Here is a 72,089-nt window from a genome sequence, read left to right on the forward strand (position 1 = left end):
GTAAAACCCTAGTTTGAAACCCTAAGCCTAATTTAAAACCCTAGTTTGAAACCCTAACCCTAATGTAAAACCCTAGTTTGAAACCCTAACCATATTGATAAACCCTATTTTGAAACCCTAACCCTAAATTGAAAACCTAGTTTGAAACCCTAACCCTAATGTAAAACCCTAGTTTGAAACCCTAACCCTAATGATAAACCCTAGTTTGAAACCCTAAACCTAAATTGAAAACCTAGTTTGAAACCCTAACCCTAATGTAAAACCCTAGTTTGAAACCCTAACCCTAATGTAAAACCCTAATTTGTAACCCTAACCCTAATGTAAAACCCTAGTTTGAAAGCGTAACCCTAATGTAAAACCCTAGTTTGAAGCATTAACCCTAATGTAAAACCCTAGATTGAAACCCTAACCTTAATGTTAAACCCTAGTTTGAAACCCTAATCCTAATGTAAAACCCTAGTTTGAAACCCTAACCATAATGATAAACCCTATTTTGAAACCCAAACCCTAAATTGAAAACCTAGTTTGAAACCCTAACCCTAATGTAAAACCCGAGTTTGAAACCCTAACCCTAATGATAAACCCTAGTTTGAAACCCTAAACCTAAATTGAAAACCTAGTTTGAAACCCTAACCCTAATGTAAAACCCTAGTTTGAAACCCTAACCTTAATGTAAAACCCTAGTTTGAAACCCCAAACCTAATTTAAAACCATAGTTTGAAACCCTAACCCTAATGTAAAACCCTACTTTGAAACCCGAACTCTAATGTAAAACCCTAGTGTGAAACCCTAACCCTAATTTTAAACCCCTGTTTTGAAACCCTAACCCTAATTTGAAACCCTAGTTTGTAACCCTAACCATAATGTAAAACCCTAGTTTGTAACCCTAACCATAATGTAAAACCCTAGTTTGAAACCCTAACCCTAATGTAAAAGCCGAGTTTGAAACCCTAACCCTAATTTGAAACCCTAACCCTAATTTAAAACCCTAGTTTGAAACCTTAACCCTAATATAAAACCCTTGTTTGAAACCCTAACCCTAATGTAAAACCCTAGTTTGAAACCCTAACCTTAATGTTAAACCCTAGTTTGAAACCCTAACCCTAATGTAAAACCCTAGTGTGAAACCCTAACCCTAATTTTAAACCCCTGTTTTGAAACCCTAACCCTAATGTAAAACCCTTGTTTGAAACCCTAACCCTAATGTAAAACCCTAGTTTGTAAACCTAATCCTAATGTAAAACCTCAAATTGAAACCCAAACCCTAATTTCAAACCCTAGTTTGAAACCCTAAACCTAATGTAAAACCCTAGTTTGAAACCCTAACCCTAATTTAAAACCCCTGTTTTGAAACCCTAACCCTAATGTAAAACCCTTGTTTGAAACCCTAACCCTAATTTGAAACCCTAGTTTGAAACCCTAACCCTAATATAAAACCCTATTTTGAAACCCTAACCCTAATTTGAAACACTAACCCTAATGTAAAACCCTTGTTTGAAACACTAACCCTAATGTAAACCCTAGTTTATAACCTTAACCCTAATGTAAAACTCTAGTTTGAAACCCTAACCCTAATGTTAAACCCGAGTTTGAAACCCTAACCCTAATGTAAAACCCCTGTTTTGAATCCCTAACCCTAATGTAAAACCCTTGTTTGAAACCCTTACCCTAATGTAAAACCCTATTTTGAAACCCTAGTTTGAAACCCTAACCCTAATATAAAACCCTAGTTTGAAACCCTAACCCTAATTTGAAAACCTAGTTTGAAACCTTAACCCTAATATAAAACCCTAGTTTGAAAGTCTAACCCTAATTTGAAACCCTAGTTTGAAACCCTAACCCTAATGTTAAACCCTAGTTTGAAACCCTAACCCTAATGTAAAACCCTAGTGTGAAACCCTAACCCTAATTTTAAACCCCTGTATTGAAACCCTAACCCTAATGTAAAACCCTTGTTTGAAACCCTAACCCTAATGTAAAACCCTAGTTTGAAAACCTAAGCCTAATTTGAAACCCTTGTTTGAAACCCTAACCCTAATGTAAAACCCTAGTTTGAAACCCTAACCCTAATTTGAAACCCTAGTTTGAAACCTTAACCCTAATATAAAACCCTAGTTTGAAACCCTAACCCTAATTTGAAACCCTAGTTTGAAACCCTAACCCTAATGTAAAACCCTAGTTTGGAACCCTAACCCTAAAGTTAAACCCTAGTTTGAAACCCTAACCCTAATGTAAAACCCTAGTGTGAAACCCTAATCTTAATGTTAAACCCTAGTTTGAAACCCTAACCCTAATGTAAAACCCTAGTGTGAAACCCTAACCCTAATTTTAAACCCCTGTTTTGAAACCCTAACCCTAATGTAAAACCATTGTTTGAAACCTTAACCCTAATGTAAAACCCTAGTTTGAAACACTAACCTTAATGTTAAACCCTAGTTTGAAACCCTAACCCTAATGTAAAACCCTAGTGTGAAACCCTAACCCTAATTTTAAACCCCTGTTTTGAAACCCTAACCCTAATGTAAAACCCTTGTTTGAAACCCTAACCCTAATGTAAAACCCTAGTTTGAAACCCTAAGCCTAATTTAAAACACTAGTTTGAAACCCTAACCGTAATGTAAAACCCTAGTTTGAAACCCTAACCATAATGACAAACCCTATTTTGAAACCCTAACCCTAAATTGAAAACCTAGTTTGAAACCCTAACCCTAATGTAAAACCCTAGTTTGAAACCCTAACCCTAATGATAAACCCTAGTTTGAAACCCTAAACCTAAATTGAAAACCTAGTTTGAAACCCTAACCCTAATGTAAAACCCTAGTTTGAAACCCTAACCCTAATGTAAAACCCTAATTTGTAACCCTAACCCTAATGTAAAACCCTAGTTTGAAACCCTAACCCTAATTTGAAACCCTAGTTTGAAACCTTAACCCTAATATAAAACCCTTGTTTGAAACCCTAACCCTAATGTAAAACCCTAGTTTGAAACCCTAAACTTAATGTTAAACCCTAGTGTGAAACCCTAACCCTAATTTTAAACCCCTGTTTTGAAACCCTAACCCTAATGTAAAACCCTTTTTTGAAACCCTAACCCTAATGTAAAACCCTAGTTTGAAACCCAAACCCTAATTTGAAACCCGAGTTTGAAACCCTAACCCTAATTTTAAACTCCTGTTTTGAATCCCTAACCCTAATGTAAAACCCTTGTTTGAAACCCTTACCCTAATGTAAAACCCTATTTTGAAACCCTTACCCTAATGTAAAACCCTATTTTGAAACCCTAGTTTGAAACCCTAACCCTAATATAAAACCCTAGTTTGAAACCCTAACCCTAATGTAAAACCCTAGTTTGAAGCAGTAACCCTAATGTAAAACCCCTGAGTTTGAAACTCTAACCCTAATTTGAAACCCTAGTTTGAAAGCGTAACCCTAATGTAAAACCCTAGTTTGAAAGCGTATACCTAATGTAAAACCCTAGTTTGAAGCATTAACCCTAATGTAAAACCCTAGTTTGAATCCCAAACCTTAATGTTAAACCCTAGTTTGAAACCCTAACCATAATGATAAACCCTATTTTGAAACCCTAACCCTAAATTGAAAACCTAGTTTGAAACCCTAACCCTAATGTAAAACCCGAGTTTGAAACCCTAACCCTAATGATAAACCCTAGTTTGAAACCCTAAACCTAAATTGAAAACCTAGTTTGAAACCCTAACCCTAATGTAAAACCCTAGCTTGAAACCCTAACCTTAATGTAAAACCCTAGTTTGAAACCCCAAACCTAATTTGAAACCATAGTTTGAAACCCTAACCCTAATGTAAAACCCTACTTTGAAACCCGAACTCTAATGTAAAACCCTAGTGTGAAACCCTAACCCTAATTTTAAACCCCTGTTTTGAAACCCTAACCCTAATTTGAAACCCTAGTTTGTAACCCTAACCATAATGTAAAACCCTAGTTTGTAACCCTAACCATAATGTAAAACCCTAGTTTGAAACCCTAACCCTAATGTAAAAGCCTAGTTTGAAACCCTAACCCTAATTTGAAACCCTAACCCTAATTTAAAACCCCTGTTTTGAAACCCTAACCCTAATGTAAAACCATTGTTTGAAACCCTAACCCTAATGTAAAACCCTAGTTTGAAACCCTAACCCTAATGTTAAACCGTAGTTTGAAACCATAACCCTAATGTAAAACCATAGTTTGAAGCACTAACCCTAATGTAAAACCCCTGAGTTTGAAACTCTAACCCTAATTTGAAACCCTAGTTTGAAAGCGTAACCCTAATGTAAAACCCTAGTTTGAAAGCGTAACCCTAATGTCAAACCCTAGTTTGAAGCATTAACCCTAATGTAAAACCCTAGTTTGAAACCCTAACCCTAACGTTAAACCCTACTTTGTAACCCTAACCCTAATGTAAAACCATAGTTTGAAACCCTTACCTTAATGTAAAACCCTAGTTTGAAACCCTAGTTTGAAACCCTAACCCTAATATAAAACCCTAGTTTGAAGCATTAACCCTAATGTAAAACCCTAGTTTGAAACCCTAACCCTAACGTTAAACCCGACTTTGTAACCCTAACCCTAATGTAAAACCATAGTTTGAAACCCTTACCTTAATGTAAAACCCTAGTTTGAAACCCTAACCCTAATGTAAAACCTTAGTTTGAAGCACTAACCCTAATGTCAAAGCCTAGTTTGAAACCCTAACCCTAATGTAAAACCCTAGTTTGAAACCCCAAACCTAATTTGAAACCGTAGTTTGAAACCCTAACCCTAATGTAAAACCCTAGTTTGTAAACCTAATCCTAATGTAAAACCTCAAATTGAAACCCAAACCCTAATTTGAAACCCTAGTTTGAAACCCTAAACCTAATGTAAAACCCTAGTTTGAAACCCTAACCCTAATTTAAAACCCCTGTTTTGAAACCCTAACCCTAATGTAAAACCCTTGTTTGAAACCCTAACCCTAATTTGAAACCCTAGTTTGAAACCCTAACCCTAATATAAAACCCTATTTTGAAACCCTAACCCTAATTTGAAACACTAACCCTAATGTAAAACCCTTGTTTGAAACACTAACCCTAATGTAAACCCTAGTTTATAACCTTAACCCTAATAAAAAACTCTAGTTTGAAACCTTAACCCTAATGTTAAACCCTAGTTTGAAACCCTAACCCTAATGTAAAACCCTAGTGTGAAACCCTAACCCTAATTTTAAACCCGTTTTGAAACACTAAACCTAATGTAAAACCCTTGTTTGAAACACTAACCCTAATGTAAAACCCTAGTTTGAAACCCTAAGCCTAATTTGAAACCCTAGTTTGAAACCCTAACCCTAATGTAAAACCCTAGTTTGAAACCCAAACCCTAATTTGAAACCCGAGTTTGAAACCCTAACCCTAATTTTAAACCCCTGTTTTGAATCCCTAACCCTAATGTAAAACCCTTGTTTGAAACCCTTACCCTAATGTAAAACCCTATTTTGAAACCCTAGTTTGAAACCCTAACCCTAATATAAAACCCTAGTTTGAAACCCTAACCCTAATTTGAAAACTTAGTTTGAAACCTTAACCATAATATAAAACCCTAGTTTGAAAGTCTAACCCTAATTTGAAACCCTAGTTTGAAACCCTAACCCTAATGTTAAACCCTAGTTTGAAACCCTAACCCTAATGTAAAACCCTAGTGTGAAACCCTAACCCTAATTTTAAACCCCTGTTTTGAAACCCTAACCCTAATGTAAAACCCTTGTTTGAAACCCTAACCCTAATGTAAAACCCTAGTTTGAAACCCTAAGCCTAATTTGAAACACTTGTTTGAAACCCTAACCCTAATGTAAAACCCTAGTTTGAAACCCTAACCCTAATTTGAAACCCTAGTTTGAAACCTTAACCCTAATATAAAACCCTAGTTTGAAACCCTAACCCTAATTTGAAACCCTAGTTTGAAACCCTAACCCTAATTTAAAACCCTAGTTTGGAACCCTAACCCTAAAGTTAAACCCTAGTTTGAAACCCTAACCCTAATGTAAAACCCTAGTGTGAATCCCTAACCTTAATGTTAAACCCTAGTTTGAAACCCTAACCCTAATGTAAAACCCTAGTGTGAAACCCTAACCCTAATTTTAAACCCCTGTTTTGAAACCCTAACCCTAATGTAAAACCCTTGTTTGAAACCTTAACCCTAATGTAAAACCCTAGTTTGAAACACTAACCTTAATGTTAAACCCTAGTTTGAAACCCTAACCCTAATGTAAAACCCTAGTGTGAAACCCTAACCCTAATTTTAAACCCCTGTTTTGAAACCTTAACCCTAATGTAAAACCCTTGTTTGAAACCCTAACCCTAATGTAAAACCCTAGTTTGAAACCCTAAGCCTAATTTAAAACCCTAGTTTGAAACCCTAACCCTAATGTAAAACCCTAGTTTGAAACCCTAACCATAATGATAAACCCTATTTTGAAACCCTAACCCTAAATTGAAAACCTAGTTTGAAACCCTAACCCTAATGATAAACCCTAGTTTGAAACCCTAAACCTAAATTGAAAACCTAGTTTGAAACCCTAACCCTAATGTAAAACCCTAGTTTGAAACCCTAACCTTAATGTTAAACCCTAGTTTGAAACCCTAACCCTAATGTAAAACCCTAGTGTGAAACCCTAACCCTAATTTGAAACCCTAGTTTGAAACCTTAACCCTAATATAAAACCCTTGTTTGAAACCCTAACCCTAATGTAAAACCCTAGTTTGAAACCCTAACCTTAATGTTAAACCCTAGTTTGAAACCCTAACCCTAATGTAAAACCCTAGTGTGAAACCCTAACCCTAATTTTAAACCCCTGTTTTGAAACCCTAACCCTAATGTAAAACCCTTTTTTGAAACCCTAACCCTAATGTAAAACCCTAGTTTGAAATCCTAAGCCTAATTTAAAACCCTAGTTTGAAACCCTAAGCCTAATGTAAAACCCTAGTTTGAAGCAGTAACCCTAATGTAAAACCCTAGTTTGAAGCAGTAACCCTAATGTAAAACCCCTGAGTTTGAAACTCTAACCCTAATTTGAAACCCTAGTTTGAAAGCGTAACCCTAATGTAAAACCCTAGTTTGAAAGCGTAACCCTAATGTAAAACCCTAGTTTGAAGCATTAACCCTAATGTAAAACCCTAGTTTGAAACCCTAACCTTAATGTTAAACCCTAGTTTGAAACCCTAATCCTAATGTAAAACCCTAGTTTGAAACCCTAACCATAATGATAAACCCTATTTTGAAACCCTAACCCTAAATTGAAAACCTAGTTTGAAACCCTAACCCTAATGTAAAACCCGAAGTTGAAACCCTAACCCTAATGATAAACCCTAGTTTGAAACCCTAAACCTAAATTGAAAACCTAGTTTGAAACCCTAACCCTAATGTAAAACCCTAATTTAAAACCCTAACCTTAATGTAAAACCCTAGTTTGAAACCCCAAACCTAATTTGAAACCATAGTTTGAAACCCTAACCCTAATGTAAAACCCTACTTTGAAACCCAAACTCTAATGTAAAACCGTAGTGTGAAACCCTAACCCTAATTTTAAACCCCTGTTTTGAAACCCTAACCCTAATTTGAAACCCTAGTTTGTAACCCTAACCATAATGTAAAACCCTAGTTTGTAACCCTAACCATAATGTAAAACCCTAGTTTGAAACCCTAACCCTAATGTAAAAGCCTAGTTTGAAACCCTAACCCTAATTTGAAACCCTAACCCTAATTTAAAACCCCTGTTTTGAAACCCTAACCCTAATGTAAAACCCTAGTGTGAAACCCTAACCCTAATTTTAAACCCCTGTTTTGAAACACTAACCCTAATGTAAAACCCTTTTTTGAAACCCTAACCCTAATGTAAAACCCTAGTTTGAAACCCTAACCCTAATGTAAAACCCTAGTTTGAAGCAGTAACCCTAATGTAAAACCCCTGAGTTTGAAACTCTAACCCTAATTTGAAACCCTAGTTTGAAAGCGTAACCCTAATGTAAAACCCTAGTTTGAAAGCGTAACCCTAATGTAAAACCCTAGTTTGAAGCATTAACCCTAATGTAAAACCCTAGATTGAAACCCTAACCTTAATGTTAAACCCTAGTTTGAAACCCTAATCCTAATGTAAAACCCTAGTTTGAAACCCTAACCATAATGATAAACCCTATTTTGAAACCCAAACCCTAAATTGAAAACCTAGTTTGAAACCCTAACCCTAATGTAAAACCCGAGTTTGAAACCCTAACCCTAATGATAAACCCTAGTTTGAAACCCTAAACCTAAATTCAAAACCTAGTTTGAAACCCTAACCCTAATGTAAAACCCTAGTTTGAAACCCTAACCTTAATGTAAAACCCTAGTTTGAAACCCCAAACCTAATTTGAAACCATAGTTTGAAACCCTAACCCTAATGTAAAACCCTACTTTGAAACCCGAACTCTAATGTAAAACCCTAGTGTGAAACCCTAACCCTAATTTTAAACCCCTGTTTTGAAACCCTAACCCTAATTTGAAACCCTAGTTTGTAACCCTAACCATAATGTAAAACCCTAGTTTGTAACCCTAACCATAATGTAAAACCCTAGTTTGAAACCCTAACCCTAATGTAAAAGCCGAGTTTGAAACACTAACCCTAATTTGAAACCCTAACCCTAATTTAAAATCCTAGTTTGAAACCTTAACCCTAATATAAAACCCTTGTTTGAAACCCTAACCCTAATGTAAAACCCTAGTTTGTAAACCTAATCCTAATGTAAAACCTCAAATTGAAACCCAAACCCTAATTTGAAACCCTAGTTTCAAACCCTAAACCTAATGTAAAACCCTAGTTTGAAACCCTAACCCTAATTTAAAACCCCTGTTTTGAAACCCTAACCCTAATGTAAAACCCTTCTTTGAATCCCTAACCCTAATGTAAAACCCTTGTTTGAAACACTAACCCTAATGTAAAACCCTAGTTTGAAACCCTAAGCCTAATTTGAAACCCTAGTTTGAAACCCTAACCCTAATGTAAAACCCTAGTTTGAAACCCAAACCCTAATTTGAAACCCGAGTTTGAAACCATAACCCTAATTTTAAACCCCTGTTTTGAATCCCTAACCCTAATGTAAAACCCTTGTTTGAAACCCTTACCCTAATGTAAAACCCTATTTTGAAACCCTAGTTTGAAACCCTAACCCTAATATAAAACCCTAGTTTGAAACCCTAACCATAATTTGAAAACCTTGTTTGAAACCTTAACCCTAATATAAAACCCTAGTTTGAAACCCTAACCCTAATGTAAAACCCTAGTTTGAAACCCTAAGCCTAATTTGAAACCCTTGTTTGAAACCCTAACCCTAATGTAAAACCCTAGTTTGAAACCCTAACCCTAATTTGAAACCCTAGTTTGAAACCTTAACCCTAATATAAAACCCTAGTTTGAAACCCAAACCCTAATTTGAAACCCTAGTTTGAAACCCTAACCCTAATGTAAAACCCTAGTTTGGAACCCTAACCCTAAAGTTAAACCCTAGTTTGAAACCCTAACCCTAATGTAAAACCCTAGTGTGAAACCCTAACCTTAATGTTAAACCCTAGTTTGAAACCCTAACCCTAATGTAAAACCCTAGTGTGAAACCTTAACCCTAATTTTAAACCCCTGTTTTGAAACCCTAACCCTAATGTAAAACCCTTGTTTGAAACCTTAACCCTAATGTAAAACCCTAGTTTGAAACACTAACCTTAATGTTAAACCCTAGTTTGAAACCCTAACCCTAATGTAAAACCCTAGTGTGAAACCCTAACCCTAATTTTAAACCCCTGTTTTGAAACCCTAACCCTAATGTAAAACCCTTGTTTGAAACCCTAACCCTAATGTAAAACCCTAGTTTGAAACCCTAAGCCTAATTTAAAACCCTAGTTTGAAACCCTAACCCTAATGTAAAACCCTAGTTTGAAACCCTAACCATAATGATAAACCCTATTTTGAAACCCTAACCCTAAATTGAAAACCTAGTTTGAAACCCTAACCCTAATGTAAAACCCTAGTTTGAAACCCTAACCCTAATGATAAACCCTAGTTTGAAACCCTAAACCTAAATTGAAAACCTAGTTTGAAACCCTAACCCTAATGTAAAACCCTAGTTTGAAACCCTAACCCTAATGTAAAACCCTAATTTGTAACCCTAACCCTAATGTAAAACCCTAGTTTGAAACCCTAACCCTAATTTGAAACCCTAGTTTGAAACCTTAACCCTAATATAAAACCCTTGTTTGAAACCCTAACCCTAATGTAAAACCCTAGTTTGAAACCCTAACCTAAATGTTAAACCCTAGTTTGAAACCCTAACCCTAATGTAAAACCCTAGTGTGAAACCCTAACCCTAATTTTAAACCCCTGTTTTGAAACACTAACCCTAATGTAAAACCCTTTTTTGAAACCCTAACCCTAATGTAAAACCCTAGTTTGAAACCCTAACCCTAATGTAAAACCCTAGTTTGAAGCAGTAACCCTAATGTAAAACCCCTGAGTTTGAAACTCTAACCCTAATTTAAAACCCTAGTTTTAAAACGTAACCCTAATGTAAAACCCTAGTTTGAAAGCGTAACCCTAATGTAAAACCCTAGTTTGAAGCATTAACCCTAATGTAAAACCCTAGATTGAAACCCTAACCTTAATGTTAAACCCTAGTTTGAAACCCTAATCCTAATGTAAAACCCTAGTTTGAAACCCTAACCATAATGATAAACCCTATTTTGAAACCCAAACCCTAAATTGAAAACCTAGTTTGAAACCCTAACCCTAATGTAAAACCCGAGTTTGAAACCCTAACCCTAATGATAAACCCTAGTTTGAAACCCTAAACCTAAATTGATAACCTAGTTTGAAACCCTAACCCTAATGTAAAACCCTAGTTTGAAACCCTAACCTTAATGTAAAACCCTAGTTTGAAACCCCAAACCTAATTTGAAACCATAGTTTGAAACCCTAACCCTAATGTAAAATCCTACTTTGAAACCCGAACTCTAATGTAAAACCCTAGTGTGAAACCCTAACCCTAATTTTAAACCCCTGTTTTGAAACCCTAACCCTAATTTGAAACCCTAGTTTGTAACCCTAACCATAATGTAAAACCCTAGTTTGTAACCCTAACCATAATGTAAAACCCTAGTTTGAAACCCTAACCCTAATGTAAAAGCCGAGTTTGAAACCCTAACCCTAATTTGAAACCCTAACCCTAATTTAAAACCCTAGTTTGAAACCTTAACCCTAATATAAAACCCTTGTTTGAAACCCTTACCCTAATGTAAAACCCTAGTTTGAAACCCTAACCTTAATGTTAAACCCTAGTTTGAAACCCTAACCCTAATGTAAAACCCTAGTGTGAAACCCTAACCCTAATTTTAAACCCCTGTTTTGAAACCCTAACCCTAATGTAAAACCCTTTTTTGAAACCCTAACCCTAATGTAAAACCCTAGTTTGAAACCCTAAGCCTAATTTAAAACCCTAGTTTGAAACCCTAACCCTAATGTAAAACCCTAGTTTGAAGCAGTAACCCTAATGTAAAACCCCTGAGTTTGAAACTCTAACCCTAATTTGAAACCCTAGTTTGAAAGCGTAACCCTAATGTAAAACCCTAGATTGAAAGCGTAACCCTAATGTAAAACCCTAGTTTGAAGCATTAACCCTAATGTAAAACCCTAGTTTGAAACCCTAACCTTAATGTTAAACCCTAGTTTGAAACCCTAATCCTAATGTAAAACCCTAGTTTGAAACCCTAACCATAATGATAAACCCTATTTTGAAACCCAAACCCTAAATTGAAAACCTAGTTTGAAACCCTAACCCTAAAGTTAAACCCTAGTTTGAAACCCTAACCCTAATGTAAAACCCTAGTGTGAAACCCTAACCTTAATGTTAAACCCTAGTTTGAAACCCTAACCCTAATGTAAAACCCTAGTGTGAAACCCTAACCCTAATTTTAAACCCCTGTTTTGAAACCCTAACCCTAATGAAAAACCCTTGTTTGAAACCTTAACCCTAATGTAAAACCCTAGTTTGAAACACTAACCTTAATGTTAAACCCTAGTTTGAAACCCTAACCCTAATGTAAAACCCTAGTGTGAAACCCTAACCCTAATTTTAAACCCCTGTTTTGAAACCCTAACCCTAATGTAAAACCCTTGTTTGAAACCCTAACCCTAATGTAAAACCCTAGTTTGAAACCCTAAGCCTAATTTAAAACCCTAGTTTGAAACCCTAACCCTAATGTAAAACCCTAGTTTGAAACCCTAACCATAATGATAAACCCTAGTTTGAAACCCTAACCCTAATTTGAAACCCTAGTTTGAAACCTTAACCCTAATATAAAACCCTTGTTTGAAACCCTAACCCTAATGTAAAACCCTAGTTTGAAACCCTAAGCCTAATTTGAAACCCTAGTTTGAAACCCTAACCCTAATGTAAAACCCTAGTTTGAAACCCAAACCCTAATTTGAAACCCGATTTTTAAACCATAACCCTGATTTTAAACCCCTGTTTTGAATCCCTAACCCTAATGTAAAACCCTTGTTTGAAACCCTTACCCTAATGTAAAACCCTATTTTGAAACCCTAGTTTGAAACCTTAACCCTAATATAAAACCCTAGTTTGAAAGTCTAACCCTAATTTGAAACCCTAGTTTGAAACCCTAACCCTAATTTTAAACCCCTGATTTGAAACCCTAACCCCAATTTAAAACCCTTGTTTGAAACCCTAACCCTAATGTAAAACCCTAGTTTGAAACCCTAACCCTAATTTGAAACCCTAGTTTGAAACCTTAACCCTAATATAAAACCCTAGTTTGAAACCCAAACCCTAATTTGAAACCCTAGTTTGAAACCCTAACCCTAATGTAAAACCCTAGTTTGGAACCCTAACCCTAAAGTTAAACCCTAGTTTGAAACCCTAACCCTAATGTAAAACCCTAGTGTGAAACCCTAACCTTAATGTTAAACCGTAGTTTGAAACCCTAACCCTAATGTAAAACCCTAGTGTGAAACCCTAACCCTAATTTTAAACCCCTGTTTTGAAACCCTAACCCTAATGTAAAACCCTTGTTTGAAACCTTAACCCTAATGTAAAACCCTAGTTTGAAACACTAACCTTAATGTTAAACCCTAGTTTGAAACCCTAACCCTAATGTAAAACCCTAGTGTGAAACCCTAACCCTAATTTTAAACCCCTGTTTTGAAACCCTAACCCTAATGTAAAACCCTTGTTTGAAACCCTAACCCTAATGTAAAACCCTAGTTTGAAACCCTAAGCCTAATTTAAAACCCTAGTTTGAAACCCTAACCCTAATGTAAAACCCTAGTTTGAAACCCTAACCCTAATGATAAACCCTAGTTTGAAACCCTAAACCTAAATTGAAAACCTAGTTTGAAACCCTAACCCTAATGTAAAACCCTAGTTTGAAACCCTAACCCTAATGTAAAACCCTAATTTGTAACCCTAACCCTAATGTAAAACCCTAGTTTGAAACCCTAACCCTAATTTGAAACTCTAGTTTGAAACCTTAACCCTAATATAAAACCCTTGTTTGAAACCCTAACCCTAATGTAAAACCCTAGTTTGAAACCCTAACCTTAATGTTAAACCCTAGTTTGAAACCCTAACCCTAATGTAAAACCCTAGTGTGAAACCCTAACCCTAATTTTAAACCCCTGTTTTGAAACACTAACCCTAATGTAAAACCCTTTTTTGAAACCCTAACCCTAATGTAAAACCCTAGTTTGAAACCCTAACCCTAATGTAAAACCCTAGTTTGAAGCAGTAACCCTAAAGTAAAACCCCTGAGTTTGAAACTCTAACCCTAATTTAAAACCCTAGTTTGAAAGCGTAACCCTAATGTAAAACCCTAGTTTGAAGCATTAACCCTAATGTAAAACCCTAGATTGAAACCCTAACCTTAATGTTAAACCCTAGTTTGAAACCCTAATCCTAATGTAAAACCCTAGTTTGAAACCCTAACCATAATGATAAACCCTATTTTGAAACCCAAACCCTAAATTGAAAACCTAGTTTGAAACCCTAACCCTAATGTAAAACCCGAGTTTGAAACCCTAACCCTAATGATAAACCCTAGTTTGAAACCCTAAACCTAAATTGAAAACCTAGTTTGAAACCCTAACCCTAATGTAAAACCCTAGTTTGAAACCCTAACCTTAATGTAAAACCCTAGTTTGAAACCCCAAACCTAATTTGAAACCATAGTTTGAAACCCTAACCCTAATGTAAAACCCTACTTTGAAACCCGAACTCTAATGTAAAACCCTAGTGTGAAACCCTAACCCTAATTTTAAACCCCTGTTTTGAAACCCTAACCCTAATTTGAAACCCTAGTTTGTAACCCTAACCATAATGTAAAACCCTAGTTTGTAACCCTAACCATAATGTAAAACCCTAGTTTGAAACCCTAACCCTAATGTAAAAGCCGAGTTTGAAACCCTAACCCTAATTTGAAACCCTAACCCTAATTTAAAACCCTAGTTTGAAACCTTAACCCTAATATAAAACCCTTGTTTGAAACCCTAACCCTAATGTAAAACCCTAGTTTGAAACCCTAACCTTAATGTTAAACCCTAGTTTGAAACCCTAACCCTAATGTAAAACCCTAGTGTGAAACCCTAACCCTAATTTTAAACCCCTGTTTTGAAACCCTAACCCTAATGTAAAACCCTTTTTTGAAACCCTAACCCTAATGTAAAACCCTAGTTTGAAACCCTAAGCCTAATTTAAAACCCTAGTTTGAAACCCTAACCCTAATGTAAAACCCTAGTTTGAAGCAGTAACCCTAATGTAAAACCCCTGAGTTTGAAACTCTAACCCTAATTTGAAACCCTAGTTTGAAAGCGTAACCCTAATGTAAAACCCTAGTTTGAAAGCGTAACCCTAATGTAAAACCCTAGTTTGAAGCATTAACCCTAATGTAAAACCCTAGTTTGAAACCCTAACCTTAATGTTATACCCTAGTTTGAAACCCTAATCCTAATGTAAAACCCTAGTTTGAAACCCTAACCATAATGATAAACCCTATTTTGAAACCCAAACCCTAAATTGAAAACCTAGTTTGAAACCTTAACCCTAAAGTTAAACCCTAGTTTGAAACCCTAACCCTAATGTAAAACCCTAGTGTGAAACCCTAACCTTAATGTTAAACCCTAGTTTGAAACCCTAACCCTAATGTAAAACCCTAGTGTGAAACCCTAACCCTAATTTTAAACCCCTGTTTTGAAACCCTAACCCTAATGAAAAAACCTTGTTTGAAACCTTAACCCTAATGTAAAACCCTAGTTTGAAACACTAACCTTAATGTTAAACCCTAGTTTGAAACCCTAAGCCTAATTTAAAACCCTAGTTTGAAACCCTAACCCTAATGTAAAACCCTAGTTTGAAACCCTAACCATAATGATAAACCCTAGTTTGAAACCCTAACCCTAATTTGAAACCCTAGTTTGAAACCTTAACCCTAATATAAAACCCTTGTTTGAAACCCTAACCCTAATGTAAAACCCTAGTTTGAAACCCTAACCTTAATGTTAAACCCTAGTTTGAAACCCTAACCCTAATGTAAAACCCTAGTGTGAAACCCTAACCCTAATTTTAAACCCCTGTTTTGAAACCCTAACCCTAATGTAAAACCCTTTTTTGAAACCCTAACCCTAATGTAAAACCCTAGTTTGAAACCCTAACCCTAATGTAAAACCCTAGTTTGAAGCAGTAACCCTAATGTAAAACCCCTGAGTTTGAAACTCTAACCCTAATTTGAAACCCTAGTTTGAAAGCGTAACCCTAATGTAAAACCCTAGTTTGAAAGCGTAACCCTAATGTAAAACCCTAGTTTGAAGCATTAACCCTAATGTAAAACCCTAGATTGAAACCCTAACCTTAATGTTAAACCCTAGTTTGAAACCCTAATCCTAATGTAAAACCCTAGTTTGAAACCCTAACCATAATGATAAACCCTATTTTGAAACCCAAACCCTAAATTGAAAACCTAGTTTGAAACCCTAACCCTAATGTAAAACCCGAGTTTGAAACCCTAACCCTAATGATAAACCCTAGTTTGAAACCCTAAACCTAAATTGAAAACCTAGTTTGAAACCCTAACCCTAATGTAAAACCCTAGTTTGAAACACTAACCTTAATGTAAAACCCTAGTTTGAAACCCCAAACCTAATTTGAAACCATAGTTTGAAACCCTAACCCTAATGTAAAACCCTACTTTGAAACCCGAACTCTAATGTAAAACCCTAGTGTGAAACCCTAACCCTAATTTTAAACCCCTGTTTTGAAACCCTAACCCTAATTTGAAACCCTAGTTTGTAACCCTAACCATAATGTAAAACCCTAGTTTGTAACCCTAACCATAATGTAAAACCCTAGTTTGAAACCCTAACCCTAATGTAAAAGCCGAGTTTGAAACCCTAACCCTAATTTGAAACCCTAACCCTAATTTAAAACCCTAGTTTGAAACCTTAACCCTAATATAAAACCCTTGTTTGAAACCCTAACCCTAATGTAAAACCCTAGTTTGAAACCCTAACCTTAATGTTAAACCCTAGTTTGAAACCCTAACCCTAATGTAAAACCCTAGTGTGAAACCCTAACCCTAATTTTAAACCCCTGTTTTGAAACCCTAACCCTAATGTAAAACCCTTGTTTGAAACCCTAACCCTAATGTAAAACCCTAGTTTGTAAACCTAATCCTAATGTAAAACCTCAAATTGAAACCCAAACCCTAATTTCAAACCCTAGTTTGAAACCCTAAACCTAATGTAAAACCCTAGTTTGAAACCTTAACCCTAATATAAAACCCTAGTTTGAAAGTCTAACCCTAATTTGAAACCCTAGTTTGAAACCCTAACCCTAATGTTAAACCCTAGTTTGAAACCCTAACCGTAATGTAAAACCCTAGTTTGAAACCCTAACCATAATGACAAACCCTATTTTGAAACCCTAACCCTAAATTGAAAACCTAGTTTGAAACCCTAACCCTAATGTAAAACCCTAGTTTGAAACCCTAACCCTAATGATAAACCCTAGTTTGAAACCCTAAACCTAAATTGAAACCCTAGTTTATAACCTTAACCCTAATGTAAAACTCTAGTTTGAAACCCTAACCCTAATGTTAAACCCGAGTTTGAAACCCTAACCCTAATGTAAAACCCCTGTTTTGAATCCCTAACCCTAATGTAAAACCCTTGTTTGAAACCCTTACCCTAATGTAAAACCCTATTTTGAAACCCTAGTTTGAAACCCTAACCCTAATATAAAACCCTAGTTTGAAACCCTAACCCTAATTTGAAAACCTAGTTTGAAACCTTAACCCTAATATAAAACCCTAGTTTGAAAGTCTAACCCTAATTTGAAACCCTAGTTTGAAACCCTAACCCTAATGTTAAACCCTAGTTTGAAACCCTAACCCTAATGTAAAACCCTAGTGTGAAACCCTAACCCTAATTTTAAACCCCTGTTTTGAAACCCTAACCCTAATGTAAAACCCTTGTTTGAAACCCTAACCCTAATGTAAAACCCTAGTTTGAAAACCTAAGCCTAATTTGAAACCCGTTTGAAACCCTAACCCTAATGTAAAACCCTAGTTTGAAACCCTAACCCTAATTTGAAACCCTAGTTTGAAACCTTAACCCTAATATAAAACCCTAGTTTGAAACCCTAACCCTAATTTGAAACCCTAGTTTGAAACCCTAACCCTAATGTAAAACCCTAGTTTGGAACCCTAACCCTAATGTAAAACCCTAGTGTGAAACCCTAACCTTAATGTTAAACCCTAGTTTGAAACCCTAACCCTAATGTAAAACCCTAGTGTGAAACCCTAACCCTAATTTTAAACCCCTGTTTTGAAACCCTAACCCTAATGTAAAACCCTTGTTTGAAACCCTAACCCTAATGTAAAACCCTAGTTTGAAACCCTAAGCCTAATTTAAAACACTAGTTTGAAACCCTAACCGTAATGTAAAACCCTAGTTTGAAACCCTAACCATAATGACAAACCCTATTTTGAAACCCTAACCCTAAATTGAAAACCTAGTTTGAAACCCTAACCCTAATGTAAAACCCTAGTTTGAAACCCTAACCCTAATGATAAACCCTAGTTTGAAACCCTAAACCTAAATTGAAAACCTAGTTTGAAACCCTAACCATAATGTAAAACCCTAGTTTGTAACCCTAACCATAATGTAAAACCCTAGTTTGAAACCCTAACCCTAATGTAAAAGCCGAGTTTGAAACCCTAACCCTAATTTGAAACCCTAACCCTAGTTTGAAACCTTAACCCTAATATAAAACCCTTGTTTGAAACCCTAACCCTAATGTAAAACCCTAGTTTGAAACCCTAACCTTAATGTTAAACCCTAGTTTGAAACCCTAACCCTAATGTAAAACCCTAGTGTGAAACCCTAACCCTAATTTTAAACCCCTGTTTTGAAACCCTAACCCTAATGTAAAACCCTTGTTTGAAACCCTAACCCTAATGTAAAACCCTAGTTTGTAAACCTAATCCTAATGTAAAACCTCAAATTGAAACCCAAACCCTAATTTCAAACCTTAGTTTGAAACCCTAAACCTAATGTAAAACCCTAGTTTGAAACCCTAACCCTAATTTAAAACCCCTGTTTTGAAACCCTAACCCTAATGTAAAACCCTTGTTTGAAACCCTAACCCTAATTTGAAACCCTAGTTTGAAACCCTAACCCTAATATAAAACCCTATTTTGAAACCATAACCCTAATTTGAAACACTAACCCTAATGTAAAACCCTTGTTTGAAACACTAACCCTAATGTAAACCCTATTTTATAACCTTAACCCTAATGTAAAACTCTAGTTTGAAACCCTAACCCTAATGTTAAACCCGAGTTTGAAACCCTAACCCTAATGTAAAACCCCTGTTTTGAATCCCTAACCCTAATGTAAAACCCTTGTTTGAAACCCTTACCCTAATGTAAAACCCTATTTTGAAACCCTAGTTTGAAACCCTAACCCTAATATAAAACCCTAGTTTGAAACCCTAACCCTAATTTGAAAACCTAGTTTGAAACCTTAACCCTAATATAAAACCCTAGTTTGAAAGTCTAACCCTAATTTGAAACCCTAGTTTGAAACCCTAACCCTAATGTTAAACCCTAGTTTGAAACCCTAACCCTAATGTAAAACCCTAGTGTGAAACCCTAACCCTAATTTTAAACCCCTGTTTTGAAACCCTAACCCCAATGTAAAACCCTTGTTTGAAACCCTAACCCTAATGTAAAACCCTAGTTTGAAAACCTAAGCCTAATTTGAAACCCTTGTTTGATACCCTAACCCTAATGTAAAACCCTAGTTTGAAACCCTAACCCTAATTTGAAACCCTAGTTTGAAACCTTAACCCTAATATAAAACCCTAGTTTGAAACCCTAACCCTAATTTGAAACCCTAGTTTGAAACCCTAACCCTAATGTAAAACCCTAGTTTGGAACCCTAACCCTAAAGTTAAACCCTAGTTTGAAACACTAACCCTAATGTAAAACCCTAGTGTGAAACCCTAACCTTAATGTTAAACCCTAGTTTGAAACCCTAACCCTAATGTAAAACCCTAGTGTGAAACCCTAACCCTAATTTTAAACCCCTGTTTTGAAACCCTAACCCTAATGTAAAACCCTTGTTTGAAACCTTAACCCTAATGTAAAACCCTAGTTCGAAACACTAACCTTAATGTTAAACCCTAGTTTGAAACCCTAACCCTAATGTAAAACCCTAGTGTGAAACCCTAACCCTAATTTTAAACCCCTGTTTTGAAACCCTAACCCTAATGTAAAACCCTTGTTTGAAACCCTAACCCTAATGTAAAACCCTAGTTTGAAACCCTAAGCCTAATTTAAAACACTAGTTTGAAACCCTAACCGTAATGTAAAACCCTAGTTTGAAACCCTAACCATAATGACAAACCCTATTTTGAAACCCTAACCCTAAATTGAAAACCTAGTTTGAAACCCTAACCCTAATGTAAAACCCTAGTTTGAAACCCTAACCCTAATGATAAACCCTAGTTTGAAACCCTAAACCTAAATTGAAAACCTAGTTTGAAACCCTAACTCTAATGTAAAACCCTAGTTTGAAACCCTAACCCTAATGTAAAACCCTAGTTTGAAACCCTAAACTTAATGTTAAACCCTAGTGTGAAACCCTAACCCTAATTTTAAACCCCTGTTTTGAAACCCTAACCCTAATGTAAAACCCTTTTTTGAAACCCTAACCCTAATGTAAAACCCTAGTTTGAAACCCAAACCCTAATTTGAAACCCTAACCCTAATTTTAAACCCCTGTTTTGAATCCCTAACCCTAATGTAAAACCCTTGTTTGAAACCCTTACCCTAATGTAAAACCCTATTTTGAAACCCTTACCCTAATGTAAAACCCTATTTTGAAACCCTAGTTTGAAACCCTAACCCTACTATAAAACCCTAGTTTGAAACCCTAACCCTAATGTAAAACCCTAGTTTGAAGCAGTAACCCTAATGTAAAACCCCTGAGTTTGAAACTCTAACCCTAATTTGAAACCCTAGTTTGAAAGCGTAACCCTAATGTAAAACCCTAGTTTGAAAGCGTAACCCTAATGTAAAACCCTAGTTTGAAGCATTAACCCTAATGTAAAACCCTAGTTTGAATCCCTAACCTTAATGTTAAACCCTAGTTTGAAACCCTAACCATAATGATAAACCCTATTTTGAAACCCTAACCCTAAATTGAAAACCTAGTTTGAAACCCTAACCCTAATGTAAAACCCGAGTTTGAAACCCTAACCCTAATGATAAACCCTAGTTTGAAACCCTAAACCTAAATTGAAAACCTAGTTTGAAACCCTAACCCTAATGTAAAACCCTTTTTTGAAACCCTAACCCTAATGTAAAACCCTAGTTTGAAACCCTAAGCCTAATTTAAAACCCTAGTTTGAAACCCTAACCCTAATGTAAAACCCTAGTTTGAAGCAGTAACCCTAATGTAAAACCCCTGAGTTTGAAACTCTAACCCTAATTTGAAACCCTAGTTTGAAAGCGTAACCCTAATGTAAAACCCTAGTTTGAAAGCGTAACCCTAATGTAAAACCCTAGTTTGAAGCATTAACCCTAATGTAAAACCCTAGTTTGAAACCCTAACCTTAATGTTATACCCTAGTTTGAAACCCTAATCCTAATGTAAAACCCTAGTTTGAAACCCTAACCATAATGATAAACCCTATTTTGAAACCCAAACCCTAAATTGAAAACCTAGTTTGAAACCTTAACCCTAAAGTTAAACCCTAGTTTGAAACCCTAACCCTAATGTAAAACCCTAGTGTGAAACCCTAACCTTAATGTTAAACCCTAGTTTGAAACCCTAACCCTAATGTAAAACCCTAGTGTGAAACCCTAACCCTAATTTTAAACCCCTGTTTTGAAACCCTAACCCTAATGAAAAAAACTTGTTTGAAACCTTAACCCTAATGTAAAACCCTAGTTTGAAACACTAACCTTAATGTTAAACCCTAGTTTGAAACCCTAAGCCTAATTTAAAACCCTAGTTTGAAACCCTAACCCTAATGTAAAACCCTAGTTTGAAACCCTAACCATAATGATAAACCCTAGTTTGAAACCCTAACCCTAATTTGAAACCCTAGTTTGAAACCTTAACCCTAATATAAAACCCTTGTTTGAAACCCTAACCCTAATGTAAAACCCTAGTTTGAAACCCTAACCTTAATGTTAAACCCTAGTTTGAAACCCTAACCCTAATGTAAAACCCTAGTGTGAAACCCTAACCCTAATTTTAAACCCCTGTTTTGAAACCCTAACCCTAATGTAAAACCCTTTTTTGAAACCCTAACCCTAATGTAAAACCCTAGTTTGAAACCCTAACCCTAATGTAAAACCCTAGTTTGAAGCAGTAACCCTAATGTAAAACCCCTGAGTTTGAAACTCTAACCCTAATTTGAAACCCTAGTTTGAAAGCGTAACCCTAATGTAAAACCCTAGTTTGAAAGCGTAACCCTAATGTAAAACCCTAGTTTGAAGCATTAACCCTAATGTAAAACCCTAGATTGAAACCCTAACCTTAATGTTAAACCCTAGTTTGAAACCCTAATCCTAATGTAAAACCCTAGTTTGAAACCCTAACCATAATGATAAACCCTATTTTGAAACCCAAACCCTAAATTGAAAACCTAGTTTGAAACCCTAACCCTAATGTAAAACCCGAGTTTGAAACCCTAACCCTAATGATAAACCCTAGTTTGAAACCCTAAACCTAAATTGAAAACCTAGTTTGAAACCCTAACCCTAATATAAAACCCTATTTTGAAACCCTAACCCTAATTTGAAACACTAACCCTAATGTAAAACCCTTGTTTGAAACACTAACCCTAATGTAAACCCTAGTTTATAACCTTAACCCTAATGTAAAACTCTAGTTTGAAACCCTAACCCTAATGTTAAACCCGAGTTTGAAACCCTAACCCTAATGTAAAACCCCTGTTTTGAATCCCTAACCCTAATGTAAAACCCTTGTTTGAAACCCTTACCCTAATGTAAAACCCTATTTTGAAACCCTAGTTTGAAACCCTAACCCTAATATAAAACCCTAGTTTGAAACCCTAACCCTAATTTGAAAACCTAGTTTGAAACCTTAACCCTAATATAAAACCCTAGTTTGAAAGTCTAACCCTAATTTGAAACCCTAGTTTGAAACCCTAACCCTAATGTTAAACCCTAGTTTGAAACCCTAACCCTAATGTAAAACCCTAGTGTGAAACCCTAACCCTAATTTTAAACCCCTGTTTTGAAACCCTAACCCTAATGTAAAACCCTTGTTTGAAACCCTAACCCTAATGTAAAACCCTAGTTTGAAAACCTAAGCCTAATTTGAAACCCGTTTGAAACCCTAACCCTAATGTAAAACCCTAGTTTGAAACCCTAACCCTAATTTGAAACCCTAGTTTGAAACCTTAACCCTAATATAAAACCCTAGTTTGAAACCCTAACCCTAATTTGAAACCCTAGTTTGAAACCCTAACCCTAATGTAAAACCCTAGTTTGGAACCCTAACCCTAATGTAAAACCCTAGTGTGAAACCCTAACCTTAATGTTAAACCCTAGTTTGAAACCCTAACCCTAATGTAAAACCCTAGTGTGAAACCCTAACCCTAATTTTAAACCCCTGTTTTGAAACCCTAACCCTAATGTAAAACCCTTGTTTGAAACCTTAACCCTAATGTAAAACCCTAGTTTGAAACACTAACCTTAATGTTAAACCCTAGTTTGAAACCCTAACCCTAATGTAAAACCCTAGTGTGAAACCCTAACCCTAATTTTAAACCCCTGTTTTGAAACCCTAACCCTAATGTAAAACCCTTGTTTGAAACCCTAACCCTAATGTAAAACCCTAGTTTGAAACCCTAAGCCTAATTTAAAACACTAGTTTGAAACCCTAACCGTAATGTAAAACCCTAGTTTGAAACCCTAACCATAATGACAAACCCTATTTTGAAACCCTAACCCTAAATTGAAAACCTAGTTTGAAACCCTAACCCTAATGTAAAACCCTAGTTTGAAACCCTAACCCTAATGATAAACCCTAGTTTGAAACCCTAAACCTAAATTGAAAACCTAGTTTGAAACCCTAACCATAATGTAAAACCCTAGTTTGTAACCCTAACCATAATGTAAAACCCTAGTTTGAAACCCTAACCCTAATGTAAAAGCCGAGTTTGAAACCCTAACCCTAATTTGAAACCCTAACCCTAATTTAAAACCCTAGTTTGAAACCTTAACCCTAATATAAAACCCTTGTTTGAAACCCTAACCCTAATGTAAAACCCTAGTTTGAAACCCTAACCTTAATGTTAAACCCTAGTTTGAAACCCTAACCCTAATGTAAAACCCTAGTGTGAAACCCTAACCCTAATTTTAAACCCCTGTTTTGAAACCCTAACCCTAATGTAAAACCCTTGTTTGAAACCCTAACCCTAATGTAAAACCCTAGTTTGTAAACCTAATCCTAATGTAAAACCTCAAATTGAAACCCAAACCCTAATTTCAAACCTTAGTTTGAAACCCTAAACCTAATGTAAAACCCTAGTTTGAAACCCTAACCCTAATTTAAAACCCCTGTTTTGAAACCCTAACCCTAATGTAAAACCCTTGTTTGAAACCCTAACCCTAATTTGAAACCCTAGTTTGAAACCCTAACCCTAATATAAAACCCTATTTTGAAACCATAACCCTAATTTGAAACACTAACCCTAATGTAAAACCCTTGTTTGAAACACTAACCCTAATGTAAACCCTACTTTATAACCTTAACCCTAATGTAAAACTCTAGTTTGAAACCCTAACCCTAATGTTAAACCCGAGTTTGAAACCCTAACCCTAATGTAAAACCCCTGTTTTGAATCCCTAACCCTAATGTAAAACCCTTGTTTGAAACCCTTACCCTAATGTAAAACCCTATTTTGAAACCCTAGTTTGAAACCCTAACCCTAATATAAAACCCTAGTTTGAAACCCTAACCCTAATTTGAAAACCTAGTTTGAAACCTTAACCCTAATATAAAACCCTAGTTTGAAAGTCTAACCCTAATTTGAAACCCTAGTTTGAAACCCTAACCCTAATGTTAAACCCTAGTTTGAAACCCTAACCCTAATGTAAAACCCTAGTGTGAAACCCTAACCCTAATTTTAAACCCCTGTTTTGAAACCCTAACCCTAATGTAAAACCCTTGTTTGAAACCCTAACCCTAATGTAAAACCCTAGTTTGAAAACCTAAGCCTAATTTGAAACCCTTGTTTGAAACCCTAACCCTAATGTAAAACCCTAGTTTGAAACCCTAACCCTAATTTGAAACCCTAGTTTGAAACCTTAACCCTAATATAAAACCCTAGTTTGAAACCCTAACCCTAATTTGAAACCCTAGTTTGAAACCCTAACCCTAATGTAAAACCCTAGTTTGGAACCCTAACCCTAAAGTTAAACCCTAGTTTGAAACCCTAACCCTAATGTAAAACCCTAGTGTGAAACCCTAACCTTAATGTTAAACCCTAGTTTGAAACCCTAACCCTAATGTAAAACCCTAGTGTGAAACCCTAACCCTAATTTTAAACCCCTGTTTTGAAACCCTAACCCTAATGTAAAACCCTTGTTTGAAACCTTAACCCTAATGTAAAACCCTAGTTCGAAACACTAACCTTAATGTTAAACCCTAGTTTGAAACCCTAACCCTAATGTAAAACCCTAGTGTGAAACCCTAACCCTAATTTTAAACCCCTGTTTTGAAACCCTAACCCTAATGTAAAACCCTTGTTTGAAACCCTAACCCTAATGTAAAACCCTAGTTTGAAACCCTAAGCCTAATTTAAAACACTAGTTTGAAACCCTAACCGTAATGTAAAACCCTAGTTTGAAACCCTAACCATAATGACAAACCCTATTTTGAAACCCTAACCCTAAATTGAAAACCTAGTTTGAAACCCTAACCCTAATGTAAAACCCTAGTTTGAAACCCTAACCCTAATGATAAACCCTAGTTTGAAACCCTAAACCTAAATTGAAAACCTAGTTTGAAACCCTAACTCTAATGTAAAACCCTAGTTTGAAACCCTAACCCTAATGTAAAACCCTAGTTTGAAACCCTAAACTTAATGTTAAACCCTAGTGTGAAACCCTAACCCTAATTTTAAACCCCTGTTTTGAAACCCTAACCCTAATGTAAAACCCTTTTTTGAAACCCTAACCCTAATGTAAAACCCTAGTTTGAAACCCAAACCCTAATTTGAAACCCTAACCCTAATTTTAAACCCCTGTTTTGAATCCCTAACCCTAATGTAAAACCCTTGTTTGAAACCCTTACCCTAATGTAAAACCCTATTTTGAAACCCTTACCCTAATGTAAAACCCTATTTTGAAACCCTAGTTTGAAACCCTAACCCTACTATAAAACCCTAGTTTGAAACCCTAACCCTAATGTAAAACCCTAGTTTGAAGCAGTAACCCTAATGTAAAACCCCTGAGTTTGAAACTCTAACCCTAATTTGAAACCCTAGTTTGAAAGCGTAACCCTAATGTAAAACCCTAGTTTGAAAGCGTAACCCTAATGTAAAACCCTAGTTTGAAGCATTAACCCTAATGTAAAACCCTAGTTTGAATCCCTAACCTTAATGTTAAACCCTAGTTTGAAACCCTAACCATAATGATAAACCCTATTTTGAAACCCTAACCCTAAATTGAAAACCTAGTTTGAAACCCTAAACCTAATGTAAAACCCGAGTTTGAAACCCTAACCCTAATGATAAACCCTAGTTTGAAACCCTAAACCTAAATTGAAAACCTAGTTTGAAACCCTAACCCTAATGTAAAACCCTAGTTTGAAACCCTAACCTTAATGTAAAACCCTAGTTTGAAACCCCAAACCTAATTTGAAACCATAGTTTGAAACCCTAACTCTAATGTAAAACCCTACTTTGAAACCCGAACTCTAATGTAAAACCCGAGTGTGAAACCCTAACCCTAATTTTAAACCCCTGTTTTGAAACCCTAACCCTAATTTGAAACCCTAGTTTGTAACCCTAACCATAATGTAAAACCCTAGTTTGTAACCCTAACCCTAATTTGAAACCCTAACCCTAATTTAAAACCCCTGTTTTGAAACCCTATCCCTAATGTAAAACCATTGTTTGAAACCCTAACCCTAATGTAAAACCCTAGTTTGAAACCCTAACCCTAATGTTAAACCGTAGTTTGAAACCATAACCCTAATGTAAAACCATAGTTTGAAGCACTAACCCTAATGTAAAACCCCTGAGTTTGAAACTCTAACCCTAATTTGAAACCCTAGTTTGAAAGCGTAACCCTAATGTAAAACCCTAGTTTGAAAGCGTAACCCTAATGTAAAACCCTAGTTTGAAGCATTAACCCTAATGTAAAACCCTAGTTTGAAACCCTAACCCTAACGTTAAACCCTACTTTGTAACCCTAACCCTAATGTAAAACCATAGTTTGAAACCCTTACCTTAATGTAAAACCCTAGTTTGAAACCCTAGTTTGAAACCCTAACCCTAATATAAAACCCTAGTTTGAAGCATTAACCCTAATGTAAAACCCTAGTTTGAAACCCTAACCCTAATTTAAAACCCCTGTTTTGAAACCCTAACCCTAATGTAAAACCCTTGTTTGAAACCCTAACCCTAATTTGAAACCCTAGTTTGAAACCCTAACCCTAATATAAAACCCTATTTTGAAACCCTAACCCTAATTTGAAACACTAACCCAAATGTAAAACCCTTGTTTGAAACACTAACCCTAATGTAAACCCTAGCTTATAACCTTAACCCTAATAAAAAACTCTAGTTTGAAACCCTAACCCTAATGTTAAACCCTAGTTTGAAACCCTAACCCTAATGTAAAACCCTAGTGTGAAACCCTAACCCTACTTTTAAACCCGTTTTGAAACACTAAACCTAATGTAAAACCCTAGTTTGAAACCCTAAGCCTAATTTGAAACCCTAGTTTGAAACCCTAACCCTAATGTAAAACCCTAGTTTGAAACCCAAACCCTAATTTGAAACCCGAGTTTGAAACCCTAACCCTAATTTTAAACCCCTGTTTTGAATCCCTAACCCTAATGTAAAACCCTTGTTTGAAACCCTTACCCTAATGTAAAACCCTATTTTGAAACCCTAGTTTGAAACCCTAACCCTAATATAAAACCCTAGTTTGAAACCCTAACGCTAATTTGAAAACTTAGTTTGAAACCTTAACCATAATATAAAACCCTAGTTTGAAAGTCTAACCCTAATTTGAAACCCTAGTTTGAAACCCTAACCCTAATGTTAAACCCTAGTTTGAAACCCTAACCCTAATGTAAAACCCTAGTGTGAAACCCTAACCCTAATTTTAAACCCCTGTTTTGAAACCCTAACCCTAATGTAAAACCCTTGTTTGAAACCCTAACCCTAATGTAAAACCCTAGTTTGAAACCCTAAGCCTAATTTGAAACCCTTGTTTGAAACCCTAACCCTAATGTAAAACCCTAGTTTGAAACCCTAACCCTAATTTGAAACCCTAGTTTGAAACCTTAACCCTAATATAAAACCCTAGTTTGAAACCCTAACCCTAATTTGAAACCCTAGTTTGAAACCCTAACCCTAATTTAAAACCCTAGTTTGGAACCCTAACCCTAAAGTTAAACCCTAGTTTGAAACCCTAACCCTAATGTAAAACCCTAGTGTGAAACCCTAACCTTAATGTTAAACCCTAGTTTGAAACCCTAACCCTAATGTAAAACCCTAGTGTGAAACCCTAACCCTAATTTTAAACCCCTGTTTTGAAACCCTAACCCTAATGTAAAACCCTTGTTTGAAACCTTAACACTAATGTAAAACCCTAGTTTGAAACACTAACCTTAATGTTAAACCCTAGTTTGAAACCCTAACCCTAATGTAAAACCCTAGTGTGAAACCCTAACCCTAATTTTAAACCCCTGTTTTGAAACCCTAACCCTAATGTAAAACCCTTGTTTGAAACCCTAACCCTAATGTAAAACCCTAGTTTGAAACCCTAAGCCTAATTTAAAACCCTAGTTTGAAACCCTAACCCTAATGTAAAACCCTAGTTTGAAACCCTAACCATAATGATAAACCCTATTTTGAAACCCTAACGCTAAATTGAAAACCTAGTTTGAAACCCTAACCCTAATGATAAACCCTAGTTTGAAACCCTAAACCTAAATTGAAAACCTAGTTTGAAACCCTAACCCTAATGTAAAACCCTAGTTTGAAACCCTAACCTTAATGTTAAACCCTAGTTTGAAACCCTAACCCTAATGTAAAACCCTAGTGTGAAACCCTAACCCTAATTTTAAACCCCTGTTTTGAAACCCTAACCCTAATGTAAAACCCTTTTTTGAAACCCTAACCCTAATGTAAAACCCTAGTTTGAAATCCTAAGCCTAATTTAAAACCCTAGTTTGAAACCCTAAGCCTAATGTAAAACCCTAGTTTGAAACCCTAACCCTAATGTCAAACCGTAGTTTGAAACCATAACCCTAATGTAAAACCATAGTTTGAAGCACTAACCCTAATGTAAAACCCTAGTTTGAATCATTAACCCTAATGTAAAACCCTAGTTTGAAACCCTAACCCTAACGTTAAACCCTACTTTGTAACCCTAACCCTAATGTAAAACCATAGTTTGAAACCCTTACCTTAATGTAAAACCCTAGTTTGAAACCCTAACCCTAATGTAAAACCTTAGTTTGAAGCACTAACCCTAATGTCAAAGCCTAGTTTGAAACCCTAACCCTAATGTAAAACCCTAGTTTGAAACCCCAAACCTAATTTTAAACCATAGTTTGAAACCCTAACCCTAAAGTAAAACCCTAGTTTGTAAACCTAATACTAATGTAAAACCTCAAATTGAAACCCAAACCCTAATTTGAAACCCTAGTTTGAAACCCTAAACCTAATGTAAAACCCTAGTTTGAAACCCTAACCCTAATTTAAAACCCCTGTTTTGAAACCCTAACCCTAATGTAAAACCCTTGTTTGAAACCCTAACCCTAATTTGAAACCCTAGTTTGAAACCCTAACCCTAATATAAAACCCTATTTTGAAACCCTAACCCTAATTTGAAACACTAACCCTAATGTAAAACCCTTGTTTGAAACACTAATCCTAATGTAAACCCTAGTTTATAACCTTAACCCTATTGTAAAACTCTAGTTTGAAACCCTAACCCTAATTTTAAACCCCTGTTTTGAAACACTAACCCTAATGTAAAACCCTTTTTTGAAACCCTAACCCTAATGTAAAACCCTAGTTTGAAACCCTAACCCTAATGTAAAACCCTAGTTTGAAGCAGAAACCCTAATGTAAAACCCCTGAGTTTGAAACTCTAACCCTAATTTAAAACCCTAGTTTGAAAGCGTAACCCTAATGTAAAACCCTAGTTTGAAAGCGTAACCCTAATGTAAAACCCTAGTTTGAAGCATTAACCCTAATGTAAAACCCTAGATTGAAACCCTAACCTTAATGTTAAACCCTAGTTTGAAACCCTAATCCTAATGTAAAACCCTAGTTTGAAACCCTAACCATAATGATAAACCCTATTTTGAAACCCAAACCCTAAATTGAAAACCTAGTTTGAAACCCTAACCCTAATGTAAAACCCGAGTTTGAAACCCTAACCCTAATGATAAACCCTAGTTTGCAACCCTAAACCTAAATTGAAAACCTAGTTTGAAACCCTAACCCTAATGTAAAACCCTAGTTTGAAACCCTAACCTTAATGTAAAACCCTAGTTTGAAACCCCAAACCTAATTTTAAACCATAGTTTGAAACCCTAACCCTAATGTAAAACCCTAGTTTGCAACCCTAAACCTAAATTGAAAACCTAGTTTGAAACCCTAACCCTAATGTAAAACCCTAGTTTGAAACCCTAACCTTAATGTAAAACCCTAGTTTGAAACCCCAAACCTAATTTGAAACCATAGTTTGAAACCCTAACCCTAATGTAAAACCCTACTTTGAAACCCGAACTCTAATGTAAAACCCTAGTGTGAAACCCTAACCCTAATTTTAAACCCCTGTTTTGAAACCCTAACCCTAATTTGAAACCCTAGTTTGTAACCCTAACCATAATGTAAAACCCTAGTTTGTAACCCTAACCATAATGTAAAACCCTAGTTTGAAACCCTAACCCTAATGTAAAAGCCGAGTTTGAAACCCTAACCCTAATTTGAAACCCTAACCCTAATTTAAAACCCTAGTTTGAAACCTTAACCCTAATATAAAACCCTTGTTTGAAACCCTAACCCTAATGTAAAACCCTAGTTTGAAACCCTAACCTTAATGTTAAACCCTAGTTTGAAACCCTAACCCTAATGTAAAACCCTAGTGTGAAACCCTAACCCTAATTTTAAACCCCTGTTTTGAAACCCTAACCCTAATGTAAAACCCTTTTTTGAAACCCTAACCCTAATGTAAAACCCTAGTTTGAAACCCTAAGCCTAATTTAAAACCCTAGTTTGAAACCCTAACCCTAATGTAAAACCCTAGTTTGAAGCAGTAACCCTAATGTAAAACCCCTGAGTTTGAAACTCTAACCCTAATTTGAAACCCTAGTTTGAAAGCGTAACCCTAATGTAAAACCCTTGTTTGAAACCCTAACCCTAATGTAAAACCCTAGTTTGAAACCCTAAGCCTAATTTGAAACCCTTGTTTGAAACCCTAACCCTAATGTAAAACCCTAGTTTGAAACCCTAACCCTAATTTGAAACCCTAGTTTGAAACCTTAACCCTAATATAAAACCCTAGTTTGAAACCCTTAACCTAATTTGAAACCCTAGTTTGAAACCCTAACCCTAATTTAAAACCCTAGTTTGGAACCCTAACCCTAAAGTTAAACCCTAGTTTGAAACCCTAACCCTAATGTAAAACCCTAGTGTGAAACCCTAACCTTAATGTTAAACCCTAGTTTGAAACCCTAACCCTAATGTAAAACCCTAGTGTGAAACCCTAACCCTAATTTTAAACCCCTGTTTTGAAACCCTAACCCTAATGTAAAACCCTTGTTTGAAACCTTAACACTAATGTAAAACCCTAGTTTGAAACACTAACCTTAATGTTAAACCCTAGTTTGAAACCCTAACCCTAATGTAAAACCCTAGTGTGAAACCCTAACCCTAATTTTAAACCCCTGTTTTGAAACCCTAACCCTAATGTAAAACCCTTGTTTGAAAACCTAACCCTAATGTAAAACCCTAGTTTGAAACCCTAAGCCTAATTTAAAACCCTAGTTTGAAACCCTAACCCTAATGTAAAACCCTAGTTTGAAACCCTAACCATAATGATAAACCCTATTTTGAAACCCTAACCCTAAATAGAAAACCTAGTTTGAAACCCTAACCCTAATGATAAACCCTAGTTTGAAACCCTAAACCTAAATTGAAAACCTAGTTTGAAACGCTAACCCTAATGTAAAACCCTAGTTTGAAACCCTAACCTTAATGTTAAACCCTAGTTTGAAACCCTAACCCTAATGTAAAACCCTAGTGTGAAACCCTAACCCTAATTTGAAACCCTAGTTTGAAACCTTAACCCTAATATAAAACCCTTGTTTGAAACCCTAACCCTAATGTAAAACCCTAGTTTGAAACCCTAACCTTAATGTTAAACCCTAGTTTGAAACCCTAACCCTAATGTAAAACCCTAGTGTGAAACCCTAACCCTAATTGTAAACCCCTGTTTTGAAACCCTAACCCTAATGTAAAACCCTTTTTTGAAACCCTAACCCTAATGTAAAACCCTAGTTTGAAATCCTAAGCCTAATTTAAAACCCTAGTTTGAAACCCTAAGCCTAATGTAAAACCCTAGTTTGAAGCAGTAACCCTAATGTAAAACCCTAGTTTGAAGCAGTAACCCTAATGTAAAACCCCTGAGTTTGAAACTCTAACCCTAATTTGAAACCCTAGTTTGAAAGCGTAACCCTAATGGAAAACCCTAGTTTGAAGCATTAACCCTAATGTAAAACCCTAGTTTGAAACCCTAACCTTAATGTTAAACCCTAGTTTGAAACCCTAATCCTAATGTAAAACCCTAGTTTGAAACCCTAACCCTAATGTAAAACCCTAGTGTGAAACCCTAACCTTAATGTTAAACCCTAGTTTGAAACCCTAACCCTAATGTAAAACCCTAGTGTGAAACCCTAACCCTAATTTTAAACCCCTGTTTTGAAACCCTAACCCTAATGAAAAAACCTTGTTTGAAACCTTAACCCTAATGTAAAACCCTAGTTTGAAACACTAACCTTAATGTTAAACCCTAGTTTGAAACCCTAACCCTAATGTAAAACCCTAGTGTGAAACCCTAACCCTAATTTTAAACCCCTGTTTTGAAACCCTAACCCTAATGTAAAACCCTTGTTTGTAACCCTAACCATAATGTAAAACCCTAGTTTGTAACCCTACCCATAATGTAAAACCCTAGTTTGAAACCCTAACCCTAATGTAAAAGCCGAGTTTGAAACCCTAACCCTAATTTGAAACCCTAACCCTAATTTAAAACCCTAGTTTGAAACCTTAACCCTAATGTAAAACCCTAGTGTGAAACCCTAACCTTAATGTTAAACCCTAGTTTGAAACCCTAACCATAATGATAAACCCTATTTTGAAACCCAAACCCTAAATTGAAAACCTAGTTTGAAACCCTAACCCTAAAGTTAAACCCTAGTTTGAAACCCTAACCCTAATGTAAAACCCTAGTGTGAAACCCTAACCTTAATGTTAAACCCTAGTTTGAAACCCTAACCCTAATGTAAAACCCTAGTTTGAAACCCTAAGCCTAATTTAAAACCCTAGTTTGAAACCCTAACCCTAATGTAAAACCCTAGTTTGAAACCCTAACCATAATGATAAACCCTAGTTTGAAACCCTAACCCTAATTTGAAACCCTAGTTTGAAACCTTAACCCTAATATAAAACCCTTGTTTGAAACCCTAACCCTAATGTAAAACCCTAGTTTGAAACCCTAACCTTAATGTTAAACCCTAGTTTGAAACCCTAACCCTAATATAAAACCCTAGTGTGAAACCCTAACCCTAATTTTAAACCCCTGTTTTGAAACCCTAACCCTAATGTAAAACCCTTTTTTGAAACCCTAACCCTAATGTAAAACCCTAGTTTGAAACCCTAACCCTAATGTAAAACCCTAGTTTGAAGCAGTAACCCTAATGTAAAACCCCTGAGTTTGAAACTCTAACCCTAATTTGAAACCCTAGTTTGAAAGCGTAACCCTAATGTAAAACCCTAGTTTGAAAGCGTAACCCTAATGTAAAACCCTAGTTTGAAGCATTAACCCTAATGTAAAACCCTCGTTTGAAACCCTAACCTTAATGTTAAACCCTAGTTTGAAACCCTAATCCTAATGTAAAACTCTAGTTTGAAACCCTAACCATAATGATAAACCCTATTTTGAAACCCAAACCCTAAATTGAAAACCTAGTTTGAAACCCTAACCCTAAAGTTAAACCCTAGTTTGAAACCCTAACCCTAATGTAAAACCCTAGTGTGAAACCCTAACCTTAATGTTAAACCCTAGTTTGAAACCCTAACCCTAATGTAAAACCCTAGTGTGAAACCCTAACCCTAATTTTAAACCCCTGTTTTGAAACCCTAACCCTAATGAAAAAACCTTGTTTGAAACCTTAACCCTAATGTAAAACCCTAGTTTGAAACACTAACCTTAATGTTAAACCCTAGTTTGAAACCCTAACCCTAATGTAAAACCCTAGTGTGAAACCCTAACCCTAATTTTAAACCCCTGTTTTGAAACCCTAACCCTAATGTAAAACCCGAGTTTGAAACCCTAACCCTAATGATAAACCCTAGTTTGAAACCCTAAACCTAAATTGAAAACCTAGTTTGAAACCCTAACCCTAATTTTAAATCCCTGTTTTGAAACCCTAACCCTAATGAAAAAACCTTGTTTGAAACCTTAACCCTAATGTAAAACCCTAGTTTGAAACACTAACCTTAATGTTAAACCCTAGTTTGAAACCCTAACCCTAATGTAAAACCCTAGTGTGAAACCCTAACCCTAATTTTAAACCCCTGTTTTGAAACCCTAACCCTAATGTAAAACCCTTGTTTGTAACCCTAACCATAATGTAAAACCCTAGTTTGTAACCCTAACCATAATGTAAAACCCTAGTTTGAAACCCTAACCCTAATGTAAAAGCCGAGTTTGAAACCCTAACCCTAATTTGAAACCCTAACCCTAATTTAAAACCCTAGTTTGAAACCTTAACCCTAATATAAAACCCTTGTTTGAAACCCTAACCCTAATGTAAAACCCTAGTTTGAAACCCTAACCTTAATGTTAAACCCTAGTTTGAAACCCTAACCCTAATGTAAAACCCTAGTGTGAAACCCTAACCCTAATTTTAAACCCCTGTTTTGAAACCCTAACCCTAATGTAAAACCCTTTTTTGAAACCCTAACCCTAATGTAAAACCCTAGTTTGAAACCCTAAGCCTAATTTAAAACCCTAGTTTGAAACCCTAACCCTAATGTAAAACCCTAGTTTGAAGCAGTAACCCTAATGTAAAACCCCTGAGTTTGAAACTCTAACCCTAATTTGTAACCCTAGTTTGAAAGCGTAACCCTAATGTAAAACCCTAGTTTGAAAGCGTAACCCTAATGTAAAACCCTAGTTTGAAGCATTAACCCTAATGTAAAACCCTAGTTTGAAACCCTAACCTTAATGTTAAACCCTAGTTTGAAACCCTAATCCTAATGTAAAACCCTAGTTTGAAACCCTAACCATAATGATAAACCCTATTTTGAAACCCAAACCCTAAATTGAAAACCTAGTTTGAAACCCTAACCCTAAAGTTAAACCCTAGTTTGAAACCCTAACCCTAATGTAAAACCCTAGTGTGAAACCCTAACCTTAATGTTAAACCCTAGTTTGAAACCCTAACCCTAATGTAAAACCCTAGTGTGAAACCCTAACCCTAATTTTAAACCCCTGTTTTGAAACCCTAACCCTAATGAAAAAACCTTGTTTGAAACCTTAACCCTAATGTAAAACCCTAGTTTGAAACACTAACCTTAATGTTAAACCCTAGTTTGAAACCCTAACCCTAATGTAAAACCCTAGTGTGAAACCCTAACCCTAATTTTAAACCCCTGTTTTGAAACCCTAACCCTAATGTAAAACCCTTTTTTGAAACCCTAACCCTAATGTAAAACCCTAGTTTGAAACCCTAACCCTAATGTAAAACCCTAGTTTGAAGCAGTAACCCGAATGTAAAACCCCCTTAGTTTGAAACTCTAACCCTAATTTGAAACCCTAGTTTGAAAGCGTAACCCTAATGTAAAACCCTAGTTTGAAAGCGTAACCCTAATGTAAAACCCTAGTTTGAAGCATTAACCCTAATGTAAAACCCTAGATTGAAACCCTAACCTTAATGTTAAACCCTAGTTTGAAACCCTAATCCTAATGTAAAACCCTAGTTTGAAACCCTAACCATAATGATAAACCCTATTTTGAAACCCAAACCCTAAATTGAAAACCTAGTTTGAAACCCTAACCCTAATGTAAAACCCGAGTTTGAAACCCTAACCCTAATGATAAACCCTAGTTTGAAACCCTAAACCTAAATTGAAAACCTAGTTTGAAACCCTAACCCTAATGTAAAACCCTAGTTTGAAACCCTAACCTTAATGTAAAACCCTAGTTTGAAACCCCAAACCTAATTTGAAACCATAGTTTGAAACCCTAACCCTAATGTAAAACCCTACTTTGAAACCCGAACTCTAATGTAAAACCCTAGTGTGAAACCCTAACCCTAATTTTAAACCCCTGTTTTGAAACCCTAACCCTAATTTGAAACCCTAGTTTGTAACCCTAACCATAATGTAAAACCCTAGTTTGTAACCCTAACCATAATGTAAAACCCTAGTTTGAAACCCTAACCCTAATGTAAAACCCTAGTTTGAAGCATTAACCCTAATGTAAAACCCTAGTTTGAAACCCTAACCTTAATGTTAAACCCTAGTTTGAAACCCTAATCCTAATGTAAAACCCTAGTTTGAAACCCTAACCATAATGATAAACCCTATTTTGAAACCCAAACCCTAAATTGAAAACCTAGTTTGAAACCCTAACCCTAAAGTTAAACCCTAGTTTGAAACCCTAACCCTAATGTAAAACCCTAGTGTGAAACCCTAACCTTAATGTTAAACCCTAGTTTGAAACCCTAACCCTAATGTAAAACCCTAGTGTGAAACCCTAACCCTAATTTTAAACCCCTGTTTTGAAACCCTAACCCTAATGAAAAAACCTTGTTTGAAACCTTAACCCTAATGTAAAACCCTAGTTTGAAACACTAACCTTAATGTTAAACCCTAGTTTGAAACCCTAACCCTAATGTAAAACCCTAGTGTGAAACCCTAACCCTAATTTTAAACCCCTGTTTTGAAACCCTAACCCTAATGTAAAACCCTTTTTTGAAACCCTAACCCTAATGTAAAACCCTAGTTTGAAACCCTAACCCTAATGTAAAACCCTAGTTTGAAGCAGTAACCCGAATGTAAAACCCCCTTAGTTTGAAACTCTAACCCTAATTTGAAACCCTAGTTTGAAAGCGTAACCCTAATGTAAAACCCTAGTTTGAAAGCGTAACCCTAATGTAAAACCCTAGTTTGAAGCATTAACCCTAATGTAAAACCCTAGATTGAAACCCTAACCTTAATGTTAAACCCTAGTTTGAAACCCTAATCCTAATGTAAAACCCTAGTTTGAAACCCTAACCATAATGATAAACCCTATTTTGAAACCCAAACCTTAAATTGAAAACCTAGTTTGAAACCCTAACCCTAATGTAAAACCCGAGTTTGAAACCCTAACCCTAATGATAAACCCTAGTTTGAAACCCTAAACCTAAATTGAAAACCTAGTTTGAAACCCTAACCCTAATGTAAAACCCTAGTTTGAAACCCTAACCTTAATGTAAAACCCTAGTTTGAAACCCCAAACCTAATTTGAAACCATAGTTTGAAACCCTAACCCTAATGTAAAACCCTACTTTGAAACCCGAACTCTAATGTAAAACCCTAGTGTGAAACCCTAACCCTAATTTTAAACCCCTGTTTTGAAACCCTAACCCTAATTTGAAACCCTAGTTTGTAACCCTAACCATAATGTAAAACCCTAGTTTGTAACCCTAACCATAATGTAAAACCCTAGTTTGAAACCCTAACCCTAATGTAAAAGCCGAGTTTGAAACCCTAACCCTAATTTGAAACCCTAACCCTAATTTAAAACCCTAGTTTGAAACCTTAACCCTAATATAAAACCCTTGTTTGAAACCCTAACCCTAATGTAAAACCCTAGTTTGAAACCCTAACCTTAATGTTAAACCCTAGTTTGAAACCCTAACCCTAATGTAAAACCCTAGTGTGAAACCCTAACCCTAATTTTAAACCCCTGTTTTGAAACCCTAACCCTAATGTAAAACCCTTGTTTGAAACCCTAACCCTAATGTAAAACCCTAGTTTGTAAAGCTAATCCTAATGTAAAACCTCAAATTGAAACCCAAACCCTAATTTCAAACCCTAGTTTGAAACCCTAAACCTAATGTAAAACCCTAGTTTGAAACCCTAACCCTAATTTAAAACCCCTGTTTTGAAACCCTAACCCTAATGTAAAACCCTTGTTTGAAACCCTAACCCTAATTTGAAACCCTAGTTTGAAACCCTAACCCTAATATAAAACCCTATTTTGAAACCCTAACCCTAATTTGAAACACTAACCCTAATGTAAAACCCTTGTTTGAAACACTAACCCTAATGTAAACCCTAGTTTATAACCTTAACCCTAATGTAAAACTCTAGTTTGAAACCCTAACCCTAATGTTAAACCCGAGTTTGAAACCCTAACCCTAATGTAAAACCCCTGTTTTGAATCCCTAACCCTAATGTAAAACCCTTGTTTGAAACCCTTACCCTAATGTAAAACCCTATTTTGAAACCCTAGTTTGAAACCCTAACCCTAATATAAAACCCTAGTTTGAAACCCTAACCCTAATTTGAAAACCTAGTTTGAAACCTTAACCCTAATATAAAACCCTAGTTTGAAAGTCTAACCCTAATTTGAAACCCTAGTTTGAAACCCTACCCCTAATGTTAAACCCTAGTTTGAAACCCTAACCCTAATGTAAAACCCTAGTGTGAAACCCTAACCCTAATTTTAAACCCCTGTTTTGAAACCCTAACCCTAATGTAAAACCCTTGTTTGAAACCCTAAACCTAATGTAAAACCCTAGTTTGAAAACCTAAGCCTAATTTGAAACCCTTGTTTGAAACCCTAACCCTAATGTAAAACCCTAGTTTGAAACCCTAACCCTAATTTGAAACCCTAGTTTGAAACCTTAATTCTAATATAAAACCCTAGTTTGAAACCCTAACCCTAATTTGAAACCCTAGTTTGAAACCCTAACCCTAATGTAAAACCCTAGTTTGGAACCCTAACCCTAAAGTTAAACCCTAGTTTGAAACCCTAACCCTAATGTAAAACCCTAGTGTGAAACCCTAACCTTAATGTTAAACCCTAGTGTGAAACCCTAACCCTAATTTTAAACCCCTGTTTTGAAACCCTAACCCTAATGTAAAACCCTTGTTTGAAACCTTAACCCTAATGTAAAACCCTAGTTTGAAACACTAACCTTAATGTTAAACCCTAGTTTGAAACCCTAACCCTAATGTAAAACCCTAGTGTGAAACCCTAACCCTAATTTTAAACCCCTGTTTTGAATCCCTAACCCTAATGTAAAACCCTTGTTTGAAACCCTTACCCTAATGTAAAACCCTATTTTGAAACCCTTACCCTAATGTAAAACCCTATTTTGAAACCCTAGTTTGAAACCCTAACCCTAATATAAAACCCTAGTTTGAAACCCTAACCCTAATGTAAAACCCTAGTTTGAAGCAGTAACCCTAATGTAAAACCCCTGAGTTTGAAACTCTAACCCTAATTTGAAACCCTAGTTTGAAAGCGTAACCCTAATGTAAAACCCTAGTTTGAAAGCGTAACCCTAATGTAAAACCCTAGTTTGAAGCATTAACCCTAATGTAAAACCCTAGTTTGAATCCCTAACCTTAATGTTAAACCCTAGTTTGAAACCCTAACCATAATGATAAACCCTATTTTGAAACCCTAACCCTAAATTGAAAACCTAGTTTGAAACCCTAACCCTAATGTAAAACCCGAGTTTGAAACCCTAACCCTAATGATAAACCCTAGTTTGAAACCTTAAACCTAAATTGAAAACCTAGTTTGAAACCCTAACCCTAATGTAAAACCCTAGTTTGAAACCCTAACCTTAATGTAAAACCCTAGTTTGAAACCCCAAAACTAATTTGAAACCATAGTTTGAAACCCTAACCCTAATGTAAAACCCTACTTTGAAACCTGAACTCTAATGTAAAACCCTAGTGTGAAACCCTAACCCTAATTTTAAACCCCTGTTTTGAAACCCTAACCCTAATTTGAAACCCTAGTTTGTAACCCTAACCATAATGTAAAACCCTAGTTTGTAACCCTAACCATAATGTAAAACCCTAGTTTGAAACCCTAACCCTAATGTAAAACCCTAGTTTGAAACCCTAACCCTAATTTGAAACCCTAACCCTAATTTAAAACCCCTGTTTTGAAACCCTAACCCTAATGTAAAACCATTGTTTGAAACCCTAACCCTAATGTAAAACCCTAGTTTGAAACCCTAACCCTAATGTTAAACCGTAGTTTGAAACCATAACCCTAATGTAAAACCATAGTTTGAAGCACTAACCCTAATGTAAAACCCCTGAGTTTGAAACTCTAACCCTAATTTGAAACCCTAGTTTGAAAGCGTAACCCTAATGTAAAACCCTAGTTTGAAACCCTAACCCTAACGTTAAACCCGACTTTGTAACCCTAACCCTAATGTAAAACCATAGTTTGAAACCCTTACCTTAATGTAAAACCCTAGTTTGAAACCCTAACCCTAATGTAAAACCTTAGTTTGAAGCACTAACCCTAATGTCAAAGCCTAGTTTGAAACCCTAACCCTAATGTAAAACCCTAGTTTGAAACCCCAAACCAAATTTGAAACCGTAGTTTGAAACCCTAACCCTAATGTAAAACCCTAGTTTGTAAACCTAATCCTAATGTAAAACCTCAAATTGAAACCCAAACCCTAATTTGAAACCCTAGTTTGAAACCCTAAACCTAATGTAAAACCCTAGTTTGAAACCCTAACCCTAATTTAAAACCCCTGTTTTGAAACCCTAACCCTAATGTAAAACCCTTGTTTGAAACCCTAACCCTAATTTGAAACCCTAGTTTGAAACCCTAACCCTAATATAAAACCCTATTTTGAAACCCTAACCCTAATTTGAAACACTAACCCTAATGTAAAACCCTTGTTTGAAACACTAACCCTAATGTAAACCCTAGTTTATAACCTTAACCCTAATAAAAAACTCTAGTTTGAAACCCTAACCCTAATGTTAAACCCTAGTTTGAAACCCTAACCCTAATGTAAAACCCTAGTGTGAAACCCTAACCCTAATTTTAAACCCGTTTTGAAACACTAAACCTAATGTAAAACCCTTGTTTGAAACACTAACCCTAATGTAAAACCCTAGTTTGAAACCCTAAGCCTAATTTGAAACCCGAGTTTGAAACCCTAACCCTAATTTTAAACCCCTGTTTTGAATCCCTAACCCTAATGTAAAACCCTTGTTTGAAACCCTTACCCTAATGTAAAACCCTATTTTGAAACCCTAGTTTGAAACCCTAACCCTAATATAAAACCCTATTTTGAAACCCTAACCCTAATTTGAAAACTTAGTTTGAAACCTTAACCATAATATAAAACCCTAGTTTGAAAGTCTAACCCTAATTTGAAACCCTAGTTTGAAACCCTAACCCTAATGTTAAACCCTAGTTTGAAACCCTAACCCTAATGTAAAACCCTAGTGTGAAACCCTAACCCTAATTTTAAACCCCTGTTTTGAAACCCTAACCCTAATGTAAAACCCTTGTTTGAAACCCTAACCCTAATGTAAAACCCTAGTTTGAAACCCTAAGCCTAATTTGAAACCCTTGTTTGAAACCCTAACCCTAATGTAAAACCCTAGTTTGAAACCCTAACCCTAATTTGAAACCCTAGTTTGAAACCTCAACCCTAATATAAAACCCTAGTTTGAAACCCTAACCCTAATTTGAAACCCTAGTTTGAAACCCTAACCCTAATTTAAAACCCTAGTTTGGAACCCTAACCCTAAAGTTAAACCCTAGTTTGAAACCCTAACCCTAATGTAAAACCCTAGTGTGAAACCCTAACCTTAATGTTAAACCCTAGTTTGAAACCCTAACCCTAATGTAAAACCCTAGTGTGAAACCCTAACCCTAATTTTAAACCCCTGTTTTGAAACCCTAACCCTAATGTAAAACCCTTGTTTGAAACCTTAACCCTAATGTAAAACCCTAGTTTGAAACACTAACCTTAATGTTAAACCCTAGTTTGAAACACTAACCCTAATGTAAAACCCTAGTGTGAAACCCTAACCCTAATTTTAAACCCCTGTTTTGAAACCCTAACCCTAATGTAAAACCCTTGTTTGAAACCCTAACCCTAATGTAAAACCCTAGTTTGAAACCCTAAGCCTAATTTAAAACCCTAGTTTGAAACCCTAACCCTAATGTAAAACCCTAGTTTGAAACCCTAACCATAATGATAAACCCTATTTTGAAACCCTAACCCTAAATTGAAAACCTAGTTTGAAACCCTAACCCTAATGATAAACCCTAGTTTGAAACCCTAAACCTAAATTGAAAACCTAGTTTGAAACCCTAACCCTAATGTAAAACCCTAGTTTGAAACCCTAACCTTAATGTTAAACCCTAGTTTGAAACCCTAACCCTAATGTAAAACCCTAGTGTGAAACACTAACCCTAATTTGAAACCCTAGTTTGAAATCTTAACCCTAATATAAAACTCTTGTTTGAAACCCTAACCCTAATGTAAAACCCTAGTTTGAAACCCTAACCTTAATGTTAAACCCTAGTTTGAAACCCTAACCCTAATGTAAAACCCTAGTGTGAAACCCTAACCCTAATTTTAAACCCCTGTTTTGAAACCCTAACCCTAATGTAAAACCCTTTTTTGAAACCCTAACCCTAATGTAAAACCCTAGTTTGAAATCCTAAGCCTAATTTAAAACCCTAGTTTGAAACCCTAAGCCTAATGTAAAACCCTAGTTTGAAGCAGTAACCCTAATTTGAAACCCTAACCCTAATGTAAAACCCTTGTTTGAAACCCTAACCCTAATGTAAAACCCTAGTTTGAAACCCTAACCCTAATGTCAAACCGTAGTTTTGAAACCATAACCCTAATGTAAAACCATAGTTTGAAGCACTAACCCTAATGTAAAACCCCTGAGTTTGAAACTCTAACCCTAATTTGAAACCCTAGTTTGAAAGCGTAACCCTAATGTAAAACCCTAGTTTGAAAGCGTAACCCTAATGTAAAACCCTAGTTTGAATCATTAACCCTAATGTAAAACCCTAGTTTGAAACCCTAACCCTAACGTTAAACCCTACTTTGTAACCCTAACCCTAATGTAAAACCATAGTTTGAAACCCTTACCTTAATGTAAAACCCTAGTTTGAAACCCTAACCCTAATGTAAAACCTTAGTTTGAAGCACTAACCCTAGTGTCAAAGCCTAGTTTGAAACCCTAACCCTAATGTAAAACCCTAGTTTGAAACCCCAAACCTAATTTTAAACCATAGTTTGAAACCCTAACCCTAAAGTAAAACCCTAGTTTGTAAACCTAATACTAATGTAAAACCTCAAATTGAAACCCAAACCCTAATTTGAAACCCTAGTTTGAAACCCTAAACCTAATGTAAAACCCTAGTTTGAAACCCTAACCCTAAATTAAAACCCCTGTTTTGAAACCCTAACCCTAATGTAAAACCCTTGTTTGAAACCCTAACCCTAATTTGAAACCCTAGTTTGAAACCCTAACCCTAATATAAAACCCTATTTTGAAACCCTAACCCTAATTTGAAACACTAACCCTAATGTAAAACCCTTGTTTGAAACACTAACCCTAATGTAAACCCTAGTTTATAACCTTAACCCTAATGTAAAACTCTAGTTTGAAACCCTAAACCTAATGTTAAACCCTAGTTTGAAACCCTAACCCTAATGTAAAACCCTAGTGTGAAACCCTAACCCTAATTTTAAACCTGTTTTGAAACACTAAACCTAATGTAAAACTCTTGTTTGAAACACTAACCCTAATGTAAAACCCTAGTTTGAAACCCTAAGCCTAATTTGAAACCCTAGTTTGAAACCCTAACCCTAATGTAAAACCCTAGTTTGAAAACCAAACCCTAATTTGAAACCCGAGTTTGAAACCCTAACCCTAATTTTAAACCCCTGTTTTGAATCCCTAACCCTAATGTAAAACCCTTGTTTGAAACCCTTACCCTAATGTAAAACCCTATTTTGAAACCCTAGTTTGAAACCCTAACCCTAATATAAAACCCTAGTTTGAAACCCTAACCCTAATTTGAAAACCTAGTTTGAAACCTTAACCCTAATATAAAACCCTAGTTTGAAAGTCTAACCCTAATTTGAAACCCTAGTTTGAAACCCTAACCCTAATGTTAAACCCTAGTTTGAAACCCTAACCCTAATGTAAAACCCTAGTGTGAAACCCTAACCCTAATATTAAACCCCTGTTTTGAAACCCTAACCCTAATGTAAAACCCTTGTTTGAAACCCTAACCCTAATGTAAAACCCTAGTTTGAAACCCTAAGCCTAATTTGAAACCCTTGTTTGAAACCCTAACCCTAATGTAAAACCCTAGTGTGAAACCCTAACCCTAATTTTAAACCCCTGTTTTGAAACACTAACCCTAATGTAAAACCCTTTTTTGAAACCCTAACCCTAATGTAAAACCCTAGTTTGAAACCCTAACCCTAATGTAAAACCCTAGTTTGAAGCAGTAACCCTAATGTAAAACCCCTGAGTTTGAAACTCTAACCCTAATTTAAAACCCTAGTTTGAAAGCGTAACCCTAATGTAAAACCCTAGTTTGAAAGCGTAACCCTAATGTAAAACCCTAGTTTGAAGCATTAACCCTAATGTAAAACCCTAGATTGAAACCCTAACCTTAATGTTAAACCCTAGTTTGAAACCCTAATCCTAATGTAAAACCCTAGTTTGAAACCCTAACCATAATGATAAACCCTATTTTGAAACCCAAACCCTAAATTGAAAACCTAGTTTGAAACCCTAACCCTAATGTAAAACCCGAGTTTGAAACCCTAACCCTAATGATAAACCCTAGTTTGAAACCCTAAACCTAAATTGAAAACCTAGTTTGAAACCCTAACCCTAATGTAAAACCCTAGTTTGAAACCCTAACCTTAATGTAAAACCCTAGTTTGAAACCCCAAACCTAATTTGAAACCATAGTTTGAAACCCTAACCCTAATGTAAAACCCTACTTTGAAACCCGAACTCTAATGTAAAACCCTAGTGTGAAACCCTAACCCTAATTTTAAACCCCTGTTTTGAAACCCTAACCCTAATTTGAAACCCTAGTTTGTAACCCTAACCATAATGTAAAACCCTAGTTTGTAACCCTAACCATAATGTAAAACCCTAGTTTGAAACCCTAACCCTAATGTAAAAGCCGAGTTTGAAACCCTAACCCTAATTTGAAACCCTAACCCTAATTTAAAACCCTAGTTTGAAACCTTAACCCTAATATAAAACCCTTGTTTGAAACCCTAACCCTAATGTAAAACCCTAGTTTGAAACCCTAACCTTAATGTTAAACCCTAGTTTGAAACCCTAACCCTAATGTAAAACCCTAGTGTGAAACCCTAACCCTAATTTTAAACCCCTGTTTTGAAACCCTAACCCTAATGTAAAACCCTTTTTTGAAACCCTAACCCTAATGTAAAACCCTAGTTTGAAACCCTAAGCCTAATTTAAAACCCTAGTTTGAAACCCTAACCCTAATGTAAAACCCTAGTTTGAAGCAGTAACCCTAATGTAAAACCCCTGAGTTTGAAACTCTAACCCTAATTTGAAACCCTAGTTTGAAAGCGTAACCCTAATGTAAAACCCTAGTTTGAAAGCGTAACCCTAATGTAAAACCCTAGTTTGAAGCATTAACCCTAATGTAAAACCCTAGTTTGAAACCCTAACCTTAATGTTAAACCCTAGTTTGAAACCCTAATCCTAATGTAAAACCCTAGTTTGAAACCCTAACCATAATGATAAACCCTATTTTGAAACCCAAACCCTAAATTGAAAACCTAGTTTGAAACCCTAACCCTAAAGTTAAACCCTAGTTTGAAACCCTAACCCTAATGTAAAACCCTAGTGTGAAACCCTAACCTTAATGTTAAACCCTAGTTTGAAACCCTAACCCTAATGTAAAACCCTAGTGTGAAACCCTAACCCTAATTTTAAACCCCTGTTTTGAAACCCTAACCCTAATGAAAAAACCTTGTTTGAAACCTTAACCCTAATGTAAAACCCTAGTTTGAAACACTAACCTTAATGTTAAATCCTAGTTTGAAACCCTAACCCTAATGTAAAACCCTAGTGTGAAACCCTAACCCTAATTTTAAACCCCTGTTTTGAAACCCTAACCCTAATGTAAAACCCTTGTTTGAAACCCTAACCCTAATGTAAAACCCTAGTTTGAAACCCTAAGCCTAATTTAAAACCCTAGTTTGAAACCCTAACCCTAATGTAAAACCCTAGTTTGAAACCCTAACCATAATGATAAACCCTAGTTTGAAACCCTACACCTAATTTGAAACCCTAGTTTGAAACCTTAACCCTAATATAAAACCCTTGTTTGAAACCCTAACCCTAATGTAAAACCCTAGTTTGAAACCCTAACCTTAATGTTAAACCCTAGTTTGAAACCCTAACCCTAATGTAAAACCCTAGTGTGAAACCCTAACCCTAATTTTAAACCCCTGTTTTGAAACCCTAACCCTAATGTAAAACCCTTTTTTGAAACCCTAACCCTAATGTAAAACCCTAGTTTGAAACCCTAACCCTAATGTAAAACCCTAGTTTGAAACCCTAAGCCTAATTTAAAACACTAGTTTGAAACCCTAACCGTAATGTAAAACCCTAGTTTGAAACCCTAACCATAATGACAAACCCTATTTTGAAACCCTAACCCTAAATTGAAAACCTAGTTTGAAACCCTAACCCTAATGTAAAACTCTAGTTTGAAACCCTAACCCTAATGATAAACCCTAGTTTGAAACCCTAAACCTAAATTGAAAACCTAGTTTGAAACCCTAACCCTAATGTAAAACCCTAGTTTGAAACCCTAACCCTAATGTAAAACCCTAATTTGTAACCCTAACCCTAATGTAAAACCCTAGTTTGAAACCCTAACCCTAATTTGAAACCCTAGTTTGAAACCTTAACCCTAATATAAAACCCTTGTTTGAAACCCTAACCCTAATGTAAAACCCTAGTTTGAAACCCTAAACTTAATGTTAAACCCTAGTGTGAAACCCTAACCCTAATTTTAAACCCCTGTTTTGAAACCCTAACCCTAATGTAAAACCCTTTTTTGAAACCCTAACCCTAATGTAAAACCCTAGTTTGAAACCCAAACCCTAATTTGAAACCCGAGTTTGAAACCCTAACCCTAATTTTAAACCCCTAATTTGAATCCCTAACCCTAATGTAAAACCCTTGTTTGAAACCCTTACCCTAATGTAAAACCCTATTTTGAAACCCTTACCCTAATGTAAAACCCTATTTTGAAACCCTAGTTTGAAACCCTAACCCTAATATAAAACCCTAGTTTGAAAGCCTAACCCTAATGTAAAACCCTAGTTTGAAGCAGTAACCCTAATGTAAAACCCCTGAGTTTGAAACTCTAACCCTAATTTGAAACCCTAGTTTGAAAGCGTAACCCTAATGTAAAACCCTAGTTTGAAAGCGTAACCCTAATGTAAAACCCTAGTTTGAAGCATTAACCCTAATGTAAAACCCTAGTTTGAATCCCTAACCTTAATGTTAAACCCTAGTTTGAAACCCTAACCATAATGATAAACCCTATTTTGAAACCCTAACCCTAAATTGAAAACCTAGTTTGAAACCCTAACCCTAATGTAAAACCCGAGTTTGAAACCCTAACCCTAATGATAAACCCTAGTTTGAAACCTTAAACCTAAATTGAAAACCTAGTTTGAAACCCTAACCCTAATGTAAAACCCTAGTTTGAAACCCTAACCTTAATGTAAAACCCTAGTTTGAAACCCCAAAACTAATTTGAAACCATAGTTTGAAACCCTAACCCTAATGTAAAACCCTACTTTGAAACCTGAACTCTAATGTAAAACCCTAGTGTGAAACCCTAACCCTAATTTTAAACCCCTGTTTTGAAACCCTAACCCTAATTTGAAACCCTAGTTTGTAACCCTAACCATAATGTAAAACCCTAGTTTGTAACCCTAACCATAATGTAAAACCCTAGTTTGAAACCCTAACCCTAATGTAAAAGCCTAGTTTGAAACCCTAACCCTAATTTGAAACCCTAACCCTAATTTAAAACCCCTGTTTTGAAACCCTAACCCTAATGTAAAACCATTGTTTGAAACCCTAACCCTAATGTAAAACCCTAGTTTGAAACCCTAACCCTAATGTTAAACCGTAGTTTGAAACCATAACCCTAATGTAAAACCATAGTTTGAAGCACTAACCCTAATGTAAAACCCCTGAGTTTGAAACTCTAACCCTAATTTGAAACCCTAGTTTGAAAGCGTAACCCTAATGTAAAACCCTAGTTTGAAAGCGTAACCCTAATGTAAAACCCTAGTTTGAAGCATTAACCCTAATGTAAAACCCTAGTTTGAAACCCTAACCCTAACGTTAAACCCGACTTTGTAACCCTAACCCTAATGTAAAACCATAGTTTGAAACCCTTACCTTAATGTAAAACCCTAGTTTGAAACCCTAGTTTGAAACCCTAACCCTAATATAAAACCCTAGTTTGAAGCATTAACCCTAATGTAAAACCCTAGTTTGAAACCCTAACCCTAACGTTAAACCCGACTTTGTAACCCTAACCCTAATGTAAAACCATAGTTTGAAACCCTTACCTTAATGTAAAACCCTAGTTTGAAACCCTAACCCTAATGTAAAACCTTAGTTTGAAGCACTAACCCTAATGTCAAAGCCTAGTTTGAAACCCTAACCCTAATGTAAAACCCTAGTTTGTAAACCTAATCCTAATGTAAAACCTCAAATTGAAACCCAAACCCTAATTTAAAACCCTAGTTTGAAACCCTAACCCTAATGTAAAACCCTAGTTTGAAACCCTAACCCTAATTTAAAACCCCTGTTTTGAAACCCTAACCCTAATGTAAAACCCTTGTTTGAAACCCTAACCCTAATTTGAAACCCTAGTTTGAAACCCTAACCCTAATATAAAACCCTATTTTGAAACCCTAACCCTAATTTGAAACACTAACCCTAATGTAAAACCCTTGTTTGAAACACTAACCCTAATGTAAACCCTAGTTTATAACCTTAACCCTAATAAAAAACTCTAGTTTGAAACCCTAACCCTAATGTTAAACCCTAGTTTGAAACCCTAACCCTAATGTAAAACCCTAGTGTGAAACCCTAACCCTAATTTTAAACCCGTTTTGAAACACTAAACCTAATGTAAAACCCTTGTTTGAAACACTAACTCTAATGTAAAACCCTAGTTTGAAACCCTAAGCCTAATTTGAAACCCTAGTTTGAAACCCTAACCCTAATGTAAAACCCTAGTTTGAAACCCTTACCCTAATGTAAAACCCTATTTTGAAACCCTAGTTTGAAACCCTAACCCTAATATAAAACCCTAGTTTGAAACCCTAACCCTAATTTGAAAACTTAGTTTGAAACCTTAACCATAATATAAAACCCTAGTTTGAAAGTCTAACCCTAATTTGAAACCCTAGTTTGAAACCCTAACCCTAATGTTAAACCCTAGTTTGAAACCCTAACCCTAATGTAAAACCCTAGAATGAAACCCTAACCCTAATTTTAAACCCCTGTTTTGAAACCCTAACCCTAATGTAAAACCCTTGTTTGAAACCCTAACCCTAATGTAAAACCCTAGTTTGAAACCCTAAGCCTAATTTGAAACCCTTGTTTGAAACCCTAACCCTAATGTAAAACCCTAGTTTGAAACCCTAACCCTAATTTGAAACCCTAGTTTGAAACCTTAACCCTAATATAAAACCCTAGTTTGAAACCCTAACCCTAATTTGAAACCCTAGTTTGAAACCCTAACCCTAATTTAAAACCCTAGTTTGGAACCCTAACCCTAAAGTTAAACCCTAGTTTGAAACCCTAACCCTAATGTAAAACCCTAGTGTGAAACCCTAACCTTAATGTTAAACCCTAGTTTGAAACCCTAACCCTAATGTAAAACCCTAGTGTGAAACCCTAACCCTAATTTTAAACCCCTGTTTTGAAACCCTAACCCTAATGTAAAACCCTTGTTTGAAACCTTAACCCTAATGTAAAACCCTAGTTTGAAACACTAACCTTAATGTTAAACCCTAGTTTGAAACCCTAACCCTAATGTAAAACCCTAGTGTGAAACCCTAACCCTAATTTTAAACCCCTGTTTTGAAACCCTAACCCTAATGTAAAACCCTTGTTTGAAACCCTAACCCTAATGTAAAACCCTAGTTTGAAACCCTAAGCCTAATTTAAAACCCTAGTTTGAAACCCTAACCCTAATGTAAAACCCTAGTTTGAAACCCTAACCATAATGATAAACCCTATTTTGAAACCCTAACCCTAAATTGAAAACCTAGTTTAAAACCCTAACCCTAATGATAAACCCTAGTTTGAAACCCTAAACCTAAATTGAAAACCTAGTTTGAAACCCTAACCCTAATGTAAAACCCTAGTTTGAAACCCTAACCTTAATGTTAAACCCTAGTTTGAAACCCTAACCCTAATGTAAAACCCTAGTGTGAAACACTAACCCTAATTTGAAACCCTAGTTTGAAACCTTAACCCTAATATAAAACCCTTGTTTGAAACCCTAACCCTAATGTAAAACCCTAGTTTGAAACCCTAACCTTAATGTTAAACCCTAGTTTGAAACCCTAACCCTAATGTAAAACCCTAGTGTGAAACCCTAACCCTAATTTTAAACCCCTGTTTTGAAACCCTAACCCTAATGTAAAACCCTTTTTTGAAACCCTAACCCTAATGTAAAACCCTAGTTTGAAATCCTAAGCCTAATTTAAAACCCTAGTTTGAAACCCTAAGCCTAATGTAAAACCCTAGTTTGAAGCAGTAACCCTAATTTGAAACCCTAACCCTAATGTAAAACCCTTGTTTGAAACCCTAACCCTAATGTAAAACCCTAGTTTGAAACCCTAACCCTAATGTCAAACCGTAGTTTTGAAACCATAACCCTAATGTAAAACCATAGTTTGAAGCACTAACCCTAATGTAAAACCCCTGAGTTTGAAACTCTAACCCTAATTTGAAACCCTAGTTTGAAAGCGTAACCCTAATGTAAAACCCTAGTTTGAAAGCGTAACCCTAATGTAAAACCCTAGTTTGAATCATTAACCCTAATGTAAAACCCTAGTTTGAAACCCTAACCCTAACGTTAAACCCTACTTTGTAACCCTAACCCTAATGTAAAACCATAGTTTGAAACCCTTACCTTAATGTAAAACCCTAGTTTGAAACCCTAACCCTAATGTAAAACCTTAGTTTGAAGCACTAACCCTAATGTCAAAGCCTAGTTTGAAACCCTAACCCTAATGTAAAACCCTAGTTTGAAACCCCAAACCTAATTTTAAACCATAGTTTGAAACCCTAACCCTAAAGTAAAACCCTAGTTTGTAAACCTAATACTAATGTAAAACCTCAAATTGAAACCCAAACCCTAATTTGAAACCCTAGTTTGAAAACCTAAACCTAATGTAAAACCCTAGTTTGAAACCCTAACCCTAATTTAAAACCCCTGTTTTGAAACCCTAACCCTAATGTAAAACCCTTGTTTGAAACCCTAACCCTAATTTGAAACCCTAGTTTGAAACCCTAACCCTAATATAAAACCCTATTTTGAAACCCTAACCCTAATTTGAAACACTAACCCTAATGTAAAACCCTTGTTTGAAACACTAACCCTAATGTAAACCCTAGTTTATAACCTTAACCCTAATGTAAAACTCTAGTTTGAAACCCTAAACCTAATGTTAAACCCTAGTTTGAAACCCTAACCCTAATGTAAAACCCTAGTGTGAAACCCTAACCCTAATTTTAAACCCGTTTTGAAACACTAAACCTAATGTAAAACTCTTGTTTGAAACACTAACCCTAATGTAAAACCCTAGTTTGAAACCCTAAGCCTAATTTGAAACCCTAGTTTGAAACCCTAACCCTAATGTAAAACCCTAGTTTGAAACCCAAACCCTAATTTTAAACCCGAGTTTGAAACCCTAACCCTAATATAAAACCCTAGTTTGAAACCCTAACCCTAATTTGAAAACCTAGTTTGAAACCTTAACCCTAATATAAAACCCTAGTTTGAAAGTCTAACCCTAATTTGAAACCCTAGTTTGAAACCCTAACCCTAATGTTAAACCCTAGTTTGAAACCCTAACCCTAATGTAAAACCCTAGTGTGAAACCCTAACCCTAATATTAAACCCCTGTTTTGAAACCCTAACCCTAATGTAAAACCCTTGTTTGAAACCCTAACCCTAATGTAAAACCCTAGTTTGAAACCCTAAGCCTAATTTGAAACCCTTGTTTAAAACCCTAACCCTAATGTAAAACCCTAGTGTGAAACCCTAACCCTAATTTTAAACCCCTGTTTTGAAACACTAACCCTAATGTAAAACCCTTTTTTGAAACCCTAACCCTAATGTAAAACCCTAGTTTGAAACCCTAACCCTAATGTAAAACCCTAGTTTGAAGCAGTAACCCTAATGTAAAACCCCTGAGTTTGAAACTCTAACCCTAATTTAAAACCCTAGTTTGAAAGCGTAACCCTAATGTAAAACCCTAGTTTGAAAGCGTAACCCTAATGTAAAACCCTAGTTTGAAGCATTAACCCTAATGTAAAACCCTAGATTGAAACCCTACCCTTAATGTTAAACCCTAGTTTGAAACCCTAATCCTAATGTAAAACCCTAGTTTGAAACCCTAACCATAATGATAAACCCTATTTTGAAACCCAAACCCTAAATTGAAAACCTAGTTTGAAACCCTAACCCTAATGTAAAACCCGAGTTTGAAACCCTAACCCTAATGATAAACCCTAGTTTGAAACCCTAAACCTAAATTGAAAACCTAGTTTGAAACCCTAACCCTAATGTAAAACCCTAGTTTGAAACCCTAACCTTAATGTAAAACCCTAGTTTGAAACACCAAACCTAATTTGAAACCATAGTTTGAAACCCTAACCCTAATGTAAAACCCTACTTTGAAACCCGAACTCTAATGTAAAACCCTAGTGTGAAACCCTAACCCTAATTTTAAACCCCTGTTTTGAAACCCTAACCCTAATTTGAAACCCTAGTTTGTAACCCTAACCATAATGTAAAACCCTAGTTTGTAACCCTAACCATAATGTAAAACCCTAGTTTGAAACCCTAACCCTAATGTAAAAGCCGAGTTTGAAACCCTAACCCTAATTTGAAACCCTAACCCTAATTTAAAACCCTAGTTTGAAACCTTAACCCTAATATAAAACCCTTGTTTGAAACCCTAACCCTAATGTAAAACCCTAGTTTGAAACCCTAACCTTAATGTTAAACCCTAGTTTGAAACCCTAACCCTAATGTAAAACCCTAGTGTGAAACCCTAACCCTAATTTTAAACCCCTGTTTTGAAACCCTAACCCTAATGTAAAACCCTTTTTTGAAACCCTAACCCTAATGTAAAACCCTAGTTTGAAACCCTAAGCCTAATTTAAAACCCTAGTTTGAAACCCTAACCCTAATGTAAAACCCTAGTTTGAAGCAGTAACCCTAATGTAAAACCCCTGAGTTTGAAACTCTAACCCTAATTTGAAACCCTAGTTTGAAAGCGTAACCCTAATGTAAAACCCTAGTTTGAAAGCGTAACCCTAATGTAAAACCCTAGTTTGAAGCATTAACCCTAATGTAAAACCCTAGTTTGAAACCCTAACCTTAATGTTAAACCCTAGTTTGAAACCCTAATCCTAATGTAAAACCCTAGTTTGAAACCCTAACCATAATGATAAACCCTATTTTGAAACCCAAACCCTAAATTGAAAACCTAGTTTGAAACCCTAACCCTAAAGTTAAACCCTAGTTTGAAACCCTAACCCTAATGTAAAACCCTAGTGTGAAACCCTAACCTTAATGTTAAACCCTAGTTTGAAACCCTAACCCTAATGTAAAACCCTAGAGTGAAACCCTAACCCTAATTTTAAACCCCTGTTTTGAAACCCTAACCCTAATGAAAAAACCTTGTTTGAAACCTTAACCCTAATGTAAAACCCTAGTTTGAAACACTAACCTTAATGTTAAACCCTAGTTTGAAACCCTAACCCTAATGTAAAACCCTAGTGTGAAACCCTAACCCTAATTTTAAACCCCTGTTTTGAAACCCTAACCCTAATGTAAAACCCTTGTTTGAAACCCTAACCCTAATGTAAAACCCTAGTTTGAAACCCTAAGCCTAATTTAAAACCCTAGTTTGAAACCCTAACCCTAATGTAAAACCCTAGTTTGAAACCCTAACCATAATGATAAACCCTAGTTTGAAACCCTAACCCTAATTTGAAACCCTAGTTTGAAACCTTAACCCTAATATAAAACCCTTGTTTGAAACCCTAACCCTAATGTAAAACCCTAGTTTGAAACCCTAACCTTAATGTTAAACCCTAGTTTGAAACCCTAACCCTAATGTAAAACCCTAGTGTGAAACCCTAACCCTAATTTTAAACCCCTGTTTTGAAACCCTAACCCTAATGTAAAACCCTTTTTTGAAACCCTAACCCTAATGTAAAACCCTAGTTTGAAACCCTAACCCTAATGTAAAACCCTAGTTTGAAGCAGTAACCCTAATGTAAAACCCCTGAGTTTGAAACTCTAACCCTAATTTGAAACCCTAGTTTGAAAGCGTAACCCTAATGTAAAACCCTAGTTTGAAAGCGTAACCCTAATGTAAAACCCTAGTTTGAAGCATTAACCCTAATGTAAAACCCTAGATTGAAACCCTAACCTTAATGTTAAACCCTAGTTTGAAACCCTAATCCTAATGTAAAACCCTAGTTTGAAACCCTAACCATAATGATAAACCCTATTTTGAAACCCAAACCCTAAATTGAAAACCTAGTTTGAAACCCTAACCCTAATGTAAAACCCGAGTTTGAAACCCTAACCCTAATGATAAACCCTAGTTTGAAACCCTAAACCTAAATTGAAAACCTAGTTTGAAACCCTAACCCTAATGTAAAACCCTAGTTTGAAACCCTAACCTTAATGTAAAACCCTAGTTTGAAACCCCAAACCTAATTTAAAACCATAGTTTGAAACCCTAACCCTAATGTAAAACCCTACTTTGAAACCCGAACTCTAATGTAAAACCCTAGTGTGAAACCCTAACCCTAATTTTAAACCCCTGTTTTGAAACCCTAACCCTAATTTGAAACCCTAGTTTGTAACCCTAACCATAATGTAAAACCCTAGTTTGTAACCCTAACCATAATGTAAAACCCTAGTTTGAAACCCTAACCCTAATGTAAAAGCCGAGTTTGAAACCCTAACCCTAATTTGAAACCCTAACCCTAATTTAAAACCCTAGTTTGAAACCTTAACCCTAATATAAAACCCTTGTTTGAAACCCTAACCCTAATGTAAAACCCTAGTTTGAAACCCTAACCTTAATGTTAAACCCTAGTTTGAAACCCTAACCCTAATGTAAAACCCTAGTGTGAAACCCTAACCCTAATTTTAAACCCCTGTTTTGAAACCCTAACCCTAATGTAAAACCCTTGTTTGAAACCCTAACCCTAATGTAAAACCCTAGTTTGTAAACCTAATCCTAATGTAAAACCTCAAATTGAAACCCAAACCCTAATTTCAAACCCTAGTTTGAAACCCTAAACCTAATGTAAAACCCTAGTTTGAAACCCTAACCCTAATTTAAAACCCCTGTTTTGAAACCCTAACCCTAATGTAAAACCCTTGTTTGAAACCCTAACCCTAATGTAAAACCCTAGTGTGAAACCCTAACCCTAATTTTAAACCCCTGTTTTGAAACACTAACCCTAATGTAAAACCCTTTTTTGAAACCCTAACCCTAATGTAAAACCCTAGTTTGAAACCCTAACCCTAATGTAAAACCCTAGTTTGAAGCAGTAACCCTAATGTAAAACCCCTGAGTTTGAAACTCTAACCCTAATTTAAAACCCTAGTTTGAAAGCGTAACCCTAATGTAAAACCCTAGTTTGAAAGCGTAACCCTAATGTAAAACCCTAGTTTGAAGCATTAACCCTAATGTAAAACCCTAGATTGAAACCCTACCCTTAATGTTAAACCCTAGTTTGAAACCCTAATCCTAATGTAAAACCCTAGTTTGAAACCCTAACCATAATGATAAACCCTATTTTGAAACCCAAACCCTAAATTGAAAACCTAGTTTGAAACCCTAACCCTAATGTAAAACCCGAGTTTGAAACCCTAACCCTAATGATAAACCCTAGTTTGAAACCCTAAACCTAAATTGAAAACCTAGTTTGAAACCCTAACCCTAATGTAAAACCCTAGTTTGAAACCCTAACCTTAATGTAAAACCCTAGTTTGAAACCCCAAACCTAATTTGAAACCATAGTTTGAAACCCTAACCCTAATGTAAAACCCTACTTTGAAACCCGAACTCTAATGTAAAACCCTAGTGTGAAACCCTAACCCTAATTTTAAACCCCTGTTTTGAAACCCTAACCCTAATTTGAAACCCTAGTTTGTAACCCTAACCATAATGTAAAACCCTAGTTTGTAACCCTAACCATAATGTAAAACCCTAGTTTGAAACCCTAACCCTAATGTAAAAGCCGAGTTTGAAACCCTAACCCTAATTTGAAACCCTAACCCTAATTTAAAACCCTAGTTTGAAACCTTAACCCTAATATAAAACCCTTGTTTGAAACCCTAACCCTAATGTAAAACCCTAGTTTGAAACCCTAACCTTAATGTTAAACCCTAGTTTGAAACCCTAACCCTAATGTAAAACCCTAGTGTGAAACCCTAACCCTAATTTTAAACCCCTGTTTTGAAACCCTAACCCTAATGTAAAACCCTTTTTTGAAACCCTAACCCTAATGTAAAACCCTAGTTTGAAACCCTAAGCCTAATTTAAAACCCTAGTTTGAAACCCTAACCCTAATGTAAAACCCTAGTTTGAAGCAGTAACCCTAATGTAAAACCCCTGAGTTTGAAACTCTAACCCTAATTTGAAACCCTAGTTTGAAAGCGTAACCCTAATGTAAAACCCTAGTTTGAAAGCGTAACCCTAATGTAAAACCCTAGTTTGAAGCATTAACCCTAATGTAAAACCCTAGTTTGAAACCCTAACCTTAATGTTAAACCCTAGTTTGAAACCCTAATCCTAATGTAAAACCCTAGTTTGAAACCCTAACCATAATGATAAACCCTATTTTGAAACCCAAACCCTAAATTGAAAACCTAGTTTGAAACCCTAACCCTAAAGTTAAACCCTAGTTTGAAACCCTAACCCTAATGTAAAACCCTAGTGTGAAACCCTAACCTTAATGTTAAACCCTAGTTTGAAACCCTAACCCTAATGTAAAACCCTAGTGTGAAACCCTAACCCTAATTTTAAACCCCTGTTTTGAAACCCTAACCCTAATGAAAAAACCTTGTTTGAAACCTTAACCCTAATGTAAAACCCTAGTTTGAAACACTAACCTTAATGTTAAACCCTAGTTTGAAACCCTAACCCTAATGTAAAACCCTAGTGTGAAACCCTAACCCTAATTTTAAACCCCTGTTTTGAAACCCTAACCCTAATGTAAAACCCTTGTTTGAAACCCTAACCCTAATGTAAAACCCTAGTTTGAAACCCTAAGCCTAATTTAAAACCCTAGTTTGAAACCCTAACCCTAATGTAAAACCCTAGTTTGAAACCCTAACCATAATGATAAACCCTAGTTTGAAACCCTAACCCTAATTTGAAACCCTAGTTTGAAACCTTAACCCTAATATAAAACCCTTGTTTGAAACCCTAACCCTAATGTAAAACCCTAGTTTGAAACCCTAACCTTAATGTTAAACCCTAGTTTGAAACCCTAACCCTAATGTAAAACCCTAGTGTGAAACCCTAACCCTAATTTTAAACCCCTGTTTTGAAACCCTAACCCTAATGTAAAACCCTTTTTTGAAACCCTAACCCTAATGTAAAACCCTAGTTTGAAACCCTAACCCTAATGTAAAACCCTAGTTTGAAGCAGTAACCCTAATGTAAAACCCCTGAGTTTGAAACTCTAACCCTAATTTGAAACCCTAGTTTGAAAGCGTAACCCTAATGTAAAACCCTAGTTTGAAAGCGTAACCCTAATGTAAAACCCTAGTTTGAAGCATTAACCCTAATGTAAAACCCTAGATTGAAACCCTAACCTTAATGTTAAACCCTAGTTTGAAACCCTAATCCTAATGTAAAACCCTAGTTTGAAACCCTAACCATAATGATAAACCCTATTTTGAAACCCAAACCCTAAATTGAAAACCTAGTTTGAAACCCTAACCCTAATGTAAAACCCGAGTTTGAAACCCTAACCCTAATGATAAACCCTAGTTTGAAACCCTAAACCTAAATTGAAAACCTAGTTTGAAACCCTAACCCTAATGTAAAACCCTAGTTTGAAACCCTAACCTTAATGTAAAACCCTAGTTTGAAACCCCAAACCTAATTTGAAACCATAGTTTGAAACCCTAACCCTAATGTAAAACCCTACTTTGAAACCCGAACTCTAATGTAAAACCCTAGTGTGAAACCCTAACCCTAATTTTAAACCCCTGTTTTGAAACCCTAACCCTAATTTGAAACCCTAGTTTGTAACCCTAATCATAATGTAAAACCCTAGTTTGTAACCCTAACCATAATGTAAAACCCTAGTTTGAAACCCTAACCCTAATGTAAAAGCCGAGTTTGAAACCCTAACCCTAATTTGAAACCCTAACCCTAATTTAAAACCCTAGTTTGAAACCTTAACCCTAATATAAAACCCTTGTTTGAAACCCTAACCCTAATGTAAAACCCTAGTTTGAAACCCTAACCTTAATGTTAAACCCTAGTTTGAAACCCTAACCCTAATGTAAAACCCTAGTGTGAAACCCTAACCCTAATTTTAAACCCCTGTTTTGAAACCCTAACCCTAATGTAAAACCCTTGTTTGAAACCCTAACCCTAATGTAAAACCCTAGTTTGTAAACCTAATCCTAATGTAAAACCTCAAATTGAAACCCAAACCCTAATTTCAAACCCTAGTTTGAAACCCTAAACCTAATGTAAAACCCTAGTTTGAAACCCTAACCCTAATTTAAAACCCCTGTTTTGAAACCCTAACCCTAATGTAAAACCCTTGTTTGAAACACTAACCCTAATGTAAACCCTAGTTTATAACCTTAACCCTAATGTAAAACTCTAGTTTGAAACCCTAACCCTAATGTTAAACCCGAGTTTGAAACCCTAACCCTAATGTAAAACCCCTGTTTTGAATCCCTAACCCTAATGTAAAACCCTTGTTTGAAACCCTTACCCTAATGTAAAACCCTATTTTGAAACCCTAGTTTGAAACCCTAACCCTAATATAAAACCCTAGTTTGAAACCCTAACCCTAATTTGAAAACCTAGTTTGAAACCTTAACCCTAATATAAAACCCTAGTTTGAAAGTCTAACCCTAATTTGAAACCCTAGTTTGAAACCCTAACCCTAATGTTAAACCCTAGTTTGAAACCCTAACCCTAATGTAAAACCCTAGTGTGAAACCCTAACCCTAATTTTAAACCCCTGTTTTGAAACCCTAACCCTAATGTAAAACCCTTGTTTGAAACCCTAACCCTAATGTAAAACCCTAGTTTGAAAACCTAAGCCTAATTTGAAACCCTTGTTTGAAACCCTAACCCTAATGTAAAACCCTAGTTTGAAACCCTAACCCTAATTTGAAACCCTAGTTTGAAACCTTAACCCTAATATAAAACCCTAGTTTGAAACCCTAACCCTAATTTGAAACCCTAGTTTGAAACCCTAAGCCTAATTTAAAACCCTAGTGTGAAACCCTAACCCTAATTTTAAACCCCTGTTTTGAAACCCTAACCCTAATGTAAAACCCTTGTTTGAAACCTTAACCCTAATGTAAAACCCTAGTTTGAAACACTAACCTTAATGTTAAACCCTAGTTTGAAACCCTAACCCTAATGTAAAACCCTAGTGTGAAACCCTAACCCTAATTTTAAACCCCTGTTTTGAAACCCTAACCCTAATGTAAAACCCTTGTTTGAAACCCTAACCCTAATGTAAAACCCTAGTTTGAAACCCTAAGCCTAATTTAAAACACTAGTTTGAAACCCTAACCGTAATGTAAAACCCTAGTTTGAAACCCTAACCATAATGACAAACCCTATTTTGAAACCCTAACCCTAAATTGAAAACCTAGTTTGAAACCCTAACCCTAATGTAAAACCCTAGTTTGAAACCCTAACCCTAATGTAAAACCCTAGTTTGAAACCCTAACCCTAATGATAAACCCTAGTTTGAAACCCTAAACCTAAATTGAAAACCTAGTTTGAAACCCTAACCCTAATGTAAAACCCTAGTTTGAAACCCTAACCCTAATGTAAAACCCTAATTTGTAACCCTTACCCTAATGTAAAACCCTAGTTTGAAACCCTAACCCTAATTTGAAACCCTAGTTTGAAACCTTAACCCTAATATAAAACCCTTGTTTGAAACCCTAACCCTAATGTAAAACCCTAGTTTGAAACCCTAAACTTAATGTTAAACCCTAGTGTGAAACCCTAACCCTAATTTTAAACCCCTGTTTTGAAACCCTAACCCTAATGTAAAACCCTTTTTTGAAACCCTAACCCTAATGTAAAACCCTAGTTTGAAACCCAAACCCTAATTTGAAACCCGAGTTTGAAACCCTAACCCTAATTTTAAACCCCTGTTTTGAATCCCTAACCCTAATGTAAAACCCTTGTTTGAAACACTTACCCTAATGTAAAACCCTATTTTGAAACCCTTACCCTAATGTAAAACCCTATTTTGAAACCCTAGTTTGAAACCCTAACCCTAATATAAAACCCTAGTTTGAAAGCCTAACCCTAATGTAAAACCCTAGTTTGAAGCAGTAACCCTAATGTAAAACCCCTGAGTTTGAAACTCTAACCCTAATTTGAAACCCTAGTTTGAAAGCGTAACCCTAATGTAAAACCCTAGTTTGAAAGCGTAACCCTAATGTAAAACCCTAGTTTGAAGCATTAACCCTAATGTAAAACCCTAGTTTGAATCCCTAACCTTAATGTTAAACCCTAGTTTGAAACCCTAACCATAATGATAAACCCTATTTTGAAACCCTAACCCTAAATTGAAAACCTAGTTTGAAACCCTAACCCTAATGTAAAACCCGAGTTTGAAACCCTAACCCTAATGATAAACCCTAGTTTGAAACCTTAAACCTAAATTGAAAACCTAGTTTGAAACCCTAACCCTAATGTAAAACCCTAGTTTGAAACCCTAACCTTAATGTAAAACCCTAGTTTGAAACCCCAAAACTAATTTGAAACCATAGTTTGAAACCCTAACCCTAATGTAAAACCCTACTTTGAAACCTGAACTCTAATGTAAAACCCTAGTGTGAAACCCTAACCCTAATTTTAAACCCCTGTTTTGAAACCCTAACCCTAATTTGAAACCCTAGTTTGTAACCCTAACCATAATGTAAAACCCTAGTTTGTAACCCTAACCATAATGTAAAACCCTAGTTTGAAACCCTAACCCTAATGTAAAAGCCTAGTTTGAAACCCTAACCCTAATTTGAAACCCTAACCCTAATTTAAAACCCCTGTTTTGAAACCCTAACCCTAATGTAAAACCATTGTTTGAAACCCTAACCCTAATGTAAAACCCTAGTTTGAAACCCTAACCCTAATGTTAAACCGTAGTTTGAAACCATAACCCTAATGTAAAACCATAGTTTGAAGCACTAACCCTAATGTAAAACCCCTGAGTTTGAAACTCTAACCCTAATTTGAAACCCTAGTTTGAAAGCGTAACCCTAATGTAAAACCCTAGTTTGAAAGCGTAACCCTAATTTAAAACCCTAGTTTGAAGCATTAACCCTAATGTAAAACCCTAGTTTGAAACCCTAACCCTAACGTTAAACCCGACTTTGTAACCCTAACCCTAATGTAAAACCATAGTTTGAAACCCTTACCTTAATGTAAAACCCTAGTTTGAAACCCTAGTTTGAAACCCTAACCCTAATATAAAACCCTAGTTTGAAGCATTAACCCTAATGTAAAACCCTAGTTTGAAACCCTAACCCTAACGTTAAACCCGACTTTGTAACCCTAACCCTAATGTAAAACCATAGTTTGAAACCCTTACCTTAATGTAAAACCCTAGTTTGAAACCCTAACCCTAATGTAAAACCTTAGTTTGAAGCACTAACCCTAATGTCAAAGCCTAGTTTGAAACCCTAACCCTAATGTAAAACCCTAGTTTGAAACCCCAAACCTAATTTGAAACCGTAGTTTGAAACCCTAACCCTAATGTAAAACCCTAGTTTGTAAACCTAATCCTAATGTAAAACCTCAAATTGAAACCCAAACCCTAATTTGAAACCCTAGTTTGAAACCCTAAACCTAATGTAAAACCCTAGTTTGAAACCCTAACCCTAATTTAAAACCCCTGTTTTGAAACCCTAACCCTAATGTAAAACCCTTGTTTGAAACCCTAACCCTAATTTGAAACCCTAGTTTAAAACCCTAACCCTAATATAAAACCCTATTTTGAAACCCTAACCCTAATTTGAAACACTAGTTTGAAACCCTAACCCTAATGTAAAACCCTAGTGTGAAACCCTAACCCTAATTTTAAACCCCTGTTTTGAATCCCTAACCCTAATGTAAAACCCTTGTTTGAAACCCTTACCCTAATGTAAAACCCTATTTTGAAACCCTAGTTTTAAACCCTAACCCTAATATAAAACCCTAGTTTGAAACCCTAACCCTAATTTGAAAACTTAGTTTGAAACCTTAACCATAATATAAAACCCTAGTTTGAAAGTCTAACCCTAATTTGAAACCCTAGTTTGAAACCCTAACCCTAATGTTAAACCCTAGTTTGAAACCCTAACCCTAATGTAAAACCCTAGTGTGAAACCCTAACCCTAATTTTAAACCCCTGTTTTGAAACCCTAACCCTAATGTAAAACCCTTGTTTGAAACCCTAACCCTAATGTAAAACCCTAGTTTGAAACCCTAAGCCTAATTTGAAACCCTTGTTTGAAACCCTAACCCTAATGTAAAACCCTAGTTTGAAACCCTAACCCTAATTTGAAACCCTAGTTTGAAACCTTAACCCTAATATAAAACCCTAGTTTGAAACCCTAACCCTAATTTGAAACCCTAGTTTGAAACCCTAACCCTAATTTAAAACCCTAGTTTGGAACCCTAACCCTAAAGTTAAACCCTAACCCTAATGTAAAACCCTAGTGTGAAACCCTAACCTTAATGTTAAACCCTAGTTTGAAACCCTAACCCTAATGTAAAACCCTAGTGTGAAACCCTAACCCTAATTTTAAAACCCTGTTTTGAAACCCTAACCCTAATGTAAAACCCTTGTTTGAAACCTTAACCCTAATGTAAAACCCTAGTTTGAAACACTAACCTTAATGTTAAACCCTAGTTTGAAACCCTAACCCTAATGTAAAACCCTAGTGTGAAACCCTAACCCTAATTTTAAACCCCTGTTTTGAAACCCTAACCCTAATGTAAAACCCTTGTTTGAAACCCTAACCCTAATGTAAAACCCTAGTTTGAAACCCTAAGCCTAATTTAAAACCCTAGTTTGAAACCCTAACCCTAATGTAAAACCCTAGTTTGAAACCCTAACCATAATGATAAACCCTATTTTGAAACCCTAACCCTAAATTGAAAACCTAGTTTGAAACCCTAACCCTAATGATAAACCCTAGTTTGAAACCCTAAACCTAAATTGAAAACCTAGTTTGAAACCCTAACCCTAATATAAAACCCTAGTTTGAAACCCTAACCTTAATGTTAAACCCTAGTTTGAAACACTAACCCTAATGTAAAACCCTAGTGTGAAACACTAACCCTAATTTGAAACCCTAGTTTGAAACCTTAACCCTAATATAAAACCCTTGTTTGAAACCCTAACCCTAATGTAAAACCCTAGTTTGAAACCCTAACCTTAATGTTAAACCCTAGTTTGAAACCCTAACCCTAATGTAAAACCCTAGTGTGAAACCCTAACCCTAATTTTAAACCCCTGTTTTGAAACCCTAACCCTAATGTAAAACCCTTTTTTGAAACCCTAACCCTAATGTAAAACCCTAGTTTGAAATCCTAAGCCTAATTTAAAACCCTAGTTTGAAACCCTAAGCCTAATGTAAAACCCTAGTTTGAAGCAGTAACCCTAATGTAAAACCCTAGTTTGAAGCAGTAACCCTAATGTAAAACCCTAGTTTGAAACCCTAACCCTAATGATAAACCCTAGTTTGAAACCCTAAACCTAAATTGAAAACCTAGTTTGAAACCCTAACTCTAATGTAAAACCCTAGTTTGAAACCCTAACCCTAATGTAAAACCCTAGTTTGAAAGCGTAACCCTAATTTAAAACCCTAGTTTGAAGCATTAACCCTAATGTAAAACCCTAGTTTGAAACCCTAACCCTAACGTTAAACCCGACTTTGTAACCCTAACCCTAATGTAAAACCATAGTTTGAAACCCTTACCTTAATGTAAAACCCTAGTTTGAAACCCTAGTTTGAAACCCTAACCCTAATATAAAACCCTAGTTTGAAGCATTAACCCTAATGTAAAACCCTAGTTTGAAACCCTAACCCTAACGTTAAACCCGACTTTGTAACCCTAACCCTAATGTAAAACCATAGTTTGAAACCCTTACCTTAATGTAAAACCCTAGTTTGAAACCCTAACCCTAATGTAAAACCTTAGTTTGAAGCACTAACCCTAATGTCAAAGCCTAGTTTGAAACCCTAACCCTAATGTAAAACCCTAGTTTGAAACCCCAAACCTAATTTGAAACCGTAGTTTGAAACCCTAACCCTAATGTAAAACCCTAGTTTGTAAACCTAATCCTAATGTAAAACCTCAAATTGAAACCCAAACCCTAATTTGAAACCCTAGTTTGAAACCCTAAACCTAATGTAAAACCCTAGTTTGAAACCCTAACCCTAATTTAAAACCCCTGTTTTGAAACCCTAACCCTAATGTAAAACCCTTGTTTGAAACCCTAACCCTAATTTGAAACCCTAGTTTAAAACCCTAACCCTAATATAAAACCCTATTTTGAAACCCTAACCCTAATTTGAAACACTAGTTTGAAACCCTAACCCTAATGTAAAACCCTAGTGTGAAACCCTAACCCTAATTTTAAACCCCTGTTTTGAATCCCTAACCCTAATGTAAAACCCTTGTTTGAAACCCTTACCCTAATGTAAAACCCTATTTTGAAACCCTAGTTTTAAACCCTAACCCTAATATAAAACCCTAGTTTGAAACCCTAACCCTAATTTGAAAACTTAGTTTGAAACCTTAACCATAATATAAAACCCTAGTTTGAAAGTCTAACCCTAATTTGAAACCCTAGTTTGAAACCCTAACCCTAATGTTAAACCCTAGTTTGAAACCCTAACCCTAATGTAAAACCCTAGTGTGAAACCCTAACCCTAATTTTAAACCCCTGTTTTGAAACCCTAACCCTAATGTAAAACCCTTGTTTGAAACCCTAACCCTAATGTAAAACCCTAGTTTGAAACCCTAAGCCTAATTTGAAACCCTTGTTTGAAACCCTAACCCTAATGTAAAACCCTAGTTTGAAACCCTAACCCTAATTTGAAACCCTAGTTTGAAACCTTAACCCTAATATAAAACCCTAGTTTGAAACCCTAACCCTAATTTGAAACCCTAGTTTGAAACCCTAACCCTAATTTAAAACCCTAGTTTGGAACCCTAACCCTAAAGTTAAACCCTAACCCTAATGTAAAACCCTAGTGTGAAACCCTAACCTTAATGTTAAACCCTAGTTTGAAACCCTAACCCTAATGTAAAACCCTAGTGTGAAACCCTAACCCTAATTTTAAAACCCTGTTTTGAAACCCTAACCCTAATGTAAAACCCTTGTTTGAAACCTTAACCCTAATGTAAAACCCTAGTTTGAAACACTAACCTTAATGTTAAACCCTAGTTTGAAACCCTAACCCTAATGTAAAACCCTAGTGTGAAACCCTAACCCTAATTTTAAACCCCTGTTTTGAAACCCTAACCCTAATGTAAAACCCTTGTTTGAAACCCTAACCCTAATGTAAAACCCTAGTTTGAAACCCTAAGCCTAATTTAAAACCCTAGTTTGAAACCCTAACCCTAATGTAAAACCCTAGTTTGAAACCCTAACCATAATGATAAACCCTATTTTGAAACCCTAACCCTAAATTGAAAACCTAGTTTGAAACCCTAACCCTAATGATAAACCCTAGTTTGAAACCCTAAACCTAAATTGAAAACCTAGTTTGAAACCCTAACCCTAATATAAAACCCTAGTTTGAAACCCTAACCTTAATGTTAAACCCTAGTTTGAAACACTAACCCTAATGTAAAACCCTAGTGTGAAACACTAACCCTAATTTGAAACCCTAGTTTGAAACCTTAACCCTAATATAAAACCCTTGTTTGAAACCCTAACCCTAATGTAAAACCCTAGTTTGAAACCCTAACCTTAATGTTAAACCCTAGTTTGAAACCCTAACCCTAATGTAAAACCCTAGTGTGAAACCCTAACCCTAATTTTAAACCCCTGTTTTGAAACCCTAACCCTAATGTAAAACCCTTTTTTGAAACCCTAACCCTAATGTAAAACCCTAGTTTGAAATCCTAAGCCTAATTTAAAACCCTAGTTTGAAACCCTAAGCCTAATGTAAAACCCTAGTTTGAAGCAGTAACCCTAATGTAAAACCCTAGTTTGAAGCAGTAACCCTAATGTAAAACCCTAGTTTGAAACCCTAACCCTAATGATAAACCCTAGTTTGAAACCCTAAACCTAAATTGAAAACCTAGTTTGAAACCCTAACTCTAATGTAAAACCCTAGTTTGAAACCCTAACCCTAATGTAAAACCCTAGTTTGAAACCCTAAACTTAATGTTAAACCCTAGTGTGAAACCCTAACCCTAATTTTAAACCCCTGTTTTGAAACCCTAACCCTAATGTAAAACCCTTTTTTGAAACCCTAACCCTAATGTAAAACCCTAGTTTGAAACCCAAACCCTAATTTGAAACCCTAACCCTAATTTTAAACCCCTGTTTTGAATCCCTAACCCTAATGTAAAACCCTTGTTTGAAACCCTTACCCTAATGTAAAACCCTATTTTGAAACCCTTACCCTAATGTAAAACCCTATTTTGAAACCCTAGTTTGAAACCCTAACCCTACTATAAAACCCTAGTTTGAAACCCTAACCCTAATGTAAAACCCTTGTTTGAAGCAGTAACCCTAATGTAAAACCCCTGAGTTTGAAACTCTAACCCTAATTTGAAACCCTAGTTTGAAAGCGTAACCCTAATGTAAAACCCTAGTTTGAAAGCGTAACCCTAATGTAAAACCCTAGTTTGAAGCATTAACCCTAATGTAAAACCCTAGTTTGAAACCCTAACCTTAATGTTAAACCCTAGTTTGAAACCCTAATCCTAATGTAAAACCCTAGTTTGAAACCCTGACCATAATGATATACCCTATTTTGAAACCCTAACCCTAAATTGAAAACCTAGTTTGAAACCCTAACCCTAATGTAAAACCCGAGTTTGAAACCCTAACCCTAATGATAAACCCTAGTTTGAAACCCTAAACCTAAATTGAAAACCTAGTTTGAAACCCTAACCCTAATGTAAAACCCTAATTTAAAACCCTAACCTTAATGTAAAACCCTAGTTTGAAACCCCAAACCTAATTTGAAACCATAGTTTGAAACCCTAACCCTAATGTAAAACCCTAGTGTGAAACCCTAACCCTAATTTTAAACCCCTGTTTTGAAACCCTAACCCTAATGTAAAACCCTTGTTTGAAACCCTAACCCTAATGTAAAACCCTAGTTTGAAACCCTAACCCTAATGTAAAAGCCTAGTTTGAAACCCTAACCCTAATTTGAAACCCTAACCCTAATTTAAAACCCCTGTTTTGAAACCCTAACCCTAATGTAAAACCCTTGTTTGAAACCCTAACCCTAATGTAAAACCCTAGTTTGAAACCCTAACCCTAATGTCAAACCGTAGTTTTGAAACCATAACCCTAATGTAAAACCATAGTTTGAAGCACTAACCCTAATGTAAAACCCTAGTTTGAAAGCGTAACCCTAATGTAAAACCCTAGTTTGAAAGCGTAACCCTAATGTAAAACCCTAGTTTGAATCATTAACCCTAATGTAAAACCCTAGTTTGAAACCCTAACCCTAACGTTAAACCCTACTTTGTAACCCTAACCCTAATGTAAAACCATAGTTTGAAACCCTTACCTTAATGTAAAACCCTAGTTTGAAACCCTAACCCTAATGTAAAACCTTAGTTTGAAGCACTAACCCTAATGTCAAAGCCTAGTTTGAAACCCTAACCCTAACGTTAAACCCTACTTTGTAACCCTAACCCTAATGTAAAACCTTAGTTTGAAGCACTAACCCTAATGTCAAAGCCTAGTTTGAAACCCTAACCCTAATGTAAAACCCTAGTTTGAAACCCCAAACGTAATTTTAAACCATAGTTTGAAACCCTAACCCTAAAGTAAAACCCTAGTTTGTAAACCTAATCCTAATGTAAAACCTCAAATTGAAACCCAAACCCTAATTTGAAACCCTAGTTTGAAACCCTAAACCTAATGTAAAACCCTAGTTTGAAACCCTAACCCTAATTTAAAACCCCTGTTTTGAAACCCTAACCCTAATGTAAAACCCTTGTTTGAAACCCTAACCCTAATTTGAAACCCTAGTTTGAAACCCTAACCCTAATATAAAACCCTATTTTGAAACCCTAATTTGAAACACTAACCCTAATGTAAAACCCTTGTTTGAAACACTAACCCTAATGTAAACCCTAGTTTATAACCTTAACCCTAATGTAAAACTCTAGTTTAAAACCCTAACCCTAATGTTAAACCCTAGTTTGAAACCCTAACCCTAATGTAAAACCCTAGTGTGAAACCCTAACCCTAATTTTAAACCCGTTTTGAAACACTAAACCTAATGTAAAACTCTTGTTTGAAACACTAACCCTAATGTAAAAACCTAGTTTGAAACCCTAAGCCTAATTTGAAACCCTAGTTTGAAACCCTAACCCTAATGTAAAACCCTAGTTTGAAACCCAAACCCTAATTTGAAACCCGAGTTTGAAACCCTAACCCTAATTTTAAACCCCTGTTTTGAATCCCTAACCCTAATGTAAAACCCTTGTTTGAAACCCTTACCCTAATGTAAAACCCTATTTTGAAACCCTAGTTTGAAACCCTAACCCTAATATAAAACCCTGGTTTGAAACCCTAACCCTAATTTGAAAACCTAGTTTGAAACCTTAACCCTAATATAAAACCCTTGTTTGAAAGTCTAACCCTAATTTGAAACCCTAGTTTGAAACCCTAACCCTAATGTTAAACCCTAGTTTGAAACCCTAACCCTAATGTAAAACCCTAGTGTGAAACCCTAACCCTAATTTTAAACCCCTGTTTTGAAACCCTAACCCTAATGTAAAACCCTTGTTTGAAACCCTAACCCTAATGTAAAACCCTAGTTTGAAACCCTAAGCCTAATTTGAAACACTTGTTTGAAACCCTAACCCTAATGTAAAACCCTAGTTTGAAACCCTAACCCTAATTTGAAACCCTAGTTTGAAACCCTAAACCTAAATTGAAAACCTAGTTTCAAACCCTAACCCTAATGTAAAACCCTAGTTTAAAACCCTAACCCTAATGTAAAACCCTAATTTGTAACCCTAACCCTAATGTAAAACCCTAGTTTGAAACCCTAACCTTAATGTAAAACCCTAGTTTGAAACCCCAAACCTAATTTGAAACCATAGTTTGAAACCCTAACCCTAATGTAAAACCCTACTTTGAAACCCTAACTCTAATGTAAAACCCTAGTGTGAAACCCTAACCCTAATTTTAATCCCCTGTTTTGAAACCCTAACCCTAATTTGAAACCCTAGTTTGTAACCCTAACCATAATGTAAAACCCTAGTTTGTAACCCTAACCATAATGTAAAACCCTAGTTTGAAACCCTAACTCTAATGTAAAAGCCTAGTTTGAAACCCTAACCATAATGTAAAACCCTAGTTTGAAACCCTAACCCTAATGTAAAACCCTAGTGTGAAACCCTAACCTTAATGTTAAACCCTAGTTTGAAACCCTAACCCTAATGTAAAACCCTAGTGTGAAACCTTAACCCTAATTTTAAACCCCTGTTTTGAAACCCTAAGCCTAATTTAAAACCCTAGTTTGAAACCCTAACCCTAATGTAAAACCCTAGTTTGAAACCCTAACCATAACGATAAACCCTATTTTGAAACCCTAACCCTAATGTAAAACCCTAGTTTGTAACATTAACCTTAATGTTAAACCCTAGTTTGAAACCCTAACCCTAATGTAAAACCCTAGTATGAAACCTTAACCCTAATTTTAAACCCCTGTTTTGAAACCCTAACCCTAATGTAAAACCCTTGTTTGAAACCTTAACCCTAATGTAAAACCCTAGTTTGAAACACTAACCTTAATGTTAAACCCTAGTTTGAAACCCTAACCCTAATGTAAAACCCTAGTGTGAAACCCTAACCCTAATTTTAAACCCCTGTTTTGAAACCCTAACCCTAATGTAAAACCCTTGTTTGAAACCCTAACCCTAATGTAAAACCCTAGTTTGAAACCCTAAGCCTAATTTAAAACCCTAGTTTGAAACCCTAACCCTAATGTAAAACCCTAGTTTGAAACCCTAACCATAACGATAAACCCTATTTTGAAACCCTAACCCTAAAATGAAAACCTAGTTTGAAACCCTAACCCTAATGTAAAACCCTAGTTTGAAACCCAAACCCTAATGATAAACCCTAGTTTGAAACCCTAAACCTAAATTGAAAACCTAGTTTCAAACCCTAACCCTAATGTAAAACCCTAGTTTGAAACCCTAACCCTAATGTAAAACCCTAATTTGTAACCCTAACCCTAATGTAAAACCCTAGTTTGAAACCCTAACCTTAATGTAAAACCCTACTTTGAAACCCTAACTCTAATGTAAAACCCTAGTGTGAAACCCTAACCCTAATTTTAATCCCCTGTTTTGAAACCCTAACCCTAATTTGAAACCCTAGTTTGTAACCCTAACCATAATGTAAAACCCTAGTTTGTAACCCTAACCATAATGTAAAACCCTAGTTTGAAACCCTAACTCTAATGTAAAAGCCTAGTTTGAAACCCTAACCCTAATTTAAAATCCCTGTTTTGAAACCCTAATCCTAATGTAAAACCCTTGTTTGAAATCCTAACCCTAATGTAAAACCCTAGTTTTAAACCCTAACCCTAATGTTAAACCGTAGTTTGAAACCATAACCCTAATTCTAAAACCATAGTTTGAAGCACTAACCCTAATGTAAAACCCCTGAGTTTGAAACTCTAACCCTAATTTGAAACCCTAGTTTGAAAGCAAAACCCTAATGTAAAACCCTAGTTTGAAGCATTAACCCTAATGTAAAACCCTAGTTTGAAACCCTAACCCTAATTTGAAACCCTAGTTTGAAACCCTAACCCTAATGTAAAACCCTAGTTTGAAACCCTAACCCTAATTTGAAACCCTACTTTGAAACCTTAACCCTAATATAAAACCCTAGTTTGAAACCCTAACCCTAATTTGAAACCCTAGTTTGAAACCCTAACCCTAATGTAAAACCCTTGTTTGAAACCCTAACCCTAATGTAAAACCCTAGTTTGTAACATTAACACTAATGTAAAACCCTAGTTTGGAACCCTAACCCTAATGTAAAACCCTAGTTTGAATCCCTAACCCTAATTAAAAAACCCTATTTTGAAACCCTAGTTTGAAACCCTAACACTAATATAAAACCCTAGTTTGAAACCCTAACCCTAATTTGAA

The sequence above is a fragment of the Vanacampus margaritifer genome, chromosome 3 (assembly GCF_051991255.1).
Source record: "Vanacampus margaritifer isolate UIUO_Vmar chromosome 3, RoL_Vmar_1.0, whole genome shotgun sequence".
In the NCBI taxonomy this organism is placed as follows: Eukaryota; Metazoa; Chordata; class Actinopteri; order Syngnathiformes; family Syngnathidae; genus Vanacampus; species Vanacampus margaritifer.